Below are 63998 nucleotides of genomic sequence, written 5' to 3'. Positions count from 1 at the left end.
CCCCCCCCCCCCCCCTTGCATGGTCAGAATTTAAAACACATTTCTAGGAAAGTTTATTTCATGAATAGACTACAACAGAGAACGGATATTAATGTATATTGGGAGTACAGCAGTGGAGCCCTGGGGAAATCTGCTTCCTGCGGAGAGCAGTAATGTCCGATGCAAACTTTCCTTATCACTGGGGTGTATGCTGTTCTTGCAAAAAGTGATGTTCTGTTAATGCATGTTCTGTTAATGCAGTTCAGAGTGAAGATGGGTCACAGAATTTTTTAAGATGGGAATATATTTTTTAACTAGAGTCATTATCTTTCATAACTAGTGGGAAAGGTACCTTCTAGCTAGAAAACTCTAGCTACAAAACTCTGAATCAATAAAGATCCAGAGCATTCTTTCGAAGTAGCACTTTTTCTTTTGAAGCAACTTTGTCTAAAATCTGTGTTCTAGAAAAGGACTATTAACAGAAAATCACTCATTAAATTATTTGAGGTTTTTGAGTGCCTCACACAGATACACAATTTTCAGACTTCAAGTGATCCTGTTTTGTAAATCTGATTAAATGTTTTCCAGTACAATAGGAAATTGAAACACAAATTAAAGGAATTGGTCAAATATATTCTTCACTAGATCTGAAAATAGGTGGGGTTTTTTTCCACAGTTTTCCAGTGATTTCAGAGTGGGATTATCCAGTGTACTGTGAAGGAACTTGTCAATCTTTTTTTGAGAAAAATGATGACATCTGCATAGAGCAGAAGCAAAGTCACCTCTGCTATAAGAGTTGAATTAATTGGCAGATAGGCAAATTAGTTTCAACAGGTTTCAAGTGTATCTTCATAAAAATGTGATGGAAGGTTGCTGCTGCTAGTGCTGTTTTTACAGAGTTTTTAGTAATGTGAGTTTCCAGTACTTCTCGATGATAAGCATATCTGCTTCAGGGAATAAATTGAAATCTAATCTTCTGCTCAGGTGTGTTTGCTCTTTAAAAGAGAAATTATTTTGGGAATACCTAATTTAGTTTAAAATATTTGGAAGACCGTTAACTTCAGGTTGTGTGGTTTGCAAACATGAAGAATCCTTTTTCTGTGTAATGCCTTAACCTGGTGATTTTATGCAATCAAGAAATGCCTGAGTCTAATAGTCTGTCACTCTTTTCAGCCCTTAACCAGGATGGCTGGCTCTATACCTGTGTAATAGAAATAATGTGTGTACATGCACGTTTATATCTGTTTTTCTTTTCTAAATATGAAAAAAAATTGCTGAAGATGGAAAAAATAGATCTGTATCTGGAATATATAGAATACCTTTTGGACTGGGAAGAGGTATGATTCCTGGCTCAGGAAAAAGCCTGGATGATGAGACCAAGGAAGAGCTTCCCTGAAAATAGTGTGACTGTTTCAGGAAGGGGAAGCCGTGGAATTTTTTTTTTTTTTTTTTTTTTTTGTTAGAACTCTGTTGATAACTCTGTAGAGGGAAAGGCATAATGTTGAATTGTATTTGGTCTGACTTTTTTCAGAACAGGTGTGTTTATTCAAGTGTGCTTACAGATTTCTTAATATACAAAAAAATTATTTTTTTTCAGAGATGACTATTTACACCAGCATTTTTTTTTAGAGATTAATTTAGAGAGATTCTCTCTGAATTTAGAGAAATGTTACTAAAAGGAAATCAAGTGGTAGCTATACCTTGTAGATGTAAAGGTGCTTGTGTAATCAAACAAAGATGGCATTTGCTACTGGTGTACTAAACAATAAACTTGTGCTAACTTTGTATTGTGGTGGTGTTCTGCCTCAGAAAGCTGACATGATTCTTCTCTAATTGTGGGTTTTTTCACTGAATGTCCTGAACCATGTTTGGACTCCTATGTGCTATTGCAATGCCAGTAATTGCTATTCATTTTCACTTTTTCTGTTACACTGCAAAAGTTCTTACTTCAAAGCCTACATGTTCATGGTTTAACTGCCTAATACACATTTAAAAAAGCGGTATACAGATACACTCCGGAAATTTTTAGCGCTTGCTTGCCTGTACTGCTGTAGGCATTTCAGGGGAATGTCTCTTAAGCTGAAGCATGTTCTGTTGTAGTGGGCAGCATAGGGTTTGCAAAGTAACTGACTGCTTGCACTCCCCAGGAGAATAGACTTCTGTTCTACCATTTAGAAACATGCTTTTCTTTGGACATAATCAGGTTATTACTCACTGTACTACACCCAAGTTGTTTTTACATGTAGTGAAAAAATAACTTATAGGCAAGCATATTTTAGTTGCCTGTTACTGTACTTCATTAATTATCATCTTTTGGATAAAAAACATAAATACCGTAAAGATTATACATAAATAAGAAGGGTTTTTTCTTTTAGTATTGAACTATCTGTAAGAAGTGATGGATTTAATAGAAGCCATGGTTCGTTCTCCAAGCTTTACCTGATTAATTAGTTTAGAAGAATGCTTTGGTGTTTTTATTTTGGTTTAAGTAGTCTATTGATATAGTCAAGTTATGTGTGAATTGCTTTGGTTGCATGATTTCAGGCAGCAAAGTCCAAATCTGAATTTTCAAAATTTACTGGGAGATTCATTTTGATATTCAGAAAACAGCCATGCCCAAATAAGATATTAAAGTAACCATGTTATTAAATGAAATGCCTGTGTGACCTTTGTAGCCTTGAGTACATGAACCAGGTGGTAACCATTTTCTCTAATGGGCTAATACTGTATGTGACTTTTATCTTGTTCTAAAAAGCAAACAAACTCCACAGATCCATCTATCTTGTGACACTGTGCTGCCCTGGGTATATGGTCATTCTCAGTTTTTTAATTTTTAACTCTGTTATAGCCATGTCCTTCTCATTACTCAACAATATTACTAAACCTGACATCCTTATAAAAGAATTACTCTGTTCCAGGTGTATTTGGCAGTTAAGGAAGTGATGGACATCTCGGGTGCTGTCACAAGCTCCTTGAGTTCTGTTGCTCAGTTACTTCTGCCCAATTCTTTCTCAATTAAATGCTTTTAAATGTGTCCTTTTTTTTTTTTTTTTAAATCAGTGTCTATTTGCCAGGTTTCTTGTTCACTCTTGATTGACCTAGCTCCTCAGTTAGGGTTTTTGCTTCTATAGTTAACTCCTACTCTTAGGGTGTTACTTCTACCTTGTCTCTGGAGTTTTTTTATCCACCTGTTCCTAATCCTGCCTTCAGTTTTATGTCAGGTGTGCCTTCATTTATTCCTCAATTTGATTGCATTTTCCAGGTTTTCTTTTGTCATTTTAGCTGAAAAGAAAGCCCAGTTACTAACCTTCCAGTGTTTCTGGATGGCCCTATCTTTGCTCAGTTAATTCATTATATGTTTTTTCTATATCCCCAAATACATTTAGCTCCAAAAGTGTGAAAGCTAGTCAGCTTTGAAGGAATATTTGTGGGGACATAAAGAGGGAAACTAACTGATGGCTCTGAAGAGTCATGTTTCTGTTGCAAACTATAAGGATCTGTGAAAGAATGGTATACAAAAATTCAATTTACTGTTCAAATTTTGATAAAGTATAATGCACTAGAATAGCAATTAATTGGTAATGTTACTATCCAGAAACAACATAAGAGCTGCCCTATGCTTGAAGTTGGGAAAACCTTGCTGTTGCTTCTAATTGTGTTAAGGAAAAAAAAAAATTGAGTCTTCCATTTAAACTCTTGTTGATAGACTCTAAAATGAAACCAAATTTGGGTACCTTGCTTAAAATAGGAAATTGGATGTTACTACTCTGGATTTCACGTTGTCCTCTAATATTTGTTTGCATGTTTCAATCTAAAGGAGAGCTTGTTGAGGCAGTGGTTTGTCTCATCGAGAGACAAAGTAAAATACTGATAACTTACATCTTAAATGGGTATGTTTGTCTGACTTGAGTAGTGGTCTTTGGAAAGAAATGCTCCAATTTCATCTAATAACTGATTCTGTACCAAAACCCCCTTTACTTCTAAAGCTCCTTTGTTTGGAAACACTCAGTGTGTGTATGCACACATCTATATGCATGTGCACACGCTCTTTGTATCTATCTAGTCATATATATATATATATATATATATATGATATAAGCAAACATGACTTGGGCTTAAGGATATGTGGATAAAAGCATGATATTTGTGGCATTAGAAGAAAATTATGAGCAGCTGGGTAAACAGGAATTTTTTTTCCAGAGTTTGTGACTGCAGGTAGGAGGCTTTTTGTGACAGACAGTGATCTCAGAAGTGGGAGAAAGAGTTTAGAACAAACAGAAACATAAACCCTTCATTTTCCTAATGCTGTGTCATCTCCCTTGTCATGGTGTTGTAGTTGTGATGTCACATACTGTGTTGTCATAATCATGAACTTGGATGAAGAGGTGTAATTAACGTGTTTAGGACTTTGGTCACCTTTAAAACAGTAGTTCTCGATGTTGTTGATTGCATGTTAAGTGAATCTTGTGCTAATCTAAGGCAGACACTGCTTTTGATAGATTTAGGTACGTGCAGTCTAAATGGATCCATATCATAGCTAATGCTTTACTTATGTTAGTAATTGAATAATTTACTTCATGAGATTTATCTATCTGAAAGATGAGAATAAATAATTGTTGCTTTAGAGTGTTTATCTAAAATGACATTTTTATGTAATGTTTTCTTGCAAATACATCTGATCAAAGTGTTTTTGAAGCTCCAGCATGTGTCTTTGTCTGCATTCTTGGTCTTGGTTATTGACGTTTATTTTTGCATTGTCTATAAGGGAGTATGGATGTGTAGCTTTGAAAAAAGCACTATTTGGTATTAGCGTGTATATCTTTAGACTTGGGAGAGATTAGTACTGGAAATTTTCTTTAGGTTTGTTTGGGTTTTTTTCCTGAGTAATGAATAAGCTTTAAAATTACACTTAAAAGACTATTATTAGACTTGTATGTTTAATGCCAGCTTACTTTGCTTGTTTGAAGAAGCTGCTTTCTCTTTTTTGATATAAAAGCACTGCTATCCTTTGAATTACACATTTGAGATTGAACACCTGAAATTTTCTGTACAAATTAGCTATCTTCTGACAAATTATAAGAGAATCTGTGTGAGTGTTAGGGGTACTTGACCTATTTCCTGCATGAGGAAGTTTGATACCTTTTTTTTTTTATTTCAGGCCAGCTTAATGTTGTAGTAATTCTGGTGTTACAGTGGTGTTATGGATGTGTCAGAATTTGGAGGCAGACAGTGTGTTGTCTTAGACCACCTGGTATTGGGCAGCTTTCAGGCAAATGAGCCTTTCAGCCACAAGATGAAGGTTTATTTATTTGAAAGGTGGTGTCTCTTTCCAGTTACACAAGTTGGTCTAATAAAAGATGCTACTTCTGCCAAAGACTTTAAATTTCTTTACCTCATTTAAGGAAACATGCTGTTTTAGTTTGGACTTGTTTGTCTTGGAGAAGAGTTGCAGTAGCCGTAGTTGTTTTTCCTCCTTGTACATTAGTTGTTTGTGTTGCTGACAGCCAGCTGTCATAGATGGCTTGTTTGATGGCTGGTCTGACACACTTTCAGTAGGCAGTGGGAAGGAGTGTGTGACTTCTCGGTTTGCAAAGCCTGTGAAGGTTAATTCCTGCCCTGCCAGCAAACTGTCTGATATTTAAAGGGCAACCTGCTCCTTGTAGTTATAAGAACCTCTTAAAAAGAATCAAGCTATGAACTACTTTTAAACTTTCTGTGTCTAGCATTTCATTTCTATGTTAGCTTTATTTTGCTGTGTAAAAAATGGAAACATTTTTCAATTATTTGGACCCAAAAAAGCCAGATAAAATTTTAAGACTGCCAGTTGAAACAACTTTCCAACTCTTTCAAATTGAGGATATGAGTATTTTGACTAAATAGGGAAATACATTAATGAAATTATATAAAGATTATTTCAACTTTTAAAAAAAGATCTACCCATTTTATTTCCATTCATTTTATTAAATGCACTTTGACTCTGTAAACACTTTAGCCTTCATGCAATGGGGTTTCTCATCCTTTTTCCATTCCCTTGATGACAGTGCCAGTTTGTTTTGTTTGAAAAAAATTTTAAAGTTACAAGTTCAGGATGGGGGGGGGGGAGTATGAGTTGAAAATTAAGCTTGAGCTTTCACTAGTTCAGTGTCTCACTGCTTAGTCTGAAGTTAGTATATACTTGAAAAAACATGTATTTTGTCCTTTCATATGTAAAGAGAGGTTGCTATGATCTCATCATTTAAGGGGTTTACAGACTGAAGAACTAGATTTTAGACTCATTTTCCCTCTGTTAGAAAAAAATCTGAATATTGAATTTTTCCTCCTGCCCCTCACATTTTAACATTCCCAATGGGTCTTGGTGGGAGGAAGTGATACTCAGTTACATTTATCAAATCTTGATAAATATATAATTCATTTGTGATAATGGAATTGAAAGTATGCCTACAGGTATTATGTGATCTGTGGTGTATTTACTATAACTTATGTAAAAGGAATGTAGTTTTATTTTTCAGGTACTAGACTAAGGATTTGAGGCAGTCCTTTAAAATTTTTTTCCTTGTTAGTAGTTAAATTAATTTGTAAATAATGTTATGTTTTGTTGTATACTGAATCTGAAATATTGTCTTCGGTTGAGGGGTCTCACCATTTCTTGCTGAAGACTTTCTTTTCCTGCACAGTTCTTTATAAGTGATCTGCTTCAGTACAAAATTCCTCTTGATAGAAAACCAAGTACTTAACCACATTAATGCCAGTGTTAAGTGGCACAGGGGAAGAATAATAATTGTTTGGAGGAACCTGCAAATATTTCTTCCCCATAAACAGTTCTTTATGAAGTTGTTGTTCATATTTGTAAACTTAAGTTAGTGGTGATACTAATGCCAGATTTTTGTTGTCATTATGTAGTAGTAGTAACCTAGTGTTTCACTTTTTTCAGTCTTTCAGAAATAAGATCGCCATGGCCACAGAAATTGGCTCCCCGCCCCGATTTTTCCATATGCCGAGGTTCCAGCACCAGGCGCCTCGGCAGTTGTTCTACAAAAGACCTGATTTTGCACAGCAGCAAGCAATGCAACAGCTTACTTTTGATGGAAAACGGATGAGAAAAGCTGTGAACAGAAAGACCATAGACTACAATCCCTCTGTAATTAAATATTTGGAGGTTAGTTAATTTTCAGGGTTTCTTTTTCCTTCCTTAAATTTGTGATCGTGCTTTTCAGTGTCTATAGAGAAGCCTGGAATACAGGGAGATCTACTGCTGCACTTTCAAACTGAATGTCAAATGCTTTTAAATTTGGTATAGTATAAATACAAAGGGGTTTGATCCTTGGTAATAAAACTACATGCATACATAGCTGATTTTGTAGTTTGTGTAAACACTGATTTTTATTCTGTCTTGGAATTCCAACTTGGAGTTCGATTGAGTGTTTTGTGTGATCTGACTTTTCAATGAACATAAAATCTTATAAATAATGCAATTGTTCTTATTTTTATTTTGAAATAGAAATTTCTCAAAATGGGAAATAAACCATTACCCCTTCTGCTCCAAAACCAGGGCACTATAAAAATGTTTTATCATTGTTTTACTATATAGCACTGCAATTTGCACTGTGGTCCCTGAAAGTCCCTTTCTGATACATGTTAATAGATACAGAAAAGCTTAAATGAACTTTTGTTGAAGAAATGTTTCTGTAAAAATGCTTATTTAGCTTTCCTGATAGGGTGTTATTAATTTCTTAAATACAACTGTATGATCAAGATTTACTGTACAGGTACTGGGTATTAGCTCAGAAGAAATAGAATCAAATCTGTAAATACAGGAATTGTTGGTATCTCAACAGCAACATTGCAATACCATGATGAAATTAATTTGATTTGCCTTGGCCAGTGCATGATTATAGCTAGTAGGGGTCAACAGTTGGAAGGTATTCTGAATAATAAATTTAAATGATCTTCTAAGATCTCTTTAAACACTGAACATTTAAAATATATTCTTATATTATAGGAATGCTTAAAAAAAGATTCTATTAGTAGTGGACTGGTTCTAAGAAAGTAATTTTAGTAGCTTGGGACCTTTTTTACTGTCAGAAACATACACCCTCAAACTTCTGTTTTATTAAAACAAAACAAAAAACCCAGATCTTTGTGTTTTGGATGCTTACACAAAATAAGGATATACCAGAAATCCATTTTGGTCCTAGCTTCAATACTGCTGATTTAAGTTGGCGTGATTCTATAAAATTGAGAAGTGGTTTATCTGTAATTTGCTCTTGTCTTAAGAAATTCTAGCAAGCTGTAGTAGTGTATTCTGGAGATGTTTTACCCAGAATTTTAGCTTATGTTTCTGATATGTACACAGCTTCAAACCAGTAAAGTCTACTTCACAAAGCTGAAATAATTTGTCTTAATTCATGTCAAGTGTTTTTGAAATGGTTGTGTTTGACAGCTCACAAAGTTTAACTAATTGAAGGCATTTTTATATCTTCTAAGTTTTATCCATTTGAATGCATTGTTATCTTTATGCTTCAGCTGCAGAAGCTTCCTTTTTAGCTCATGTCACTATGTGGGATTTCCAGTAGAGTTCATTGGCACAGCTCCTAATAGTGTAAATGCTTATCCTGAACATTGAAATGATTGAATGTGCTTCTTGTAGAGTACCTCTTAGCCTGGGCAGCAAAGTACCAATCATCTTTGTTACAGTGATGTGACTTATTACATAGGACTGCTCTTTTCATATTGTTAGGACGCAATTTTAAATGAGCTGCTTTAGCCTGATGAAATTAAGACTTTAAACATTCTTGAATCTTTTGCTTATGCTGTACAAATTCTGCATGTTTCCTGAGACCAAAGTCTTTTAACTGAGTTTGTTCTAAAATCCTTGGAGTGCTTTGAAATTTCCCTAACAGGCTGTCAATGTGTTCCTTATTTTCTGATGTTTAACAATGAAGTATAGTGGTGGTATGAACCAGGAATGAATAAAGAGTTGTTTTCTTATTTTCAGAATAGAGTATGGCAGAGAGACCAGCGAGATATGCGAGCAATCCAGCCCGATGCAGGATATTATAATGACGTAAGTAAAATCTTTCTATTCCCTGATGTTCTGTGGATAAAATTTGTCTAGAAAATCGGAAGGATTCTTCTGCCTGTCAGCTGAGGCTATCTTTTTGTCCACAAGAGTCCTTAAAGATATGAAGGGTATCTTCACTCTATACATTATCTTGTTTGTTGGAATCCATGTCCACCAAGAGAACCTGTAGTTGGTTAGGCTTTTAATTTTTGGACATAAGAACTCTGACATAATGCACTGAGCTTGCAAAGCTGGTTTTGAAGACGCTGGTTCTGGATGTTTGTATTGGTAAATCATGCAGACTTTTTGAACACTTCCGCTGACTTATGGTAATATTCCTGCAAATTAAAAACTCTTTTCCAGAAATGGGTATTCAGAATGTATGCTTTTCTTGCAGTTTCTGCTTAGAAGTGTCATTACTAAATCTTCTGTTTTTTCTTTCATAGTTGGTCCCTCCTATAGGAATGCTGAACAACCCTATGAATGCTGTAACAACAAAATTTGTTCGGACATCTACTAATAAAGTAAAGTGCCCAGTGTTTGTTGTCAGGGTGAGTATAGTGTTCTATTTCCTTAGTTGTATTGTCTTAATTTAAATTAGAGTGATAGTCTTAACTGAAGAAAGAAACAAGATAACAGTTAAAGCGTTTTCTGATAAAGCTAGCATGTGGAATGTGTGGACTACTGCTATGTCTAGTCTTTCTGTGAAGGGTTTTAGAAAATTAAATTATAAGGTCTGAGTACAAAATTATTGCTTTTTTTTTCCTGGACTAATGTCTTGACTCACAGGAAAAAAAGCAATTTGGTCTCTGTGCTTTTTGACTCTTACAGCATCTTTTAACAATTTTTCACGATGTCAGCAGTATTATTTAATATGGATATTGTGTGCTAGAAATGTATTGATGCCAATAAGATGTTTCTTCTCTGACTAGATTTTTTTTTCCTTGCTTTTACACTGGGCTTTGTTCTGCTGTTACAAAAGTCAAAAGCCCTCTGGCACAGTTCTGTGTTTTTGTCTATTTTGTATCCTCTCCAAAGTAATTTAGTAAATTCCAGTTCTGCAGATTCCCTGGAAGAAGCTTATGACTTATTTGGAGGATTGTGAAGAAATATTTGAATGTTATATTTGCATAGTTTAGTTGGATTTTTCTTTTGTAGTGGACTCCTGAGGGGAGACGCTTGGTCACTGGTGCATCTAGTGGAGAATTCACTTTATGGAATGGACTGACTTTCAATTTTGAAACAATATTGCAGGTAAATTAATCTGTCAAGATTTCTGTATATTTTCTTGAGGTCTCGGAGCATGTTTTGGGAACACCTCTTCACCCTGCTCATCATGGGTCTAACTGTGGTAATGGAACCCTTAAAGGTGTTTTATTTTTCTGTTCTGCTCTGACTGTGTCATTTAAAGCTTCTCATTCCATCTTCATATGCTTTACTAACTGTTCTCAAGAATATACTGAGTATTTGTAATAATAAACACTTTTGAAACAAAATGCAAATACTCTTTATTATGTAGAAGACCATTGTATGCAGAATAAGGGATTTTTTTTCCATGTTAACATCTTGAATCTAATTAGAGCATCATTGTTTTCATTTCTTTGTTGCAGCTGTTAAGTAGGAACTTTATTAACTTTTGTGTGGGTCAGATAGTATTTGAACATGTTTGCTAGAAGTTTTGTTTCTGAATTTACAGGCTCACGACAGCCCTGTAAGGGCTATGACTTGGTCACACAATGATATGTGGATGCTGACAGCAGACCACGGGGGATATGTGAAATACTGGCAGTCCAACATGAACAACGTCAAGATGTTCCAGGCACATAAGGAGGCGATTAGAGAGGCCAGGTTTATACACAATATACCATTTTCTGTAGTACCTATTGCCATGATTAGACTGTTCTCTAAGTGTATTCTGGGTGCAGAAATGCATGGGTTCTGTCAGATTCTGGGAAACTTCCTGCACCACATAAACACAATATTTTCTTTTGTTTCCACATTCTCACAGTTTTGCTGGCACCTTTCTGAATTAGTATTGTCCCAGTATCGGCCTCTGCAATATGTTAGAGATGTATTTGTCTGCCGCATTTTGCACTGGTATTCTTTTCATTTTTATATGGTGACGATGTGTATCAGTTATTCCTTTTTATACGCACTGTGTAAGACAACAATTTCATTCCAAATAAAGAATTCAGTCTTTAATAATCTTAACTGAATAAAATATAAAGCCTTCAGAAATAAAACACCTGCATAGTTCTCACAAAATAATAAAACACTAAATAAAGTGAAGAACTGCTTGGCTTGGTGAAGCCAAGACTTCCAGTAATACTAAATACCCACGCAGACTGCCACATACAGAAGTCTAATGTTTAATACTGAATGGGTTCTTCAAGCCTGAAACTGTAAGCAAGTCATTGAAAAGAAGACTGTAGGATATTCTCTTGGTTCAGTGTTGATGCCTCAGTTGTGCAAATGTCTATTTATATAAAAAAATGGAATCTAAAGTGATACTACCAGTAAGGTGTAAGATGTAAATGAAGGATGTTTCTAAAGCCAAACCTGCACATAATCTTTAGTAAGATATGGAAATGTTTTTAAAGTAAGCCTGAAGAGAAGCTGCAGATCCAAAGTGAAGCTAAAGCAGTGTTTCTTCGGGTTCAGGTGCTGGCCCTTGGTGATAAAGGTTCACTGCCACAAAACCACTTTCTTCTAAAGTCACCATTTTTCTTTGTTAGGGTGCAGCATTTTCAGCCAGAGTTTGGTTATGAGAAGTGCTTACATTGGATTCAGTTACTGTCTGACTATCATGACCATACACTGAATTTCTCTACTATTTTAAGCCCTTTCCTGATCATAAAGATCTAGGATTTCACGAGGGCTCCCTCATGGTATTTCACTGCACCAGAAAGGGAGTGCGTGCCTGTCAGTTGCTGGAGATGCTCTGGCCCTAATCACATGGCTAAATAACTCCTTGCTTTTCCAGTGACTTCCATCAAGTGATACTGACTGCTCAATCTGAATGCTGCTTCTGTGTCTGTAGGATTCTTTTCATGGTGTTGATGGGGTGTAATAAGAGGGATTTTTTCCAAATTACTTTAACAATAAGTGGTACACTTGTTTTGTATACAATTTTTTCAACAGTTAATCCAAGTAACATTTTCCTGTGATCAGCTTTCCCTTATTTTTGCTTCTCTGCTGCAAAGCACCTGTGGCTGAAGAGGAGTTTTTTCCTAAGATCTGTTCTCCTGTGCTTCTACACAGTATCACTTTCTTATGGTATTACCAAACATGAAAATCTAGGGTGACAGTTAACAAATCATATTGATGTTGCTTCTCATCCTGCAGAGAAGGCACTACCGTGTGCAGTCATAGGTAGGAATGTGCTAAGAATAAATTCCGGATTTTTTCCTCATTTGACAGGGGACTGCTATGCAATAGTAATCCTATGCTAAATTCATGTCTTGTGATGAAGTGTCATTTAGCAGGCACTGTATTCAGTCCCTATGTTCAAATGCATCCTTCAGTGTATAACACATTACAGTATAATTTTGCCCTGTCTGAGAAGCATAGATAATCTGTTAAATGCTGACTTCTTTCCCCTGCTGTGTGTCTTCATGTAACAGTTTCTCACCCACGGATAATAAATTTGCTACATGCTCTGACGACGGCACTGTTAGAATCTGGGACTTTCTACGTTGCCATGAGGAGAGAATTCTTCGAGGTATGTGCACCAAAAGTACTGATTGGGGTATTTCAAGAGGGGGAAAAACCTTTTTTAACTAGGTGTTCACAATACAGAAGTATCAGCTTGTCTACATTTTTGTATTACCTCCCTGTCTTAAATCCTCCAAACAAGTTTTTGTTTGGCTGCTGCTATAGGTGCCTTGTAATACTCAAATAGGCTGCAGTTCACAATGGCATTACTGTTTACTGTCCACTTAAGCTCAGAACAGTATAGGTGGAAGTAAGGACGTTTTTTCTACTGCTAATGTTGGTAGAAGCTGTTTCTGGATCAGGAATACATTTCTCTTTCTCCAAAGCTTAGTCTTTGTGACCACTTCTACTTCAGAACACACATCTTCATGCAGAGGATTCCATTCTTTTCATGGGAGTGCCTTCCATTGATTTCTTCAGAGGCAAGGTAGTTACTTTTTCTCAGTCCTTAAGAGGAGGAGAGCATCTAGGTAGAGGAAATGAGTAAATTTTGATCACATCATGCGTAGCACATGCAAATAACTCTAGCTTTGGTTCAGTAGTTTTCTGTCCAACATCTGCATATGCCAACTTCTGGTCCCTTTCCACTGGCCTTGTTGAGCTTTCTCCTTCGCTTGTTGCAGTCTTATTGAGCAATAACAATACCTTCTGACAACTATTCCTTTCTTGCACAAGATGTCAAAGATACATCATTTAATAGGAGACTCTATTATAAAGACTGCTGTGAGATTGGGGGTTGTAGCCATGCAGATAAACTGCAAAGAAGAAGGTATGCAATAAAAACGTGGGATTTCAGTGCTTTCCTAACTTAAGGATTTTTCTTTTTTAAAATCATGCTTCCAACTTGGACTGGCATTACATGTTTTATGAAGCAGAGTTCTCCCTGTTTCTCTTGACTCTTAAGCTCTCTTCTTACTTTACTAACGCATTACGTTGAAACACCACTACTTTGAAAAGATGTTGGGCTCCAGCATTTTTGCAACGATGATATTCTAACAGAATTTGTGCATAGACATTATGGTAGATCTGTTCTTTGCAGGAGCTGCTAAGCAAATTTCTAGGCTCTATCATTTACACCTGTTATTCTGGAAGGACCCAGATTTGGAACTGTTTTGCTTGACGCTTTACAAAAGAAATAATTCTGCACTGAACACATGCTATACCTTCCTCCAGGTTTATACTAGCTACTTATTTAAACCATGTAAAGGAAATAAGTATTGTCATCATGCAGAGTTGTCAAGGTTATAAAAATCCCTCCAACTCTTTTACATTCTTTTAATGTTCTGCATAAAGTAGGAGTAAAACATTTAATTTAGACCACAGAGAACAGAACTTCCATTACATTTCCTTCTGTTACCTTGTGTACTTCAACTTTTTGACTATATCTCAAATAGAATTATGCTTTCATTTATTGTAGTTCTACATCTTGGTATACAAGTTTTGGTTTTCAGAATAGCTCTGTAAAGAATATCTTTGCTTCTACTTACATGATGTACCCACAGTACACTTGGAAATATTTTGAAAACTTTATGTCTCTGGATAAAATAGGACATGGCAGATTATTCCTTGTTTCTGTTGTCAGGCAAAAAAAACCCCACCACCAAAAAAAAACCCCACCCCTAAAAAACCCACCACCCCTACCACCCAAAAAAAACCCCAAACACACCACCAAAAATTCCCCCACCGCCCCCAAACCAAAAATAATACCCAAACCCCTGAGTGTTGGGAGTAGTAGAATGTTTCTGCAAAACATGCAAATTTGATATAGTTTTGGTCCTTAGCACTATTGTTAAATATGATCAGAAGACACGTTTGAAAGAGCTGTATGGGTAACACTTAAATAGCTTTCTTGGTGGAAAATACAAGCTTTCATTTTGTTATTTGGAGTTTACAGCTTACGGCTTTAGAAAACTGATCTTCAGCTTTTTGCTTCTCTACATGCATTCTGTTTTTACATATTTAGGAGTGTGACCTGTAATACTTTGCTTAGTACAGCCTTCAAAATAACTTCAAAACTTATGCCATTACAGTTAGTGATCTGTAAATTCAAAATTATTGTGGCACTTCATCAAAAATATATTTCATTATGTAGAAGAAGTGTTTAGGTTAAATACCACGCGAAGGAATAATTTTTATTTCCTGTTTTCACAAACCATGCTTCAGCTATTCTGGTTAATACTGGTGCTGTGATGTTGAAGGGACTCTACACTCTAATCTTAAATCCAAAGCTTTTCTTAGTGTGTTAAGGTATTCTTCAGGTTATCACACCGAGTTTTTAGAAAATCAAATTGAACTCTCCTTTTACAGCCAAGATGTGTTCATAAAAATGGTTATCACTCACAGGGATACAATATCAGTATGTCATTATTCCTACTGATTTTTCAGTAACAAAGAGCATTTTGTTTAAAAACAGACTTGAGGACTTTAATGTTAAGGAGTGTTTTTAAAGCAATTCTATAAAGAACATTAAAGGTACAGGGAATAGAAAGGACAAAATTCAGTGGACTTGTCACGGATGCCTTTGTACTGGAATGAACTAATACTTATTTCTATTATTTGATGAAATGGTTCTCTATCTAAAATTGGTCTGAAGGAACAGTTCTAGTTCTGCATTCCTAAGAGGACTGAAAAAACAAATTGAAAGTGGTACATTACATAGGACAACTTCCTAAGCTTTTGCTGGAGTTCTTTCAGCTGTCTACAGTAGGCTACACAATTTTTTCAGCAGTTAAACCATGAATTTGTGTGAGAAACTCTTATTAACTGTGTCCAGCTTCCTTCTAGTTTGTCAAAACAAAAATAAACAAGACACTCTAAATTTTGTTTTTCATACATAATGCCAGTAGTTCGGGATTTTTTTTTTCTTTAATATGACTAAGAGTCCCTTTGCTGCCCAGCTTTTCACTGATTTATGTTGCTTTGCTGCTATGTATGCCATCATGGATTTCCACAGCATAGTAGGTGGAGTTTGGGTGTTTTGTTAGAAGTATGTGCAAATTTATCATTCTCCTTTTCAATACTGCAAAGAAATAAATAGGATTTAAATTTTCCATTTCTTGGGGAACCATCTTTAAGTAATTCATCTTCAAACGAAATATCTTGGAAGAACTCGAAGGTGGGGGAAATGGCATTGTCGTAATCACTTACCTGCTTGCTTTCCCTCAGTCAGAATGCTGTCTGTCTTGAAGTAAAGGTGCTGTCTTCCACATTCTGCACTGGTAGTTTCTGGCCTGTGTTAATTGCTCTAACATTACCATCTTGATGGTGGTAACAAGTACAGTTTGGTGCACTTGCTAAAATACACTGGTAGGAATACAACTGATGTTAAAATTGAAATGGTTTTGTTAAAATAACAAGACATGGAAAATGGTCTACAGTATAGAATTATGCTGTTTTCATGTCAGTAATCTGTTACTCTTAAAGGCATTTCCAATAATGGCATTTACAACAAAAATTATCAGGTCTTTAGTCTAAACAGTTGCAGTGAAGTTAATGGCAGGACTCGTGTAAACAAACCCCATTTCTGTAAGAATGTACACACTGATGGCATTTAATAATGCTAATTACATCTAGGGGGAAAATGTATGCAGTAAAAGCTTGATGTCCCTTTATTTCTATTGAGAAATTAATGTTATCTGTGACTTGAGTGGTGACTGAATCTCTGAATATTAAGTCTGTGCTAATGTGTCCCTGAGAACATTTTGGGTAGGTCATTATGAAACACATGATTCCTTCATTCTCAGCATGAAATCATGGGCTAGGAGGCTACAAACACGTTTCAATATTGTCAATTCCACTGTCCTTCCTTCTCCTTCCTTTCACAGTCACACACAAAATCCAGTAGAAATGTGTGCTTGGGAGGACTGTAAGGTTTTCATTCTGAAATCTAGATGAGCTATTTGTTCCCAGGACTTCAAAGGTTGCCTGGCTTAAGTAGGTCTGTTGGGGAGGGTGACTTTACCCAGCTCTCTGAAGGACAGTAATCCAGGATTTGGTAAAATATTTTACAGATAACGTTTTTGTATTTTCCGGCTGTAAAATAGAGTAATACACTAAATTATCTTCTAGCCAACAAGGTAGATTTGCAAAAGAATTTTCTTATCCTAACTTGAACAGTTAAAACCAATCATGATTCCTTTACATTCTGTCCGGATTTAATATCTGCAGTTTATAACAACATAATTTCTTACTAATATAGATTTATTTGTAAGGAGAGGTTTTTCTGCCTGTTTTTAACATTGTTCTGCCTGGAATTTCCTGTTCCTGCATAATCCAGTGCAAAAACTCATCACCTACAAAATAACATGTATGTGTGTACATGCATGCAGAAGTCACAGCAATCACAGTAAACTTATTTTTCATCTGCTCACAAGTTCTGAAAAAGTGTCTCCACAGTTAATCATATTGAAATAATGGGAGAATTTTTTCTTTCTTCCTGCCTTCCTTCTGCTCAATTTCTGGATCATCTTTAGCAAAAAAAAAAAAATTACCATGAAGTGTCGTTAGTTGTTTAAATTTATTGTATGGTTTGTGTACTCTGCACTTTTTGTGTGAAAGTGAAGCATCTCTTCAAAGTTTTTGATAGCCGGTTTCTCAGTCAAATAGCAAATCCTGTACTTAAAATTAGAGAAGATGTGTTCGAGCAGTTAAAAGGAACCTGAGAACCAGAACTACATCTTCAGTTTGATCCTTCACTTTTAAACATACTTAGTAGCTAGCTCTTAGCCTTCAAAGCAGGTAGCTTCTAAAACTGTTACCTTTTCCTGGAATGGAATAGAACTCTATATTGGATAATTTAAAAGGAAAAAAAACCCCACCTCCTAATGTTGCTGTTTCTGGTTTTCTTCCCTTTATGTGAGGTTTTTATTTTGTTTGACTCAGTAGGGAGAGAAAACCAAGTAAGTTGAAGCAATGCATTTATGTTCGTACTGTGTTTCTTGTAAGGAGATGTGGTGTTTAAACCTTCAGTTTTTCATGGGGGCATGCTGCTTTCTACTGTTAGGATTTCAGGTATATCTGGTACATCTTTTAGTCTACTGATGCATCCCTACATGAATGGATATTAGAAATATGTTTCCCCAGAACAGAAGCCCGAGCTGAGATGAGACCTGAATGATACTGGCACTAACCATGTCTAGAGAAGGAATGTCCTTGTATTTTTGAACGTAAAGATGACCTGTTTTGAAATGCTAGTACTGAATCAGTCAAATCTCTGTTGCTGCGTTTTCATATGCCAACTTATGTTGCAGGTCTCTGATCTTCATTAATCTTCATTGCCAAAGCAAAGTTTGGGATGGGAGAGAGGGATAAATTGCAGTGAAGTCTTTTGAGGTACAGTTGCGCTCTAAATGGCTGAGGATCAAACTTTCCATGTGTTTTAGACACAAGAAATGTTAGGGAACTCACTGGGATGTTAACACTGAATCTGTGAGGGTTGTTTTTCTTCATGAACAGTTCAGATCGCTTGCACTGTCAGTGATGCAGGAGCTCTTTTGTTCTGCTGTATGTGCTGTACTAGCCCTGCTGCTGCTGTTTTGGGGTTGCATGCGCATGCATGGAGGACTCTTTACACAGCCTCATACACTTTCTCATCTCATTAGGAAACCTCTCTGTTGCCTTTGTGATAATAAGAGTTAGACATATATATACAATATATATACAATTTCCATCTTCATATATGGAAGTTACCATGCAAAATGTATTTTCCTAACATCTTTCTTTACACTTTTTCCAAAGTAACACCAAGGACTCGGAGTGTGAATACATACACACCTTCCTAAGCTCATAAATAACCTCAGTCATTGCTGCTTGTTTGGGTGGTGGGTATAACCTACATTAGATGGGAAGAATCCAATCATTTGCTTAAGGCTACTAAAAAACGTTCAGATGTCATCTAGCAACTCAGTTTTATTCCTGAATATGATGTTCAAGGTCAGGAATCTTGGTTGTCTCTATACCAAACTTTATTAGAGGTAGACTTCATTAAAATATCGAATTCTCTTTGTGTTTAAATGTAGAAATCCATCTGACAGTTGAAAAACTTATACCAGGTTCCTATTTGTGAAGTATTCTGGATTGGACAAAATTTTATTTCATCAACTGTACTTGAGGTCCTTGGGTTCTCTGACTAAAAGATGATGATTAGGAGGTAGCTTCATGATGCATTTGCTCTGCTCCCTAAAACCATGCCAGAAGAATTAGAGGGTATTGAAGACTGCTCTTGGAGCTGGTTACATCTTATATGTCTGAAAGCATTTGGTTTATACTGCAGTTCAGTTCTGAGTAGCGTTAAAGTCGAACACACTAAGCCTTAGAGTTCTGTTTCTCATCTAAAATTCAGTGTTTTAGAAATTATGAAGTTAATAACAAAGAATACATAGAATTCTCAAAGAATGAATAAAAGAGACCATGAGAAATGAGCCACAACACCATGCTATAAACAAAGTTATACCGGACACTTCTGTCAACACTTGTCATGAGACAAGAATGAAGAGGCACTGTGCAAGAATGAGATTGCAGATGAGATTCTGAAATCACTTCTCCCTAAAAATTGCTCTGAAGCTGAAAGTTATATAATCCCTCACATTGAGTCCAAGGGCAAATTTTACACTAAAAAGGCTAATATTTGCAATAAATCTATTTTGTTAAGCTTGAGGAATATTGAAAAATGCTAGTGCTTCACAGGACAGCAAGCTCTTAGTGCTGCTGAAATACATGATACTTCTTAAAAAAGTTTTATGATTGCATCATTAGGATTTCTTGCATCTGCTTCTTTTTGTGTGTTTTGACAGTTGCAGGGAGTAGATAAATACTGAACTAGGTGAAACCTTTTTTACAGTTTGTTAGTATAAATACTTCCATGGTGAGAACTCTCATCTGTTGTGATTACATACAGAAGTAAACATAATATGGCACAACGCTTTGCGTAGTGTTCAGGATTCACCTACAGCGAGAACCATTGATACAACAGTGATCTTTGTCCTCAAGCCCTGCTCATCATTGTTGAGAAAGACAAATACTATTTTAAGTGGATTATGTTGATACTAATAAAAAAGATCCTGAACTATAGAGGTATTTAAATACTGATGCAAAGATGACACCAGTCTTCCTTTCTCAGCAGAGGTGTAATTGTTGAAAAGGATGCAGGTTGTGTGCATTAAGGATAGTGGATTCCTGGTATCTGCTCACCAATATTTGTCATATCAAAGATTCTCAATGGAAACAAAATCATCTGGAGTTAGTCTTATCCAAGTTATGTTAGTAACTCCTCTGATAAAATCTTACATGGATAAGTACTCAGAATTGGGCACTTTATTTATATTTTTATGGAATCTTTTGCCTGGCATACCATTTCCTACTGGAGTGTAACTACAGAAATATGCTATTTCAGAATAAATGGCATGAGTCTTCAAAAAACACAAACCACAATTCCCTGGTGAAGATAATCCATGTCAGTCCTCAGTTCTTCAAAAATTCTCTTGCAGGCTTTCTGACTCTACTTTTGTGTCTTATTTTTTTCTTTTCATGTCCTGTAGTTACTGTACTAAAAGCTTTTGTGCATTTAGGTAAGCATAGACTGCAAAGCATTTGGTATTTTTTCTTTTGCATCCATCCTTTCAGTTCTCCATACTCAAGTTATTTTCTATTATAGTATGTTAGCTCTGAGTGATATTCTGGCTGTAGTAGTGAGACACTTGCATCAAGTTTTATCATATGAATAACATTGCAGATTTCATACTTAAGATTACAAGTTCATGTGGACATCCAGGCCCTGAATATTTTGCCTGAAATTCAGTGGTCTTTTTTTTTTTTTTTCCTCTCCCAGACCTGCCTGGTCTTACACAGTCATGAAAAAGCTAGTCCTGCTCATCACACATTGCATTGGTAGGAAGACACAGAGTCAAAAGAGAAACTGGGGAATGTGCTGAAATGGGATTGTATAGCAGACCAGGAGAAGGGGATAAATAAAAATCCTGGAAAAAAAAAAAAATGGAAGAAAGGTGGCTGGAGATGAAGGTAGCAAATGAGAGGAAAGTGTGGAGGCTGTGTCAGTATGAAAAAAACTTAATAAAACAACAGCTGGTGTTAGGATTGAGAAAAAATAGTGGCAGTGTGAGCAAGGAGATTAGAATGGTGGGGGAACAGGAATTATGCTCCTGGCATTGTGGGGATAAATCAGGTCAAACTCATTGCTGGAGCAGCCGGAGAAGAGGCTGGGTTTTTATGGCTGAATGACACTCAGACACAAGTGGATGGTATATAATCTACCAAATGTGTGTGTATATATATTGTGTGTGTGAAAATGTGTAATAATAATATCCCTATACATACAATTTTTTTTTCCCTAATCTCTCTTAAATTTTATGTTCTGTGTCATGAGTCTTGGAGACTCAATGTGTTTGAGAAGTTAGGAACAGATGCTGTACTCATTCAGAAGATGAGTATAGAGTGCTATTTTAGTGAGCAAACGATGCCGTCATTCCTAGTGTAACAAAGAGAAAGCTGTCTCTACCAGTCCATTAAAACTCCTTATGTTTTTTAATAGTCCCTAAGAAGCAGTGTGGATCTTCCCCTCACACCAAGTTTTGTCAGTTTAACAGCTCTAAAACTGAAATATCTAATAGTTGCTCTTCAGACCCAAGGCTAGCTCTGGATTGCTTCAGTTGAGAATATAATCAAGGCACGTATGTGCTGCATGCTTCTGCAAAAGCAGTTGGTTAGATCAAGCATGCACATGTAATCCCACATGTAATCAAGATTTCTTTTCAAAGTATAGTGCCAGAACTTTCCAGGTGACTGATACTCATTTCACAGTGAAAATAAAAACCCGCCATTTAATTTTGCTGCTTTTGTTGTAAATAAAACACTTTTCAGGGAAAGACATTTTGATTTTTACTGTTGAAAATGTATGTATGTGTTGCAGGGAGAATAACTGTCTTGGCAGTTTTATAAATCCTATTTTATAGAGGAAAGGATTTTTACACTTTTTTAATTAAAAAATTATTGGGCTGTTAAGTGTCTTAGCTGTACTTCTGATGCTTACAGCTGTGCTTCTTTGAAGCTGTATAGGAGAAAACTACAACTTTTCGAAGTATTTTAATCTTATGAAATGTTTCACAGACTAAGTTTAACATTTCTTCCATCCCAGACAGTTTGGGTTACTATTGGTAATTATTATCTCCCTGGAATCATCTGATATTTCTAGTTCTGCAAGACATTATTTGGATACATTGCACAATCTGTCAAGTTCTGGCTTGTGTTGAATGTGTCCTTTCTAAAAATGAAGTGTTAATATTTGTCATACTGTGTATAAATTTATTTTGCTCCAGTAAAGATATGTAAGTAGGTAGAGCTATTCCAGATATAACTACAGCCACATAAAGAAATGGTTGTATCACTTCAGTATAATTTTCCGGTGTAGACAAGGCAAGGACTGCAAGTATCTTTCATATATTGTCTTTGAAGGCAGAAAATGATCTTTTAGCTGGTTTTGACCCTTTACAGAAATTGTGTGGAACTTTGCTCACCAAAATAAGCTTTTAAAGGGAACTTATCATAGCTATTTAAATATGAGCCTGACCTGAGAAACTGAAAGTTAACTGTAACAGGACTGGAATACATGCTTCTACCAAGCCTCCGAGATATCAGAGGGTAAACTTAAAATTTCCATTCAGAAAAGCTGAAGAATATGTTCCCTTGGCTGCTTAAAATTGGGCAAAACAGTATCTTAGTAAAAAGCAAACCCAGCTTTCCAGTGTGTACTGGCAGGTGCATCTTTTCTACTGTATGTACAATAACTTTTTTCTTTGCTTTTTTATTTAGAATGATGGAGCATGAAAACATTTTAAATGTTATATTAAAATCTCACTTTTGAAACTTTCGTCACTTTATAAAACCTTCCTCTAGAAAGTGTCATAACACCTGATAAATTACTAGATTAACTGTAGTTATTCTAGAAACAAGTAGGATGAACTGATGAAAAAATATAGCTCAGGACCCACTCTATTATTATTATTATTACGTATTAGGGAAAATCAAGTCTAAATATTTATACAATACTTTTACATTTGAACTTCTCTTTATAGCTGCTGTCTTTCTCTATTCTCCAAGATTATCCTATTCTGCTTTATTTTTGTGTGAAGATTTAAGGAAGGAGTAGCTCTGATAAGTATTTGCCATCCTCAGATTGACAATTTGCATAGCAAGACGTTTAACATTCTTCCTTGCTTAACACAAGGCCTAATGCTCCTTGAGAACTATGTTTCATCAAATCTGGAGGTTCTTCATGGCTTTATAAATAATCAGTACACATAAGGATTAAAAAAAAATCTGAGTATCTTCTTTCAGTTCAATGAAGAGCTGATTTCCCACTTCCCCAACTTTCCATGGGAGAAACTTGTCCTGAGATGGATCATAGAGTTTCAGATGAAAGTAAAATTCTCCTTTGAAAAGGGAATTTTCATGATTTTTTAATATCTCGATATACATAGCACAAATTGTATAAGTGGTGTTTACAGGTAAGTAATTTCCCACTTAAGAACAAGTCTAATGGGAATACCCAGAAGTTTAAGTTCAAACTCATTTGATGTTCCAGGTATGTTGCCATTAGAAAAATAAGTATTATAAAGTTAAAAGCTCTAAAAAAAGAAAATTTTAGTTTATCTCCTTCTCTAGTCCAGTGGAAAACACACTTAAAATGCCATTTTTACTGGGAGATGGAGGGTATCGTTTTCATGTTGGTTTTTTTTTTTAAGCTCTTCTCTTACTAGTGTGGTAGAAGAGTGTGAGAGTTCTGCTTAATTTTAGATATTGTGCAGTCTCTGTCCTTGGAGATTTTAAAAATAAAAATGGATAAACCCATGGGCAGCCTGATCTGATGTAATAGCTTTGAGCAGGAGGTTGAACAAGAGACCTCTGAGGTTCCTTCCAACCTGACTTTTCCTGTGATCTTACAATACTGAATTTCCCTATTTTGCCAAAGGGGAAACAAAGGAACAAAAAGTCCTAGTGATGTAATTTTTAGTTACCTTCAGCCTGTACACCAGCATCTATGACATAAGGAATTGACCTGCAAAAGACTGTATGAAAAATTCTTGATTTTTTTATTCTTAGTTTGTTTTTCTTTCAGCTTTTAACATGCTTGAGAAAATGCACATGATGTATTTGGATGGGAAAGCTTTGTTAATGTTTACTGAAAGTCTTTCCAGAGATGATAAATGTTTGGACATTCCATACTGTTACACAAGCAATTAAAATTTGTTGTAAATGAGATGGAAGATGTAATAGCATGCTGTCAGCATCTTCTAAGCTCCTTCTGATTATGTAGTAACAGGTAAAAAGTTTATCTCTCTGTGTAGATGTAGGTATATATGCAATTGTTACATATGCATATGTAATTTGTCAGTCTCTATAAGGATAAAGCTATTATGGTACCCAGTGACACATTTTATGGATACAGTATTAGTTTGCTGCATTCTTGATTGTTTCAAAATTATGCAGTCCTGAAATAGATGGTGCAGGTAGTGTTGTAAAGCTCTAAAGCACATACCTAATTAAAATAGACTACTACTTTTGCTAAAAAAGGAAAAAGTAGTTTAGATAGCTGCTTTACTCCTTAAACTGAAGCAGCCTAGTCTTGTCCATCTATTTTGTCATTACTGTTCTTGGAGGTGCATTTCTCTAGATCATGTTTCTAAATCCTCCAGAGGAGCCATAAGTAGACCTGGTTTTGCAAACATCAACCTTTATGTCGAGATGAAATGGGTGTTAGAGATCTTTTTTTTTTCCCCCAAGCAAATGCTGGTGTACATAGTGGACTTCATTGCTCATGCCCACACCTTTCCCAGGTCTTGACTAACCTTTATGTCTAAACCCAAATTACTTAATTTCCAAGTCTAAGCATATTATCAGAAGACTGGACAATATTAAATAGAATTTTGAGAATGCATTTATCTTAAAAATATATATATTTGAATTTGTCTTGTCTTGAAACAAGCTGCTTTTCAAGCACTTGACAAGTCCAAGACAGAGTTGTTCTGGTGTTTTTACTACAGATGAGTTTAGAAAGGAATAACACCACATTTCAAAATGTGTAGACATAATTCCCCCTTCTGAATTGTAATTAATCAGTAGCAAGAACAGTTGCACATGCAAAATGCTACCTGGACAGCTACTTTGTATAGAAGCATACTTGTATATAGCATAGTTAAAAGATCTAAAAATTGTCATCAAGATACCTTAATTTTTCTAAAGGATGACTAGGTCTACAGCTTGATATGGTGCAGTGTGTTACTGCTTGCTGTTTGTGTCTGGTCAAGAAGAATCCTGCCTTTCCTTTACATCTGCCTTCTGCTTTGTCTTATCCATGCATAATTTATAGGCAGAAATAATGTTTTTAATTAGATCAGCTGATATAGTAGAAAAAAGGGTTGGGTTTTGTGGGTTTTGGTGTGTTGTGGTTTGTTTTTTTGTTTTGTTTTGTTTGTTTTTTTTAAAGCCACACCCAATCTGTCTTAAGGACACAGAAACTTGCTTATTTCAGGTCACCTGATATAGCTGGATAATAAGATGCCTTTTTCCTACATATCTTGCTTTATGCTCCTAAATCCTCCAACAGCAATGACTCTTTGGCTTCCCTAGCAGGAACTCCACCTACTTAAAATGAATTTATAAGGTGTTCTCTATTCAGTGATACATATATTCTCAAAATCAATATTCTTATGCCTAGTTTGCTAAATCTAGTGATTAGGAATATCAGTACTGTTGATGAATATGGATATCTGTGGATCACCATTCTCCTTTTGAAAGTCCCTGTTCTGCAGAGACTTAGAAGTAGACATATGGTATTAAGACGAGGAATGTAAAAAACCTAAATTCACTCAGACAATTACTTTATTGTATTAAATTGATTTATACTCTGCAGTTGCATTCTGGAGATCTTTGGGCAAAGGTAGGTTCTCTTTCACACTGTTCCCAATTTATCAGGAATATCCTTTGCTTCCAAAGGAATGGAGAAAAATATAATTCCAATCACCTGCATAAGCATGTTAGAATTGTCATTTCTTTAGTATGCATTGCAGTTGCTGACAATTTCAAACGGGACTTTTATAAAATGAATTAGAAATTTTAATGCTAGTATTAAACTTTAGAATTTCTGTGTTCACATTCTAAAACGAACACTGGAGGCTTTAAATAGCAGGTGCAATACTGCCAGCCATTTTTTGTAGTGATGTAACTACTGCTTCCTGTGGAAAAAAAACATCCTGCTTGTTCAAAGGCTTCTTCACATGCTGCGTGCTTCTCTCCCGCTTTGCCATTTTCTTTTCCCTACGTCATGGAATTCTTCAAGAAATATACTCTTCCTCCCTAAGCACTTACTATGTATGTTTTGGTCTACAATTTCACCACGAGGATGTCTGTTCCTAGTAAGTCTGGATGCAAATACCGGCGATTAAGTCTCTGTTTTGTACAATGGTTTAAGTTGCATTAGTTTCTGCAGAACTCTGTCAAATCAGGTATCATTGCTGCAATATATGTAGCAAACCACAGCACTTCACTGAAAATCAAAGAAGGTTCAAAATAATGCTGTTTTCCACAGAAATTATTTACTAGAAATACCCAAAGTTACTTTTAACCCATTGCATAATATTTTATTGACCAAAGTAGTAACTTTTGTCCAATAGAATGTTGGTATGTGAATATTTCTCTTAACTTCTTTGCAAGATGTCAGAATGCAAGTAAGGAATAGCCATGAGACAAGTTTTTCCTGAAAAATACTTAGCAGCAGTAATTATCACAAGTATCTAACAAATACAGTTTAGGAGTGGCATTTGAAAATGAACAATTTGAGGAATTTTAACTAGAACTTAATTTGACTTTTAAATTGAAGTGCTGTATTAAAAATCTTAGAAATTAATGTTGAATTTACTAGATATGAAGAATATCAGAATATTTTTCCTGACATGTCTATTCTTTGTCATCCTTGCACAGAAAGAAGGACTCAAGCTTAGGAGAGAAAAGCAAATTAATTTTTCAGTTTATTACAGCCCGTGGCTCTTTGATGCCAGTTACTGTGAACTGGACATCTGCATGGTAGCAACCAGTAACACTGCCGATTTAGGTAACGTGTTCTACTGACAGGATGTTGTGTGATAACTCTAGTTCCAATCAGTCTCAATAAATTGTCTGGTAGTGAAAAGCGGTAAATTGCACTAATCTTCTAGAAAACGTATCCCTCACAAAAACAACCTTCTCTTCATTCATGCAGTAGCAGAAAAGACTTTGTGAATCTGTATGGTAGCTAGATAGATAAATCAGGCTTTTATTTAAAAACTACTAAAACTTTTGTAAAAGTTCTCTTGTTTGTACATGATAGTGGGAATAGCGATTTTGCTGCTTATTTTGCCATAGAATGTATCTGTCATGCACGCTGCATCTCACTGTAGATGTCATGTAAAACCCCTAGTGTTTTCTGTGAAAGATGCATTGATACAAAGGTACAACCAGCCTCATTGATGTGCTGTCTTGAGGAGATTAGGGTACTGCTGATGGAGTACAAATGATAAATGCCCAGTCTCCAGTAGATGAAGAATCTGTTATTCTTAAAGCCAGGTGTTTCTCAGCCTGCTGTACCTTTTTCTCCAATGTAGTGCTTTTGTCACAGTTGATCACGTTCATGATACATTGACGCCTGTAAAACTGCATCTTCTAGCAGCAGATAATTCACAAGGGAGTATGTATTCCAAAAATAGAGACTAGTCTAATGAAGGTGTATTCTGTGTACTAAAGCAATAACTGTATTTTAACTTGCGCTGCAAATAAACTGTTGACATGGGATTGTACCTGTTAAAGCTTCCTTTTTTGTTGTTAACTTTTTAAGGTTAAAAAATGCACTTTGTTCCCTAATACAGGGATACTGTATTAACAAAAATATTAAAAATCAAAATGTAAATTTGGCAGAACTGTTATCTTGCATCACTTTGCCAACAGATATATTTTGTTTTTTTCAGTTGCCTCACTGGGTTACTTCAGTAGCAATGGCATGCTCTTAAATAGCCTTTTCTGAAACAGAAATGATGCCATCTTGTTCCATGAAAGATCATCTTTTTTTTGGTCTCTGCTTCTGTTAGTATTTGAATGAGACTGTGTATGGAGATTTATCTGTGCAAGTGAAGAGGAGACTTTACTACCTCCCCCACAGCCACTGACTCAATTTATCATTAATTTTATTTTACAGAAGATTTCTAAAGTCCAACTCCCTAGGAGGGAAATACTGCAGTTTTTCCATTCCTCAGCTTAGCTACACAGCACAGACAGCGCTGTAAAAGGTGTTTTATTTGAAGAGCACAGATCAGTTCCTCTCAAGGGTCAGGATAGCAACCTTTTACTGGTGATGACTTTTCCCTCACTATATGCCAATCTTCTTACTTTGTTCTTCCTGTTATTTTGCAACCATACACTGTTTTCCCAAAAGCACTGCTTTTTTAGCTTCCGTCTCCTATCTCTCTAGTTTCATATTTGGATATAATTAATTTTTATTATGTGGACTGGTTTGTACACTTCTGAGACTGGAAAGATACTTTGTGTTTCTTTTGGTGTGTGTGTAAGATTAAAAACTTTAAAAGCTGCTACAGAAAGCACTGAGGAATCGAAAGATTCCTTAAGAAAGAGCTTCTTTGAAATCACATCTGCCCAGTAAACACTTGTTCTCTTTTCCCTTTTATTTTAAATTGATATCTAGTTGGCATTTTTTCTTTTGGTGGTTGCAGCCCACATTTTTTACACAGCTGCAGATAATTTGCATGATTGAAGTTTAGCAGGTATCTTTGGTGGTAATGTTTTCATATAACAAATGCTCCAAAACTCAGGAAAAGAAAGTCCCATAGATAACTTGTTTATATTTTCAACTTTTATTTCCAGAATAGTAATAATTAAAAATCTCTAATATTACTGCTTTTGTGTGCTAATCTTCGAACAAAGACTGCGTTAAAATACTGCAGGCAAGATCATTGTTTCAGAAAAATTTGCCATTTTTTCTCAGCATTGCTGAGGAGATGGTCTGAATTGTTCTTTTTCTGCTACACATGCACTTACAAGTAGATGGATGTTCTTTGTCTTGGATTCTTTTGTCTATGTCATTTGGCTTTTTATGTAATTTCTAGAATTTTGTATAAGCTTTTTAAAAAGCTTTTTTAAAACTTCATAGTAGAGCTCAAAGTATTTCAGACTAACTTTTTTTTTTTCCTGGGAGCTTAAGGTTTTTGACTAAAAAAGTTTCTGTCTATCCTTTAATTGGAAAATTTTAATTTTGACATATTAGACAATGTTTCTAGTGCTAATATGGAGGGGGATGAAATAACATCCAGGAGTTACTCCAGGTGTAGGTGTGGCATTTGAATATTTTTCTGCTTCTAGGGAGAAAATGTTCCTGTTCTAATCAACGTGTTTTTCCATTAAAGTTCTGTTTAATTCATGAGAACATACACTGCAATTATAATTGCACTATGCTCTTAGGATACTTTTCCTGCAAACCTCCGCATCATTCCTTTATATTTATTTTGAAAATTTGTAACATGCTACTGAGTGCACGTACATGTAGATTCAAATGCAAATTCAGTCATAGACTGTATCACAGAGGGAAACACCACACTTAAATGCCTGTACAATATTCATATCATGTGATATTTTTTTTTTTTAATTCCTTTGAAGTCAGCAGTGAAAAAAAATCAAACTGGTAGTCATTTCAAGAAGCACAGGTTTCAAGGAGGTATTCAGTCTATCCATATTATGGTGTGATGAGGTCTCTTTAATTCTTGTATCCTCTATTTGGATCTTGGAAAAACAGTCCCTTAATATGTTGTAATGGGAAACCTATCAAAACACTGGTTTTTTGCCCTTCACTTTAAATCAAATAGCACTTGTTTTAGTCACATCTACTTGTGACGTCAGTAAATGGATCTGAGGACAGCATTTTCCACGAATTGTTACCAGCACTTTTTGTTTGGAACCCCACTTAAACTGGTGATGGGCCCCTTTGCCTTTTTTCTTCTCATATCCATGTATGTTGTCTTTTACATGTTCTCATATTTTTCCCCTGGTTTTGATATATCTGAGTTATTTAAGTACTCTTTGGATTGTTTTATTCCATTTCTTCTTGTTGACATCTCTCCCTTTCTTTGTTAGGTTTTATCGCACAAAATCCCTGGTAAGTTTTCAACATCATCTTTTGCCCTGTTTCTCTGTTCAGTCACATGTGAAGAGCTTTACAGTTTGATCCATTCATGTGCTTGTGGAATTTGAAATGAAACATGGTATTTTAGAGAGCTTTGTAGATATTTATACAGCCACACTCTTAAAAATAATAATAGGGGAACTATTTCTATAATTGAAACAGAAATAAGAAGGATTTGTATTCTTCCACTTAAATAGGGACAACTTTAAATCTGAAAGGGTAAAACATTTTCTTGAATTTCAAAATTAATAGGTGGCAGGAAAGAGGATGGAGTTCACAGATGTGGTGGTGGTGATATAGGAAAGAACAGGAAAATAAGAGAAAATATGAACACGGATGGTAGAGAAATTTGAAGTAAGACTGATAAAATATTCCTTGTTTCTGTCTCTCACCTGAGCTCATCTTTGCTGCTTGATTCAAATTTCAATGGAAGTTATTATCTCTTACTATGTTTCTGTAACACTTTCCAAATAATTGGTTTGCACCTGCATTTTAGTTACAATTTTGCTCTGATTTTTTTTTAATTTTGCTGTTTCTTCTCATTAGCCCTAAGATCACCACTAGATTAAACATGTTCGTAAGTCTCTGTATGATATTACATGCTGAGGTTTTTTTTCTGTTTTAGTTCATGGTACTCTGCCCATTGTGTTTCTGTCCTCGTAATTTACAGCCCTTTCATATTTCACTTGCATGAAAATTGGTCCTTTGTGCTTGAGATGAAAATTCTCCTGTCTGTTCAGCTTCACCTCTGTATAGAAAGAGTAGTGCTTTGTGCTCTACTTTCTGCCAGCAGTTTACTTCAGCAGACCTGCTGCTCCCTAGTTTGCTCAATCTTGGTGGTATTGTAAAACACAAAGAGCAAGTTAAATGGTCTCTATCTGCATATCCCTTCTTGGATCTCTTACACTTGCTAAATGTCTGGATTACTGACTGACACAAAACTTTTTCTAGAGTCTATACAAAGTTTGATAATCTCTCTGTTGTCCCCTGCCCCACCTGTGGGCTAGCTGCTCTTATTACTGATAGCAGGTGCTCATTCAGTATTTGCCCTAGAACCAGAGAAAAGGGTTTTCCTAACTTCGGAGTACCTAAACTCATTATTTATTTGCTTAAAATGATAATGGGCTCGTACTTATTGGATGTTCTGTATGGTTAAACTGGCTGTCAAAGGTAGCTTACATGGCGCTTTTGGTTGGCAAGAAGGAAAACAGCTTTCCTGCAGACTTGCTAGCCCTTAAAATGAGGAGCTGGCTGGACAAGTGGTGGTACTCTGTGACTGGCCAGATGAACATGGCTGCCTTTAAAAGTAGTTTATTTGTCTGGTAGAGAAGACAGTTGATAGTACCTCTCCTCTCAATGGGATGTAAAAGATTAGGATCCTGTCCTGTAGTCTTAACCATAAAAATACATTGAAACCTACTCTTCCACTGAGGGAAGATGAGGTTGAAAGATCTTGGTGTTCCTTCTTTGTTGGGTGTTTCTATTAAAAGATTCTGGGTTCACATGGAGTATGTCAAATTATATAAAAGACTTCTTATAACTTCTTTTGCTGGGATCCACAAAATTTTTTCTTAGGTTTTAGCAGCTTGCTGAGAGTGATGTCTGTTTGTGCAGCCAGACAGTGGTGTGAAAATCAGATTAATCTCTAAAACTAGGTACTTCGACTATGGTTTTCTCTTGCAACAGCCATAATCACGCGCAGAACTTTAATGGACATCCAGAAGGATGTTAAATATGTATTGAAAATGATTAACGATGCTCTTAGATTTTCTGGAAGTATTTGCTCTCTTCCCTGAGTTGAGAACTAAGTATTCTGCCTCTGTTGCTTACAGCCTTGATTGAAATTATGACCAGAGCACAGAGCTTGAGGCAAGCTGCTTCTAAGTTCTTCAGTGTGTCCCCTGATTTCCTTCCTTTTCCCTCCTTTCACTAATTTGCTATGCTAATTTTTAGGATGCACCAACTTTTATAGCTTCATGTTAGTTTAAAAATGTCTAAACCGATGCTGTATTTTAGACATTCCTTCTTTCCATTGCTTATTGTAGTATTCAGTGAAAATAGCAGACTTTGGCTCTGCTTAGTGCTGTTTCATACAGATGTAACAAGCAAAAGTTTGACAAAAGTCTGCAGATGGAAAGGCTGGGGATTTTGTCACCTTGATAGCAGTAAGTGAACCCACCAATCAACATTTTCAATAATTAGTGAATAAAACTAGTTTCATAAGTATGTGTTTAAAAATCCTCAGTGAAGCTACTCTACAATCAGTGCATCTTAAAATTACCTCACTTGCTGGAAGCTTAGCTTCAGGCACCAGTTTTTAACACATGCTCCACTTTGTTCTTGATTCATAAAATATAAATGAATGTTCTGGCTGAGCAGCAGTTAAATAGTTATTTTTGAGATAAATTGTAATTGTGTGACTTCAAAGTATTTGACATTCTACACAGATTCATCTTTTATTTTTAAAAAAAGGTGATGGTACAGGCTGTGAGCAGACTCCAAAATACTTGTTTAGTTCAAGTAGAGGATTTGACTGGGAATGTTTTAATGTGGAAGCTCACAGTTTTCGGGGATATTTTTTGTTTTATTGTTAGAAGAAAACTGTCTGCCCAGCAAACTGATTCTGTAACCAATTATAAAGACACAAATCTATGGGAACTGCAGGGTTATGGTTGACAAAATCATTTAATTCTCATCTTTCAAGTTCACACTTTTTTTTCCCTGAAGGACAGTTGTTTGTTCTATTCCTGGACACAGCAATACTCTCTCCTTTTTTCTATACGGCATTGTGTAGTAATTGCTGTGCCACATTAGACTAGAGATCAGTCTTGTCTGATGCCTTAAGACAGTAAACGCTCAATAGAGGCAGTGCGAGCTCTTTCAGATCTAGTGACTATTACCAGATACTTGAGAGGAAGGTGCCAGAGAATAAGCAATAGGAAACTGTGGGACAGTTTCTCTCTGAGAGAGTGGGTTTTTTTGCTCCTGTCAGCTGTTTGTGTTATGAAGCATGACAATTTTTTCTTACAGTTGCTGTTCATTTTTACTGTTTCATGTACATCTATTTTTAATATCATTAAATGTAAATACCATTGTAAATAAATATTTTCTGTCAATGAAAAGCAAGTGTGTTGCTGCTTTCAAAGTAGGCTGGCTAATTTTTGAACAGAAAAACATCTAGTCCCAGCTACTTTACAAATAATGTAACCAGAAAAAAAAAAAAATGTTGTTCTACCTTTTGCAATTTAAAAAAGCCCTTTTTAATTCTCTGATGAATAACTGCAAAGGAATTATAAGTAACATGCCATGAGAATTTTCATAGGTAACTCTGCCTAAGTGCAAAGTAGAATCCAGTCTGTCATAAATAATTTAACTGTGATGAAAACCTGCTTTTGTCCTTCAGTCAGCTGCCATTACTGCTAAGCTACTAGCATATATATATATATATATATATATATATATATATATATATATATATATATAATAAGGAGGTGTTGGACACTTTTAATGTGGTGCATCTTCTCCTTCTATACTTTCTGCCCTATTTTTCCTGTCATTTCTCTTGAACTAGCTCTCTGAGCTTCTTGATGGCTTTCTGTTTAAGATTAATAATGGCTTCTTAAATAGAAATAATTACTGTATTGCACTAAGCATTATGCAGCATTTTACAGTATCATCACATAGGTGAACTCTGTGACACAGAGACGCATTTAATGTTTTGTGTAGGGTTTTTTTATTAAATGCATAAAAATGGTGGTAACTTAGAAAATCTGGACACCGATTAAGCAAAATTAGTGAAAATTTTGTAATACTTTTACATACTAAAATAACTTCCTTTTGATAATTATCTGTGATCAGTCTAGCTATGACTTAAGTGTGTCTTATGATTAGAAATTGTGAAGCATGCATATTTAATGATTTTCATTATAGTTCTCACTTCTAAGAGAATACTAAACAGTTCTTCACATGTTACAGATGATGGTCCCGTTCCTGTGCTGTTGCTCAACCTGCTGTCAGACTTGTTTTGTCTCTGTGTTCTACAACATACACACAGGAACTAATCTGATTGGGTGTAGGTAGTGATAATGCTCAAAAATAAATTCAGGAGTTAAGAAAAAGCAAATATGTCTGAAAGGAAAGGAAGGTGTATCTATAGTGTTTGTAGACTCTACTATGAACACACAATTATTTTAAAAAAAAAAAAAAAAGAAAGACGATGTCACATGTAAAACACTAGACATTTTCAAATGTGTAATTTTTGTTTCTGTTCAAAGCAGTGCATTTCAGCTTTGGAAGCTACTCAGCATTCTACCTTCAATTCAGTAAAGGATTTAGACATTCACTTTAACATGTGAATAGTCCCATTAAAGACTGAACCCTGCATAACCCAGTTCGCACACAGTGGGACCCAGCTGGATTTCTTCCCCTTGCTATAAACCCTTACAGAAGACTTTGTCATTGAATTTCAACAGATATAATGCATTCAGATCACTACATGCGATTATTGGTGATTACATGTAATATAACAAGGTCTTTTTTTCATGATTCTTTGCAGTGCATTTGCCACTATGCAAGCTGTGCAAGCACACGGCTCCTGTTAAGTTCAAACTTTTTTTTTTGCTCATGTTTTAGGATTTTGTAGAATTCACACTGTTCACTGAGTGGTATAAGTCTGGTTGGGACTAGCACATACAAATTCTGAACACATTTATGGAAACACAGTTTGGGGACTTGATTACCTCTTCTGGGTAATCTTGGGAAAACTCAATTGTTTACCCACACCTGTTTCATTAGTGTTTACTAATTTTTTTATTTTTTTTTTTTAGCCTTCTGATGTCACTGATAATGAAAGCAAACTATCCTGTTATAAGAGCTTTTGTCTGGGAAGAAAACTTAGTATGATTATAGAACTGTAAAAAAAAGAAAAGGGGGATTTGTAAACAAGACTTAATTGTGTCCCATTCTGCTGCTGGTTTAGAGGAATGTTGATGATCTAGGAAATATTCCCTGTAGGTAGATTAAAAGTCTTGCAGTCACTATAGATACCATGTTTAATAAATTAGCAGAGAGATAGAGAAAGACTGTGAGCAAATAAAGGAAAATAAAACTTGAGTTTATGGGACAGAGATCTGAAATTATGGTGGGTGGCATTGTTCTGAATCCACTGAAGATTTAAAGGAGTTTTTCCCTTAATTTCCTATTCAGCCACCTCCCACATTATGCTAAAAAGAAGAAAGCATGCTGTATATCTGTAGATAGAGGGTTTCTGTGGTATTCATTCTTGGGGTGGAGAATAGGAAATGAAAGAGCTCATAGGACAGCTTTGAAGATGAGCATAAATGACATGATGGGATAGGGCAAAGAGCACTAAATTACTGGAATTAAAATATGTTACCCTTATTGCTAACCTGAATGGTGTTAGCAGAATAGTACCTAGGTTCTTGTAGGTAAGAGGTATTCAGTTCCTAAGTGAGCTTTACGTAGAAGCACGGAATTGCTAGGGCAATGGGTAACCATCAGATAACATTTAAAAAGCATTCCATAAAAATGGAACAGGCAGAATGATCCAATTTACCTAGCAGTCTGGAAGCAACTAACAAAGTCTAAAGGAATTTTGTCGAAAACTTAGAACATCTTTCTGCTGACATGGTGGTTTTCCATTATCTTTGACTTGCAGGCCTTTTTTTTTTTTTTTTTTTTTTTTTTTTTGTTATCTTGAACGATAGTAAGACCTAATGTCTCTTTGCAGATCACTTGGAAATAGTCCCCTATAAAGGGCCTGCTCTTCTGAGAGGTGTTCTCTATTTTGGGGATACAGGTTACAGGAAGGTGAACATTACTGTGTGGTGATGAAAAGGCTGCAAGTCTGACCAATTCAAGTGGAGGATACACTGCTCTATTTAATCCCTATTTAAAACAGCATAAGAGAATCACATGTCTTTAAACAAACAAAAAAAAAAAAAGAAAACTAAGCAAATAGAATTCTCTCTAAATGAGAAAGTCAGTAATGTTGCAGTTAAATGATTATGTTAATTCTTTAAAATATAGATAGTTAAAAATAATGTTTTTTCTTTGGAACGTATATGTTAAAGTACAAGAAGATGCCCTTAGACTGTCATCTCAGTCCCAATAACTGCTGAGAAGGATCTAGAAGTCCTACAATATCATCTATGAAATCCTCTTTCCAATTTCTGTACTTTTAGAATGGGGCTCATTCTTAGGAAAAAGAATATAATAGAAAAAAAAATTAGCTACAGTAATAAACTTGGTATATCTGTAATTGATAGTTTATACACAATTGCATCACAACATACAGATATGTTACAGTGATCCAAACCAATTTTTTTACACCATATATTGCATTCTCTAAATTGTATATGCAGATATTAGAGTGAAGGGGAAAAAAATCAAGTCCTTAATTTATGTGTACTTCTCCAGACTCGTGACATGCTGGGTTTGATCAAACACTATTACACATAATCTTATTATAGCTTGTTATGCCTTTCACCAACCAGTATTTCTGTTCAGTGTCTTAAAGAACAACCCTTCAAGTAAGTTGGCTAGAAGTATTAGCAATTAGTATATTAATTAATGGGGTTGTGACTACAGTTACTCACTTCAAAAATTTATTATGCATATGAAAAGTATTATTAGAGAAATGCTGTTATATCTCAACTTTTTAAAAGAATCTCGTTTTTGTTTTTTTCTGTACATTTTTTAAAAGGTTAGAAACAGTTGTAGTAAAACTGACAAGCGTTAGTGTATTGTTTATGCTCAGACATTAACTCATTATTTTAAACAAGTTCAGTTTATCAAAAATCTTTACCTTGAGTCTTTCATTTCCATTTGTTTATAGGTCTTCCATTCCATGACTTTTAAACAGTTCACACATTAAGTTCATTTATCCATAAAACATTTCTACAAGACAGTGAAATGATATAAAGTCTGTGCCTTTTACAGGCGGGCTCAGGGGGCAGAAAGTGTTCAAGTGTTGTTCAGAGGGGATTTCCCATCATGATCTCCTACATCACAGGAGTGACTGTTGAAATTACTGAGCAAAAGCTGTTTAGAGTCAGCAAATAAGGAATGTAAACTACAGAGATTTGCATGGATTAAGGTTTCTGACCCGTGATGCTTGGTGACAGGGGTGCTGTACCAGAGGAGAGTCCTATTCGCAGTCTTAGTCTAGAACCTTAGTCTAAGACCTGAGAACAACTACAAAGTAAAATCTGCCAGGCTTCTTTTTCTCTGGAGTTTTATTTTAAATGTGTTTTCTTCATCTGTCTCATTACAGGTAGTAGTGTGTACGTCTGTCAGCAGAAAGGAAAAGCAATATACAGTGTCAATGGCTCCAATTAAAAAAAAAAAATTAAAAAGGTCTGATTAGATGGTGCTGTTCCTTTATCTTGGTTATCTTATGTAATTCTTCTGGGTTAGTTCACTTCTTGGGAATTGTTTGTTTAAAGCATATTTGTTGTAGGAAAGAATTTATTTTCGCTTGAGAAAGCTTCATTGCATTAGGGACTTACAGCTAAGTATATATGATGATCCCATTTCGTGCTGAACTTTGTCTAAGAGAGGTCTCTCTTGACTGCAGGATAGATCATTTATATTCGATGACAAAGGAGACCCCCCATTTTCCTCTACTATTGCTGTAGTCCAGAGCACACTGGTTGAAAGATTGCTCTCTACAGGAAATGCCAGTTCTCTGTCTTTATGATGGCTATGTTTTTAAATATGGTATGTTTCTTCTGATCCCTATGGTCAGTTCTGATGTGCTGATGATGGTCAGAAGCCTGCTGATAAGTACCTAATGATGTATCTGCTCCCATGACAAGTTCTAAGTGTCCTTGCATCTTTCACTGCCTTTCAGCTTTGTGGTCTGGGGCTAGTGGGTAGTGACTATCAGACCTGGCTTTTGAGAAGCCCATCAGTCCAGTGCTGTCTGTGACTGTTGCTCCTTTTGAAGACTTTAAGAAAATGGACACTTTGGTTGCTCTGTTTAAGAGCACAGCTCTGAACTTGGATTCCCCACTCTGAGCCTTTTTTCCCTCAGGGTATATAGTTGGGCTGTTCTAACTCAGATTAGGTCTTGAAAGAAAAGCCTAAATAAAGCCTTGCACAGGATGAGCCATCATCCAGAGATGGCCTTTCAGCAGCATAATTCATTTTCCGGATGGAGTCTTACCGGCCAGACAGAGCAGCCCTTTGTCTTTCAGCACTCTTCCATTACTAACTGTCTTTTTTTTCAGCAGCAGCAAGGGCAATGTAATTCCAGTCCATGTGGGTAGGGATTTTTTTTTATGGGTTTGCTGGAGTTTTTTTATATTTATAGTAAGACTCAAGTGTTCCAGTCTGAATACATTTTCATACAGTTCAACCAGTTATTAACTGTAATGGAGCATTTCTCTATAAGGGCCTATTGTTGCCCTTGAATTAAAATCCCCCTGTCTTTCCCCTGGGGCTGCAGGATAGCAAGTACCTACAGAATATCATCACCTGAAAATCTGCAAGCATGAATCGCCTTCCACTGCAGAGGGAGAACACTTTCTCTCTTACTGGCAGAATCATTCCTCCCAAATAAACACTCCAAAGCAAGGTTAGCTCAGCATTCAGCCTCACATTTTAGCTGAGAGCGATTTAGTCAAAGCAAATCCAGACAGACAGCGCCTTTCATTTCTGCATCAGAAGAGGGAGAGAGAAGGGAAACAATACATCTCCCAGTGCCCCTCTGTTGGTAGGATGGAGCGCCGCAGTGGTCCCTTGTGAGCACATTTACAGTCTTTGCAACTTGAGGATCCTGCTCTTCCCTGAGACCCCACATATTCCAAGGGCAATTCTGCCTGCTATGGCTGGGGGTGGAGCATTGGGTTCCTTCATCCACATTGTCAATCCATCCTTAAAGTTGTTCCCCATATACTTACCAAAGCTGTATTCATTTCTTCTTGGGTCAAGAATCTTCCCTGTCTGTCCTTTCCTCTGGAAAGTTGCACTCGTTTGATGGAGAGAGTGCTCTGCATGTTAACATTTTGCCTTTATTTTAAGATAGAAGTATATTGCTTATTCTAATTTGATTTGTCTGTGGCCTCAGGAAAATTTCAACTGATACTAATTTGTAATGTCTTGTCAAATTGAGGCCTATATTAAGACACCTTGTGCTGCTTGAAGTTACATGTTCCACCATACAGCAAAGCAGTACTTGTGGGAACTGTGACTTTAATGGGAACCCTTTGTCTTTCATGGAACATGCTACCACTCTTCCATGCCATTTTATAACCTCTGTGCCTTTATGTTGCAGACAGCCTTTCCTTTCTTGTGCTGCTTTTTTCTTTAGTTACTTCATGTTGCTTTATTTTCTGGCATTGAATGTTACTGTTGGCTTTTCCTAGAAGTGGGCTGGCATAGAGAGAGATTGGAGAAAGAAATTACTGTTTGTTATTTCTTCTCTAAATCTGTATAGTTCAGCTCAGAAATCTCATTTTGTTGTGTAGCAGGAACAGACATTTCATCTTGACAGATTTTAGATCATCTGAGCAGCACTGATTCTCTGTCAAGGTCACTCGGTCTGTTTAAAATGAAATTATGGCATGAGGGTTTTTTTCTCCTAACTCAAGTGTTAGAAAAACCTGAATCCCTCTGACCTGGTAAGAGGATACATCTGGTGAGATTTCTTTTCATCATATGCTAATTTAGTTTTCAGATCCATAATTTAATTTCTTCACTTATTTTCTGACAGGACAGCAAAAGGGTAGTACTGACTGGATAGGAATAAATATGTATTTGCTTTTCATTTCTACAATATTTCACAAAAAGTGAAGTGTCACACTGTTATTTTCCCTTACCACTTCCATACAAATGCTTCATCGGTGCTACATATAAAATATTATGTAAGAGCATAGGGTCAAAGCCTAAAGAAAAGTACCAGTTTGAACAGAAACTTCTTAGAGACCTTTTATGTTGGGGAAGTGACCTTGGTTTGAGGATGTAATCTGAGATGTTCACAGTGATTAGTGGGAACCTAAGTAACTAAGAAGAGTGTTTAGTTTGATTTCATGTTTTGTGACCTGTGCTCTGTGATGTTTTTCATTCAGTTTTACATTACAGTTATAAGGTGTGCACCCTTTAATTTTTCAGTGTCTGCAAAATCTTAAAATAAACAATTTTTATCTTAACAGGACATGGAGCAGATGTGAAATGTGTTGACTGGCATCCAACAAAGGGGTTAGTTGTATCAGGAAGTAAAGATAGCCAACAGCCCATCAAGTTCTGGGATCCAAAGACAGGCCAAAGCCTTGCCACACTGTAAGTTCTTGCCCACAAACATTGATTTGCTCAAATACAAGCTAACTTAATTTTTTTTTTCCAAATTCCCTTCTTAGCTTTTTGCCTCACATCTTTTCAGCCATACACAATTGCTTCAAATATAAAGCTAGTGCCAGAAAATCTAGAGGTTAGATGAAGTCAAATCTGTACTTGGAAAACTGTGACTTTAATATTCCTTATTTTAATTTACTTTATCCTTCTCCATAGACCTCCTAGTCACACAGTTCTCATTGAGAAAACAGATTTGAGATACGGAAACACATATGAGATGTTTCATCTGGCTGATGAAAAATTTCTTATGCTGCAGTAGAAGTGTGCACAGTAACTGAACGCTGTCTCAATAAGCACTGCCAGTTGTTCTGAAGTCCGAAAGAACAGGATTAAAGCATAGGGCCTTTGGACAGAAAGCCACAGTATGGTTTAGTAGCCTGAACTACTTTGTTATTGACCTGAATGTTTGGGACTGGTAAATTACTGCATTTTTATTTGTGTCTGAGAAATCAGTATCTGGACAAACAGTCTTGGTTTTGTCTGCTTGCAGACATGCTCATAAAAACACAGTGATGGAAGTGAAATTGAATCTGAATGGCAACTGGCTGCTAACAGCTTCTCGTGACCATCTCTGTAAGCTCTTTGACATTCGTAATCTGAAAGAAGAACTTCAGGTCTTCAGGGGTCATAAGAAGGAGGCCACAGGTCAGAATTTGTTATATTATGTGGATTTTTATTAATAGGTTTGGATTAAAAATTAAATTTTTTCAGATCCTGGTTTCCATTCATTAAAAATACTAGTGTTATACTTTCTGATTGTGGCTTGCTCTGTATTTCAGCTGTGGCCTGGCATCCTGTTCATGAAGGGCTGTTTGCCAGTGGAGGATCTGATGGCTCTTTGTTGTTCTGGCATGTTGGGTATGTGGCATTTTCATCAGCATGTTGGAAAGATGTTGGTCAGATGTGCAAACTATTATACTAAACATGAAATATAATTTTCAGCCTTGAATCTGTATTTAACTTCTATGTTTATGGTATAGTTTTTCTCTATACCTGAGAAAGTTTATGAATATGCATCATTTATGAAGAAGTTTTTCTGTGCAGATGTATATTAAAAAATAGAATTACTTGCACAGAAAACAGTCACTTGTTGAGAGGGTAATGAATAGTTGACACTCGTAGTTTCTTAGAGCTTGTTCTGAGATGTAATTATTTTGTTTCTAAATGTACAGTTAAAAATCCATGCGTTACTAAATTCCCTGTTAAGGACAACTGGGAATGATCACCCAAGAGAAAAATTCGGAGTCTTAAGTTTGGCAAAATATGGGATAGAGGAAGAGGAACAACTGAATAGCAGAAGTTTTGTATTGTATCTGTAGCAGATACTTAGCTGTGTGATGACTGTTTTTTTGGTTTTTTTTTTTGTTTTTTTTTAAATGCATCAGGGTTGAGAAGGAGGTTGGTGGAATGGAAATGGCTCATGAGGGAATGATCTGGAGTTTGGCATGGCATCCTCTTGGACACATTCTCTGTTCAGGCTCAAATGATCACACCAGGTACTTTCAAGTATTTAAAGAAAAGATCTAAGGGAATATATGTACATTTAGGAACTAGAAAGGTGCATGGCATCAGGGAACAAAGAATAGATTGGGATGAATCTGATACACAATCAGTGGGCAAAACAGAGACACAAACTTACCTAAATGGGAAGGCACTAACATTTTACACTAGAAGGTAGTGGCTAAGCTCTTATCCTTCATCTAAGGAAGCCTTAAAAATAGTAGGATTTGGGGTTTGTGAGAGCTTTGAAATCTCATGAAGAAATTTTAAAAAAATTGTTGTAGTTTCTTGCTGAAGAAAAATACTTATCTCCTCAGCATTTTTCTCCCACAGATCATCTGCTTGTCATGTCTGTCTTTTCACATTGCAAACGTATTTGAAGGCATATAGTTTGTGTTCTTAGCTTGAACATGCTGTAAAAATAGAGCATTTTATAAATGGAGTAACTTTTTGTGTGTGGGTGTGTATTGACAAGTTTAGTTGTACATGAATGTATTTGAATTGAGCGAGAAGTTTTTGGAATGGACTAGAGAGATATCTGTCTATTCAGTATCTGATGTTGGTGCCTTGTACTCATACCCTGTATGCTTTGAAGTATCTTCTGAATTGTAACTATATAATTCAATATGATAATTGTTAGGGTTTTAATTTTTGGTTTGATCCTCACATCTAATGTTCAGATCTAGCACTGAGCTTGATTTAGTAAGAGTTGAATCCTTGTATAATCAAGATAGCACGCTAAAAGTTAAAAGGTAGTTAATACTCTTGACCCTTTATTGAGATTGTATAACTTTGTTTTGACAGTAAGTTTTGGACTAGAAATCGGCCTGGAGATAAAATGCGAGATCGTTACAACCTGAATCTGCTGCCTGGGATGTCAGAGGATGGTGTGGAATACGGTAAGGCAATTTCCATCAGTATGGAAGAAAGGGTGTTGGGGTCAGGAACCAAGCCTGGGTCGTTAGCTGACACTAGAGTGCAGCTTCTGGGTAAGATGATGAAACAGGATTATAGCATTGGTGACTACCTAGACAAAGATATTTTTTACAAGGATGATTTTATTCTCCATGTTATCAGAGATCACCATTCCAACAATGGGTTTTCTTTTGTTTCCACAGCTCCAGGAGGTAAGACCTGCTCTGTCAGTCACAGGAAGGTTTGACTCTCCCTCCCACTGGCAATATCCCCCATTTACTTTTCTTCCTGATAACGTCATGTGACTTCAAGACTTCCCACAGTCCTGAACTACAGCAGGAAAAATCTTTCGAATTACTGAACTTGACTAAAATTTTAAAACTTTACCCCCCCTTCTAAGGGTGTATTTTGGTAATTTTAGGCTGCCCAGGGTTGCCCAGCTCTATGGCATGCCTCAGCAACCCTTTCAACTCTGAGCTGGTATCTCTTCAGATTTTTGGTTATTTGCTCTTTTGTGTTTGGGAATATAAATTAAAATGCAACACTTTAATCAAATTTAAGTTTTAAAATATAGAGATTTGTTATAACAAAAACAGGAATGGGTATGGGGTTTTATTTCCTTTTCTGAGCTTCTACCCTAAATGTAACTTCCCTGAAAGGACATAGTTTCTGACATTTTGGGGTGTATTTATAAATTTGAATTTGAAGTTCTTTTAATATCCTATAATTCATGTATGGAATTAAAAAGTGACCCACTGGTTGTGAGATATGTAATGGTACCAATGTTAAACATGTGAGAACCCAAAGGCTTAAAATGATAATGTGAAAATAAATGTTCCAAGTATAATTATATATTGTTTTTCTTTAGATGATTTGGAACCCAACAGCCTAGCAGTTATTCCTGGGATGGGAATACCTGAACAACTGAAAATAGCCATGGAGCAAGAGCAGATGGGTAGGTAGTAGCTATGGGGAAGCATTTTTCTGAGCCATCCAGATGCTGTGTGACTACTTTCATTCCTTTCATATATTTTGGTAGCACAGACACTTTTTTCTAAAATTTTGTATTGTGTGCATTTCCCACATAAAGAAGGAAGAGTTGAAAACTTCTTTGTCTCTCTTGTTAAATAAACTGTAAAGAGAGTAACAGGATTGCTCTGTAAACCTGCACTGCTCTGACTGTCTCTGTGTTGCTAAAGGGAAAGATGAGTCCAATGACATTGAAATGACAATCCCAGGCCTGGATTGGGGAATGGAGGAAGTAATGCAAAAGGACCAAAAGAAGGTGCCACAGAAAAAAGTACCCTATGCAAAACCAATACCAGCACAGTTTCAGCAGGTAAGTACGTGATACACTGTGATCAGGAGATCAACTTGTTATTTTCCCAACCTCAGAAAGGGTGTGGCCATTGAAATGTTTTGGATTTGGATTATCAACTCTTTTATATCAACACCCAGTGCAAAATCATTTACCACAGTGGTTAGTTTAATTAATATTTAAGCATGAAATATTTGGTTAAATCCTTTATATCTTGTATCTGGAAAATAGGATGTTATAAGATATGGAAATTTTATTCAGTATTGTTTTTAGCTTCTAAATATCCATACTACACAGTGTTCTAGTATATCCTGTCCCAGGGCAGCAATATATTGCATCCGTATTGTTCTACAGAATTCATCTTGTGTTTACTGTTCTTTATAGGCATGGATGCAGAATAAAGTTCCTTTGCCTCCCCCACCTGAGCCACTGAATGATAGAAAGGAAGATATTAAGCTGGAGGAGAAAAAGAAGACACAGGCAGAGATTGAACAGGAAATGGCAGCACTTCAGTACACAAACCCACAACTCTTGGAGGTGCGTATGTAACGACAGTTATTAGTAAATTTCTTCTAGTGCTCTATGTGATATATTTGGACCTCAACACTAAAACAGGTAGCTTGCTTTTGTAGTACTGTTTTCATCTTTTCACAGGATATCGAACTTAATCCATGATGCTATGAAACCTTCAGTGAGGCCCCTACGTTTCAGTTAACTAATACTGATCTATGGATCTCTTTAGTTATATTTCTCTTAAGAGAAAAGCACTAAATATTTTAAAACTCCTGAGAAATTAGGTGATTGCTTCTGATTTTTAGTTATTACATATAGTTCTGCGCTTAGTTGATTTTCTGGGTCTCTTATTTTTTTTGGACAGCAATTGAAAATTGAGAGACTGGCACAAAAGCAAGCTGAACAAGTGCAGCCACCACCTCCAGGAGGTTCTCTTCACGGACCCCAGCCTTTTCCAGGGCAAGGCCCAATGTCACAGATGCCTCAAGGATTTCAGCAGCCCCTTCCACCTCAGCAGATGCCAATGAATATGCCTCAGATGGGACCTCCTGGTCCACAAGGACAGTTCAGGCCTCCGGGACCCCAAGGACAAATGGGACCTCAAGGTCCTCCATTACACCAAGGAGCTGCAGGTCCACAAGGGTTCATGGGACCACAAGGACCTCCAGGCCCCCAAGGGCCTCCACAAGGAATGCCACGGCCTCAGGATTTACATGGACATCAAGGAATGCAGCGACATCCTGGCCCTCACGGGCCAATGGGGCCTCCAGGTCCACAGGGTAATGCTGGCCCACAAGGCCACTTAGGACCACAGGGTCTCCCTGGCTCGCAGACTCATTTAGGACCGCAGGGTCCGCCTGGCCCACAAGGTCACTTGGGGCCTCAAGGTCCTCCTGGTGGCCAAGGAATGCAGGGGCCGCCTGGTCCCCGAGGAATGCAAGGACCTCTTCCTCATGGCATGCAAGGAGCTCCAGGATCCCAAGGGATGCAGGGCCCTATATCACAAGGGCCTTTGATGGGACTTAATCCAAGAGGGATGCAGGGTCCACCAGGACCCAGAGATAACCAGGGACCTACTCCACAAGGGATGATGATGGGTCATCCGCAAGAAATGAGAGGTCCTCATATGCAAAGTGGTTTACTAGGACATGGTCCCCAGGAGATGAGGGGCCTCCAGGGACCCCCGCCTCAAGGTACAATGTTAGGACCGCCACAAGAACTGCGTGGGCCACCAGGTCCACAGGGCCAGCAGGGACCTCCACAAGGCTCTTTAGTAGGGCCTCAAGGAAACATGCAAGGACCTCAGGGACAACCGAACCCTTCAAGGGGGCCGCACCCTTCCCAGGGCCCTCTGCCCTTCCAGCAGCAGAAAACACCTCTGTTGGGTGATGGGCCTCGTCCCCCATTTAATCAGGTACGTGTTGGTCTGTATAATAAGAGTGCTGAGAATGTAGGAGTGATAATGTCATGCAGTAGAAATGCAGAGCAAGAGCTGAGAGGCTGGAGGTTTGGTACACTTGCAAGACTGAGGCCTCATGAAAACTTAAATGGTAATGAAAAGCGTTATATAGTTTGGAAGCAGCAGAGGTAACTACAGAAGGGATTTTTGGAAATACTCGTACAGAAATCACTCTGCTGCAAAAACATAACCTTAAGAGAAACTTCAGGTTTTTAAAAAATACTTAAATGGGAATTTCCTGTGGAGTATGTAAGCACTAATAAAAGTTGAATTTAAGCAAACTGAACGTAAGAAAACTCATATCTATTAATTAAAAGTTACTGCCAACTCTGTTGTCCCAGAGTTAATCTGAACTATGGGATGAATTCACTATAGATGCTGACACCCCGTAACAGTTTAGGTCTGGATGAACTCCTCATTCAAATTAAGCACATAAGAACCCGGCTATCCTGCTTCCTACCTTGGTATAGAAATTGTTTAGCCACCTTTGTACCTTCTGGAGCACGAGTTAATAGATTGGTGGTGTACACCGTTAACTCATTACTGCACTGTTTGCCCAGGTATCAGATGGGTTTGTGTACGACTAGCCCAGGTCTGATAGGATGAGCACTGAGCTGGAACTGCTGAGCGTGGCCTGGGTGTGTGCTGACCACTGCGCTGCCAGTTGGTTGTCCCTGTGTCGTGCTGCCTTGGCATTCAGCTCCAGGAAGTTTCACCCACTCAGCAATATAGTTGTGCTTAGCTGACATCGAGTACTGGAGTGTCACTTATAGATGCACCAATTAATTCTACAGGAATCAAGTCAGGTTTTGATTAAGTCTGGTTCAGTACCAGGTGCAACCTGCTCTGCCCTCTTCAGCATCTTTTGTAACAGGCTTATTCCATCTTCTGATCGAACACAGAGAACACAGAGCTTTCTGTATTTATTAGCTCTTACAAGTTCCTATTTATATGGAACTGATTCTCTACTTAAAATTTCTCTTGTCTTCTGCTTTAAGTTGAATTTTGAAGGGTATGTTTGGAAAAAAAAAGTACTTAATTTAAAAAATGTGTGGGGTTTTTTAAACAGTTAACTCTTTTACACTTGCACTCAGTAGTTTCTAGCTAAAGCTTTAGACAGGTATGGATATAGTTCTTAGCATGCAGTCCAGTACCAATCAGTGAGTGATGACGTATTGAAATGAGCTTTAGCGCAGTGATTCCATTTCAGGTTGAGGCAGAGTAGCCTAAAAATTGTGTGTTTATTTGAATATTTTCCTTACAAATCAGCAGTAATTCCTTCCAGAAGTCTGTTAGTATGATGCTGTTGCTGAGATCTCAGAAGCATCCAAAGTTAAACGAATGAGAGTTGCTTCCACAACTTAAACTAGTGTAGTGTTTTTCATTGCTGTCTCAGGGAGACTAACTTTTCTGCTTCGAGAATAATAGTGTGTGTATAAAAGTTTATGTATGCTTACATATAGGTGTAGGGCCCATCCTTGTCTGACCCTGGTGTTAACACTGGTCAGAATTCAGTAAGTTGCTTTTGACAGGTAACCAGTTAATTTCAATGAACACTGCTCTCCTGAAGTCTTTAAAGGTATTAAAAGAAGACAAAGCAAGGTATTTTTGACCATTTTTCCTTCCTTGTGCTGCTTTAGTATGGCAACATCTCTTAAAAATGAATAGATTTTAAAATTTGTCATGTCAGTTTTTGCTCCAGTTTGCTTCCTTGTAATATGAATATAATAGAGCCTTTTTAAATAGGAGCTCCTGTCTCTGATTTTCTTAAACAATAGTCTTTAGCTTGTTTTTTGTTCTGAATTTGACATTTTATCTTCCGTAAACTTGTACAAATCACTTGCTTTCCTTTTCAGTAGTGGGAGTGTATGAATATATATATTTGCTTTGTCAAGGGCTTGTGACAGTAATACTGAGCATTTATACATACTTGTAAAGGTTAATCTCCATAATAGATACCACTATTGCCTGCATCTGCTATTGGAAAGCAGGGGTTTACGGCAGTGTGTGGGTGATGTACATCTCTCTCTCCCTGTATGTGAGATCTGCTACCTTCTGCAAATGTGAAACGGAAGAAAGAACTGTTTATGAGAAAGAAATTGTCTGAGATATGATTGACAAAATCTTATTCTAGACATAGGCATGTTGATATTAAAATGCAGATGGATAAATAGAATATTCCCAAGTTAGCAGTAGTACTTTGGAGCTCTTTTGCTATGGCTAATTTAGATTCGATCTTCTCACATTCCTTTTGGTTAGATGTGCTGAATTTCATCTCACTGGTTGAGTGAGGTACGCATACTTCAAGCCAAGTCTCTTGTCCACGTAGAGACAAACTTTAGGAGCTTGTGCAGTATTTTAGAAACAAACACAATTTTTTCTTATGAGTGAATGCAAAGAATTCTTTCCCCCTTCTGTGCATAGTTTTAATTAATACAGATGGCTGTCCTAAAATGGCTGTGCTGCTTGCACCTATAGGGCAGATACACCAGTAATGGGGAGCAGCTGTGTTCTGCTGCACCAGCTTATCTGACTGGTGCAGAACCTCAACCCGTGTTGGGGAACCTTGAGCCGGCAGTGGAGGCGGTGCAAGGTGCTCCAGACCTCCCCGCCTTGAGGTGTGGGGTACGCAAGGCCATTTACAGCTTTGTTATGGTATTGCCTACTGAGCTGTCCATACTTGTTTCTCAGTTTTGAGCCCAGAATGTATTTTGAAATGAAAGGCATGGCTTTGTCTTCCTGTCTTGTTAAAGCAAAATTTGTTTGGAATAGCAGTTTTTGCTAAACGTTAAGGAAACTCATTTAGTGAGTGCTAAAAATTGCTGCTTTGGTTAAACACAAGTGGCATAAATTTAAGAAGTTCCATAGTTTACTGCAAGTAAGCATATGCTAAATATGAGAAATCATGGAATTCCAGCAGGGTTTTGGTCAAGAGTGGCAGAAGTACTGTGATAGCTGGGTCTTACCTAGTCGGGGAGTTTATCTGTTCTGGACTAAAGTCCACGTTCAATCAGTAGGAAAGTATTTTTGGGGGGGCTTTTTAATGTTAATCGGACCAGGCCTTTCATTTTGCCTTTTCTTTTTTTCCAAAGTCCTTAGAAATTACTCTGTGCAAATGTGATGTTTATAGTATATATTTGTTTGCTTTTTTGTGTTTATCACCTATATTGCAGTTGAATATAAATGTTTAATTTAAAACCAGTATTTCAAGCTATGATGGGAAAAATACACAAATGAACTTACTGCTTCTTTGCAACCAGAAGAAAAAAAGGCAGTGTTTCTCAAAAGTAAGTGTAGAACATGAAAATTATTTAACTTTGATTCATGGAGAGATGAAGCAGTGTAATTATGAGTACAATGACAGGTGATGGAGTATAGGTTTTTAAGTATTTACAAACTACCTGCAATTTGGAGGGTATTTTACAAGTGAATACGAAGGCCAAGTCTAGATCTTACATGTTAGACATGTCTAGGAAAAAAATATTGCATGTTTAGGGTTTTCTGGTATGGTTGGGGGGGTGGTGGTGGTTTGATGATGATGTGAACATAAAAAGATTTTGTCTAGTAATCTTTTCAGTTTCAACTCTGGTGTTCACAGTGATGCTTTTTTATTGTTGAATCTGATTGCTACAGTGTAAATTATGTACGTGCCCCCTTTAGTTCCAGCCAAGTACAAACCCCAAATAATGACTTTTTCTCCGGCCTTTGCTCTTTACATACAGAATCGGACAGTTCAACCACATTGTTTCCCAACTAATGTAATCATAGTGGGTCCAGTGTAAACATGGTACCCGTAGAAATCTTTCATGGGTCTGTGGCAGTACCTGAATTTAAAGAACATTATTTTATCCTTTAAATTCATTTAAAAAAAGACAGAAAATAACAAACAACTTATATATATACTTTATTTTTAATTTGGGATCATAGAATTTATACAAACCTCTGCTCTCTCTAATGCTTCTGCTTGAGAAAAGCAGGTGATTGTAGGTTCTGCCTTTAGCCCTGTCATTGCATAAGAACCCAGTAACAACTTGCTTCTCGGTGCTTTGCCAAGTATTAGAACTTTCTTTTGACTCTAGAATTAGAATTAAGAGAAAGAAACTTTGCTAGCATGTTAAAAATGAAACTCACATATTTCTATGTTAACAGTTTATGAAGGGTTTATAGGAGAGGTTCTCTTATGGCCCTGTTGTTGTTCCCCCATCCCAACATTCTTCATATTTTTATTTTTTCATTGATTTAAATTTTTGTTAATTTCCAAAGGAAGTCTTTGATCTATGTAGCTTTTTAACTGCATATAAAGCAGTACCTGGTATTTTTCAAACAACATACATAGTTTCCTCATCTTTTCTAACAGGCAACAAGAGTATGAGCTTTATCATCTTTGGTTGTTACAGACAAAATACTAGTCCTTGAAATGCTAAGTTTCCTATAAAATTATGTGTTTCCCAGACAGTGACTTTAAAGTATTACTGATGTGAATGTCTGAAAAATTAGCCGGAAACCATTGGAAAATTAGCTGTTTCTATTGCAAGACCTGTGCAGATGTAGTCTTTACGTAAATAAATCTGTTTTTCCCCCCTTACAAAATGCTTAGAAGCATAAAATACTCACGCATGGCAACTCACATGGCTTTTATATGCTTATAGGATGGACAGAACCCAGGTCCTCCACCACTTATACCAGGACTGGGGCAGCAGGGAGGACAAGGTCGTCTTGGCCCTCACAACCAAGGACCCGGTCTTAATAAAGGTAACTAAATATGTTGTCTGTTCTTCTGTGAGTAATTCCTCTAAAAGAGGCTGTTCCAGTGCAGTACCTCTAAACAGAAAAGGCTACATCAGAACACAGGGCCTTGGCTGAGAGGAAAGCTTCTGCAGATTTGGGCTGGAATATAGAGGAAAAGTTTTCACCCCAAAATTATTTAATGTGAAATGTATGGTGTATGCTTTATAGAACTGCACGAACTAGAACATCCTAGAGCATTTTTAGAAAACGTTACAGAAATCTGCTATGATTTTTTCCCTCAAGGTGACTCCCGTGGTCCACCAAACCATCACATGGGCCCTCTCTCAGATAGAAGGCACGACCAGAACAGTGGTGGTCCTGATCATGGGCCTGAGAGAGGGTTGTTTCGAGGTGGCCAGGAGTGGGGTGATGGTAGAGACAGCAGGGGCATGCCAGATAGACGAGGACCTCACCCAGATTTCCATGATGACTTTGATCGACCAGATGACTTCCGTGACGACTTCCATCCAGATAAGAGATTTGGCCATCGATTACGGGAATTTGAGGGGAGAGGAGGCCCACCACTGCAAGATGAAAAATGGAGACGAGGTGGACCTGGGCCTCCATTTCCTCCTGATCACAGGGAATTTGAAGGAGGGGGTTCAAACCGTGGGCCTCCTGGTGCTTGGGAAGGACGGAGACCTTCAGATGACAGATATCCACGGGATCCTGAGGAAGCACGGTTCCGAGGAAGACGAGATGAGAGGTAAGAATAAATCTACTCATATTTTTTGGGTTAAAGGGTTAACAGAGGGAACTCTTTCTTCCTGGTTTCCTTTTCATTAAGGAGTCTATCTGTTTCAGATTTATAAACTGGAAACCAATAAGGAAATGAAAACTCTAATATACCTGAGTATAGAGTTCATAAAAATCATTCAGTAATAGAAGAAAACTTGAAAAATGGTCATTGTACACAGCAGCTTCCGTGTCTTTAAACAGTAAGTAAAGGGAGGAAATTTGTAGAGAAGATCCAGTGACACAGGATGAAGATTTGAGACCGTTTTGATGAAAATTGAGAGGAAACTTGAAGGTTAAAGTGACAAACTTTTGAACACTAGAAGTGGATTTTGAGACTTTTGTCTCCAGTCACAAACTACAGCATGACTGTAGAGACTATAGAATGAGATGTAATATACTTGTAAGGAGCAGGAACAGTGACCCTACTATCAAATATAAGGGGCAGAGCTACGGCATCTGTTGGACTATTGAGACTATTTTCTCATGGTTTTGCTGGTAGAAATTTTATTTCTCTTTCTGACTTATTTCTTAATGCCAAGTGAAGAAGTCAAAAATAATCTAATTTACAGCAATGTCCATGTCATTGCTCACAATTTCCAAATAAATCACAAAGGGATGAATTTGCTTCTAGTTACCAATGTAAATGTGGAGGAATTACACTAAGTCAGCAAGATTGACTGTCACTGAAATTGCTCCAGGTTTATGCTAGTTTTAACTGAGTTAAATTTGGCCTCCAATGTCTAAGCCTCTCACTGACCACCAACTCTATATGTATAAGAACGTGTACTTGTACAAATATATTGTGGTCTCCACATAATGTGAATTTTGTGTGTTTTAGTTGCCTTTTTAATCATTTTCTTACATTCCTTTTACTTTGCATCTATACAGCTCTTCTTTTAGCTATTTTCTACCTAGCTCTGTAAAGATGTACCTTCCTTTTGTGTGAAGAGTATGAAAAGAAATGAACAGTAACTAAAAGAAGGTAACAATTAAAGCCATTTTAAAAAAGTAAACACAGAGAGAATCCAAGCTGAATCGTCTGCATTATAGAATGCTAAAAGACACAGCAGACACTTTTAGAAACTCAGTAGAGATTTTCAGATCTTATATTGGAAATGCTTAGGGACTGGAAAATATTTATTATGGTTTGGATTTTTAAAAAGGTTTCAGAAAGAGTCCAAGAACGCTGTGACCTGTAAATCTGACTTCTGAACTAAGAAGAGTCTATTTGTCAGAGTACAAGTGTTTGTACAGAGTTTGGTTTACAAGGAATCAGCACAGGGCTATAAAAGGCTTGTTGTGCTCGATGAATTCCTTTGAATGAAGGTGAAGTAGGTGCCATTTACTGCAGATGCCGAGATGAACTTAAGAATCCCAACCACTTGTTTACCTGACTTGGTTTGGAACTTAGATTGTAACTGGTTTGATCGAGCATGAGAGGGAAGTGTGTGTATGTGTGTTTCTCTCTAATTTCCCGTCCTTTTCATCCCTGTCCTGTTCTTACTCTACCTGTGCATATCAACATGATGCTTCTACTGCAGAGACCTGCCTCTTCCTGCCTGCTAATCTGCACAGTGTGTAGTTCTGTACATTAAGGTCCTAGGCCTCAAGGAAGAAGATCTGAGAGCAGTCAAACAGGAACTAAGCCCTATGCAAGGCAGGGTTTTACATGTGACTGATATGAAAAAGTGAAAAAGGATATACATAATACAATATTAAGAGCTGTGGCCATGACAGGCATAGGTATGATAGATTTCAAAACTAAACTGTGTCCATAATGTTGCCTGGAAACAAAAGGAAAGGCCCTATTCCTGCTAGTCATAGGACCTTGTGTTGCAAATCTTGGTAATTTACAAGCTAAGCAGAATCACACCATGTCAGTATTAAAATGGGAGGCCCTCTAAAGAACATCTAGAGGGCTGTGCTGTTTCAAGGCTAAACAATATTGCTTTGTGGTTATTTGAACCATTTGTACCTGAAACTGTTCCGTTTGTTTTCCCAAATCATCCAGGTTAATGTAAAATGGTTCACTGTCCATGCACAGCACTCCCTCCATCCACTGTTGTACCTGTACAGGCACAGCAGCCTCCTCTCTGTATTGTGTTTGTTTTCTGGGAGGTGGAGACAGACCTATTGTTTTTAATGAAAGAAAAATGTAAAAGTTTAAAAATATTGTATTGTGTTATGACTACTGTTAAAATATTTAAATTTGTAATTAAAAGGTTAATGTTGTTAAAATTCTAAATAAAAGTATCTAAAGTTTTGCTTGTAATAGGATGCACTGTGTCGTTAATGAGCTGGGGAAGGGGATGTTGCACAAAGCCAACACCATCTGACGGTGGTTATGGTTTGGCCAGTGTGGAACTGGGAAGCAAGGGGAGGTGGGGGGCATCAGTGTGAACGGGCAGAGTGCTCCACACTGTCTGTGCTGTCACTGAGGGGTGGGCAGGAGAGCGTGGGGTCCCACTGTGAGGGTTGCTGAGCCAGTGTGCTTGCACCACTTAAACACCTCACCTGTGCTTGCACAGAAACTGGGCTGTAAACTGAGACAATCCTAACAGGCGGTGCTAGTGTGCACTTTTGGAGTTGCAGTTAGTACACAGAACACGTATGCACTTTTATGAGCACTCCAAGTGTTTAAACTGGTAATGTAAACAACAAAACTAGTAGTATTCACGCAGCCATCTATAGGCTTACCTGGAGTGGCAGTGACAGTTCATTAAGAACCATTCTTCTCTCTGAAGATCGCTGTTAAAACCCCAGTGTGATACTGGAGGAGCTATACTCATTTGAGATGAGATGCAGATCCCAATCATAACCAAATTACTGAAGATGCCGTGGTACTTACTAGAAAGAAACTTTAGTGTCATAACTACATTTTGCAAAAAAAATTTCTTCCTTACTGCAGTTGGATAAACTGCTCTTCAGGTTGTTGAATTCCACTGTGCATGCTGTTCAGCAATCATCCCTACAGAGCCAAGTGCAGTCTAAATTCATTTGCTAAAATTATAAATTTAGAAAAATGAAATAAAAAAGAGAATGTTCTAGCAAAAGAATCCCAGATCAATAGGAATGAGATGCTGGGATGTTTTGTTACAGCCATGACTCTCATGGCTTGTATTTTTTCAGTTTATCACTAAAATGGAAAGGAAAAAAGGGAAGGGGAAAGTAAGACCACCACAGTTAAGGGAAATTCACTTATCCTTTTCCTTACCTTATCTTGTATCTATCATCACTCAATTATTGTTTTTTCCTCTTTTCATTAAATGAACACAGTATATTTGACAATATTTTCTTGTATGAAAAACCAACACAGTCAACAGAAGGAAGTATGAATAAACAGTGAATAAACCAAGTGCTCAGAGGCAGAAAATGAGCACCTTTCCACCTACAAATCCTATTCTAGTATGTGCTTATAGTATTAAGTAAAACGGTTCAGAAATAAGTTGATTATTAAACTGAAGCTGACTCAAGTTTATCAATCTAATTTCTGCCTAAAAACCACATTTGTACCATGTTCTTTCTTGTAGCTTCAGAAGAGGAGGACCCTCGAGACATGAGGGCCGGGGACCCAGGGGGAGAGATGGCTTTCCTGGCCCTGAAGATTTTGGGCCAGATGACAATTTTGACTCTCCAGATGAAAACTCAAGAGGAAGGGACCACAGTGTTCGGGGGCGAGGTCGTGGTGCTCTTAGAGGTGAGGGGAACATTATTCCACACTGAAATGCAAGGATAAGGAAGCAAAGATGTTTCTCAAGCAAATTACAGTATTTTCATGAACACAATGTCTCTTCTCACTCCTGTCCCCTGCATCTCTTACTGCTCAGGAGGCCGGAAGGGTTTACTTCCTACTCCAGATGAACTTCCACGCTTTGAAGGAGGACGGAAACCAGAATCCTGGGAGGGAAACAGAGAACCAGGTAAAAAATTTGGTGAGGTTTCTTTTAGGTAATAGACTACTCTTCTACAATATAACCACCTACAAATATTATTTTTTTTTAAATCACCTGTTCTTCCTGTATCTCATATGCTCATTACCAGTCTTTTACCATGAGAAAAACAAAAGATAGTTCTTCGGACTTCTAACTTTAGGAAAAAAATAACTATTCAGAATTTAACTGGCTCTAAATGCAGCTGTCTCACTGAACAAAAAATGATTGTGGCCTCATGTCATGGTTTAACTCCAGCTGGCAACTAAGCACCCCACAGCTGCTTACTCGCTCCCCCCACCCTGGTGGGATGGGGGAGAGAATTGGAAGGGTAAAAGTGAGAAAACTTCTGTGTTGAGATAAAGACAATTTAACAGGTAAAGCAAAAGCCGTGCACGTGAGCAAAGCAAAACAAGGAATTCATTCTGTGCTTCCCATAGGCAGGCAGGGGCTCAGCCATCTCCAGGACAGCCGGGCTCCATCACGTGTAACAGTGACTTGGGAAGACAAAAGACACTGCTCCAAACACCCCCCCTTCTTCCCCAGCTTTCTATGCTGAGCTGACACCAGATGGTCTGGGATATCCCTGGTCAGTTGGGGTCAGCTGTCCTGGCTGTGTCCCCTCCCAGCTCCTTGTGCACCCCCGGCCTCCCTGCTGGTGGTGGGGGTGAGGAGCAGAAAAGCCTTGGCTCTGTGTGAGCACTGCTCAGCAACAGCTAAAACATCCCTGTGTTACCAACACTGTTTCCAGCACAAATCCAAAACACAGCCCCATCCCAGCTACTGTGAGGAAAATTAACTCTGTCCCAGGCAAAACCAGCAGACCTTAGTCTTGATTTTAAGTTGAATTTTTGTACAGCCCAGAACTGCCTGTTGTTGTCACCTGTGGATGACTGAAGTATATCTCGTGTGGTTTTTTGAGATGTATATTAAAGGTAATAGTAATCTTTTTCTTGGATGTCATTTTCTCTATTTGCAAAAATGTTTTCAGCTGCAGTGTCTGACAGCTTATTGGTATTTGCATTTGTGTTACTAATGGCAAAATGGCCTTATGGGGCAAAACTGAGTTTTAGAGTGTTATGGAAAAAATGAGCACAAATGACACATGAAGATATGAAGATGTGATTGTCTCTAAAATACATGAAAATAGGGTATACTGAAAAGAACACTTTAGATCTGTCACTACTTTCTTTCCCATCATCTTTTAAGCCTTTTGCTTTCTTACAAATTACTCATCTGATGTTTGCTTGTTTGCCTGTTGGGCTGGGGAGGAAGCTTTAGGTAATTTTAACTCTAAATTGTCTCCCAAATAGTGTGGAAAGTATGTAATGTACATGAGGAATAATGATCAGGTTAACATTACTTATTATCCTGTTTTTTCTCTTCATGCTCAGGTCCTCGTCCAGATCACCCTCCTCATGACGGGCATTCTCCAGCTAACAGAGAGCGTTCCTCTTCGCTCCAGGGCATGGACATGGCCTCACTGCCACCACGTAAACGTCCCTGGCATGATGGACCAGGGACCTCTGACCACAGGGAAATGGATGCTCCAGGTGGACCTCCAGAGGAGAGGGGCAAAGGTAATTTGTATGTATTGAAAACCTTATGTAACACAGGCACATTTTTCAACAGTAGGCTTATCCAGAATTCCTCAGCTATTCAAAGCTGACCTGGTAAATATTTGATCTTGCCAGCTGTGAAGCTGAAGACCAATCTTATAGGAACGTAAAAACATAGGGATTTTCTGAGACATCAAATCCAGATCTTCTCTCCAGCATCATATAAACCTCTTCTTTATTGCCCTGTTCAAAAGCAGTTAAGGTTTTGGCTCCCTGTTACTCCAGTTGGAAAACCCTTGTTAAGAGCTTTTTTCCCCTCTAACTTTCAGAATACTTATTTAATATTCATGCTTGTGCTAGTGTCCTTTAACTCAAATATCTTTCCCGTCTCAGCCTTCATTCTGTTGGACTTAATGAACCCTGACTTTTTTTAAGCCTTTCCTTATATGAGTTCTCTACTTTTTAAGAGTGTACACATGGCCATCCATGATCAAACCAGAAAGACCAGAAAGTCCATAAAGCTCAGTAGTTTTACGTCTTCAGTGATAGCCAGTAATACCTACTGAGGGAAGAGTGTCATGACCACTGGAAGTCTGTAGTGCTATGTCCCTGAACTGCTCTCTAAACCTGTGAAGATCTGTAGTTCAGTTACTTACTGAAATATTATTCTTATATTTAATGGCTTTTGACAGTTACCTTTTGTGTGCTTTTCCAATTGCTTTAAGAATCATATAAACTTTTGACATCCACAGACAGAGCTCTAAAACTTAATTGCAGTAGACCATGCTTTAAAAAAAGAGAGGAAGGAAAATGTTTTTCTCTTGTTCTAAGCCTAACATTCACTAATTTCATTCAATGATGTCTTATGTTTTAATTGGAACAGTTGAAAGTTGATCCGTATTATTTCTGAATGGCACCTCTGATTTAATTGCATTGAACTCTACTGTTTCCATACTGAACTAGCTCTTCTCCAAGTCAGAGCTCTGACCTGCTTAGATGTTCTCCCTGGGAAGTTGTTCGGTATCTTTTACTATGCTTATTACTCTGTATATACTAATTTCAGTTTTAATTTATCCTTTTGTAAATTTAATGGGGTAACCAGGAATTGCACATGCTAAGATGTGGTTTAACCATGGATTTCTACAGTTCTGGTTTTGTTCTGGTTTCTCCGTTCTTTCCTAATAGCTCCTGATGTGACTAATAGATAGAGGGAAACAGGACGTGGCACTGCCATGCAATTAGCTACCATAACCCAAAGAATACATTCTTTTGGAGTTAGTAGCTGGTTCAGAGCCTGTAACTGGGTACGCCATTTCCACAGTCATCCTATTAGCCCTGCACCAGTTCTTGATCCTTTTTCTTCTTATAAACCTCAGGATTGCCACTGTCTTTTTTCAATGTTGTCTCTTTTTATAATGATCTCTGTCACTGGTAGGTAGTGATCAAGTGACAGAGATCCTTCTCAGTTGCTTCTAAATGCTGAGCTACCAGCCTATAGCTGAATTTTTTGTTAGACCTCTACTGCACAGATTTGTCTTTGATGCCACTGAATTTCATCCCACTTCCTCTTATCCTGAAGCTCATTTAGTTTTAACTATATGCCAGTCCTCCTCTGTGTGGACTGCATTTCAAGTGTCATATTAACATCAGGTTTTACCATTTGTTCACAGACGTTTTTAATAAAATTCTGCTGGTAAACTCCCTCTGTTATCGCTATTTTTCCTTTCAAAACTGTATGTTGTGTTTTAGCCAGCATCTTACCAAATCTGTAAGGATTCCTTCTCTAGATTCAATAATTATTTGTGGTAAGTCTATCTGATTCTTTATTGAAGTCAAAACAATTGTTAACTACCACATTTCTTGTGCCTAGACAGCTCATTAATGTACCAAAGGAAGTTCAGAACAACGGCAGAAAGCCTGATAAAACATGAGCAATACTTTTTCATATATGGGCTGTCAACCTTCAGTTGTATTGGTAAAGTCATTTGAATATTAAAATTTCATGAATTGTAAACTCTGTGGAAAAATTTGGTCTCTATTTTACACAGAACCAAGCAGAGTCAACAAAAAAAGTCACTCTTGCTAAAGTGGAGCAAAAATATCCTCATTTAGCTGTAGCATGTGTACATAATGCACCATTACATTTTTCAAAATGCTGCTTGTTATTTTGAGCTAGTAACTGTGGGGTTTTTTTAATCTTGATTTACATACCAGTAATAAAAAGATCTGTGAGAAGTAGAAAATCCTGTTTCTGGCAGTAAGGACTCATGTAGTTTATGTTCCTGATCAGTAGTAAAATAGACTATTTTTCCATTATTTTCAGCAAAAAATGGAATGAAACATTAATGTTATTGTCTTTACCACCAACTTCAACTGATCCACCAGTGCAATGTTTAAGGAAAAAAAGTAGTATTTTTCAATAAAAATAGAACCATAGATGGTGTTAAAGCATAAGAACCAGGTATGCCTGGCAGTTTTGAGGACACCATGATTATCACTGTTCTAACTTACGTAAGAGATTGCTGACTGTATCCGATATGATCTGCTTTAAGTCCCAAGGAATTTCTTGATTGCTGTCCATCTCTGGACTGTAATGGAGACACTAAATCTATGTGAGAAAAAGCATATGGAGGGAGGAGGTGTAAAGTTACAGGTCTCAACTACATTTGGTCAGTGAGCGATGATACCTCAGAAGAACTAGCTAATATATGGTTATTTCTGAGAAGGGGCAAGGCCTAGACTTCAGCATCAGTAACTGACTGTGCTTCATTTTTAGGACGAGGAAATTCAGGACCTTCACAGAGAGCGCCAAAATCTGGGAGGTCAAGTTCTTTAGATGGAGACCATCATGATGGATTCCACAGGGATGAAGCTTTTGGTGGAGGCCCTGCAGGAGGCAATAACCCTTCTCGAGGAGGAAGGAGTGGAAGTAACTGGGGAAGAGGAAATAACATGAACTCTGGTCAGTCAAGACGAGGAGCATCCAGAGGTGGTGGAAGAGGCCGATAGAAGAGGCTTTGACTGGGTCACACCCAGTCCCTGTTGGACAATATTTAAAAGAGACTGCTACTCTGGACTCATAAAGTAACCCTGCAACACCACAAACCTGGATTCTTAACTGGGATAACTCAATGTGCATTAGTTCCTAACAAGGGTCTTTTCCTAGATCAATCAACTGCTACTAGCTGCAGTATTGTAGCTAGCTTTTTGTTCTCTCTACCCCTGTTTTCCTCACCTTCTCTTACCTACTTTGTTTTGCGAAGAGCTGGAAATTTTTTTTAAGTGTTGTGAGACATGGAGCACCTCCACAGATTTCAGTTCACCTCCAGACAGAAACTTGTTTCTATATGTACAGTTTGTCAGAAGAGTTACGTTGTTTTTGTATGAATACAGAATGTAATTTGCGCAAAAATTAACAAAAAATCAACAGTGTGTGATTCTTTACTCACCTATTACTACAGAGAGGGTTGTCTTTAGGCAAACGTGTATCAGAGCAACAGAACTACCTCCTGAAATCTCAACCATTTAAAATACTAATAGCTGACTCCTAGTTTATTGCTTTATCATGTATAGAGAACTTTCGTTTTCACCTTTAGCCACAGCTGTCTACAGATTACAAGTGGTGCTGACGTTAAAATTCCAAAACACAGGAAATCACCGCTGCTTGCTAGTCTACCATCCTGAAAGAGAAAAACGTGGAACACCATTTAGAAAAAGTTGTTGTAGACATAGTGTGAGTTATAACCTGGATTACTAGTAAATAGGCATCATGACAAATATTATCATTCTACGCTTCACCTAGGCAAGTCAAATAATTTTCTTCAAAATAGCTTCTGTTTATAGAAATTGAGGAAGAAAGAAGTTTAACGGCTTGATTAATATGGATGTGTATGTTTTACAATGTCTGTAGGACGCACTGCTTAAAGATACGGGTGCTGAGTAGAATCTGGTGCATTCAAATGCTGAAGTACAAACCTCAACAGTTGATCACTTTCATCTTAATGTTTTTTTAAGTATCTTTCTTTAGGATATTGTTTCCAGGTTTTACTAGGGGAGGGAAATGAGGAGGTCGGGTTATGCCCATTTCCCACATTTCATAATAAAGCTGCTTACCAACCATGAGTTTGTTTTCCCCATAAATCATTCATATAAATCATCTCCAGTCACCAGGGTTATCAAAAAAGGCTCCTTTAATACCTAAAGCTTCAGTGAAAATTTTATCACGTAAGTACATACTCTAAAGCCAGTTCTCAGAAATATCCTACATTAAAAGTAGAGGATATAAGGTATAATGAAAAGTATCACTAGCAGGCTTCTCCCCACCCCACCCCCCCACCATGAATTTTATGTTCTAATATTCAGGATAATATGACAATATAGTTCTATAGCTGACAAGGCTACTGCAACAGCAGCAATACACGGCAGCTATTTTATCTGACTTCTCATAGAGTCAGGTTTACTAAAGACTGGTTTAAGTCCTTATGACTTATCTTATTTAAAGAGATCAAAGCATAGATGCTTAACTGCAGTTCTCTTGGTTCAGTCAGTCACAAGTAGAGATTTTTTTCCTACTTTGTAACTCGTGTATAAATGGCATCTGAAAATTATAGTAATTAACTCTGATCATTAGCCTATAAAACCCTTGTTATTGGGCTCTAGAGAGACAGAATGGTCTTAAAGGAATTAACTCAGAAACAGCTGAGACTGACCTGCTATGACACAGTTTCTCCAATAAGTGCTTTTTACCTCTATTTGAAGACGGGCTTTGGTCACTTGGTGACCAAATCTGGGAGTTAGGATCTATCCTGAAGTTTTAATGATAAATACCAATGATATAATCGTTAGCAAAGGGGAAAGCTTTCCCTTTTTTTTAACAAGCCTTTTATATTTTTAAGGGGCTGAAAGTGACTTTTGTCTAATAGGTAGAACATGGGATTTAGAGGATGAGCTTTAGTTCTTAATTAAACCACAGTCCTCTACCTAAACAAGTTGGAGTGCACCTAGTAATAGGAAACCCAGCTTTAACTAAACAGTAGGGAGTATGCTTGGTTTTCCTCTGATGGTTGCTTAACTCCTCAAACCACTATGGTACTTGCTGTTAAGTAACAGTCTTAATCAAGGGACAACTTTTTAAATTAAGTTTTGAAATACTGCATGATCATGGAATACACACAACAAGTTCTAAGAAAACTGAGTAATTACCTAGCTATTGTATAACATCTTAGAAGGTGACAGCATAGCAGGAGAGACAGAAGCAGCTTCCCAATCCACAATACTACAGCCCACTATTGTTGGAAAATGGATAAAATTACTTGATGGGAATATAATTCTGTACTCTTCAGGTCAAGTTCTTTTACCAGTGCTGCATGCAGAATCCTTATGATCTACCTGCTAGTTTACAGCTCCACCTTGTCTAAGATTTAATTTGATATTGCTGTTAGGAATAAAATTATATACTATAGTTTAGAAGTTGTAAAAGTGAGAGAACTAATAATGCTATTCAGATAGCTCTAATCTACAATTTTAAGAAAAAAAAAGTGACCATTAGTGGAATGTCTATACTGACATGTGGTATACAAATAGTTTTATTAAAGCATCTATGTACATTTAAGTACCCCCATTTAACAATTTCGGTTTAATTTGGAGCAGGTATTAGGTGAATATGCTAAACCCCAAGTAGCGACAACAGATAAATATTGCAGTGTTTGACTTCATTTTGTAGATAAGGCACGTATACTGAGACACTCACTTGGGCTCTGAGCAGGTTAGGCCTGGTAGCCCCGTTTATTTGTAGCAGTGCAGCCCGACCATGGTTGCAGGCTCTCAGCCTGAATACAGCACCTTCCCTCGAGCTGTTTAGTTTCTGCATTGAAACTGAGCTGTGCTAGCTGGAACTGGTTCCAATTACTAGCAAATCTATTTTTGAAGGTCATGCTGTGACAAGTAAACAATTCCTGCACCTATGAAAAATAAAGTTCCACGAGCTGAAGCTACCCCTTTAAAGCCCAAGTACTTGCTACCTTAGAGCAGCTCCAAGGCAGCAATACCTACAAAGGCCAAAGCTCTCAACCAAGATTAGCACCTGTCATCCTATCATTGTCATGCGAGATGACTGCCCTCACAGTCAGGGGGAGTCTTTGTGACCTACAGCCCCAGGAAAGTTTGTTTCACTTACTGGATGGTATTTTAAAGATGGTTTTTAGAGAGAAATGCAGTTCAGTGGGCACAGTATTCGTATTCACCCCTGGCCGGAGGTGGCTGATGACTGCACTATTCAGCGACTAACGCACGTGTTCAGAGTGTAGGGGTCTGCACAGAAATGAGTTAACAGCAGTTAACTATTTTTGAACGTTCAACCCCACACTTGATCAGATTTTGCTGAATTGTCTCCGTGTTTCACCATCAGTCAGCCCTCCGAACCTCAGCTGTTAAGATACTTGCTTTTCACGTACCGGGCAAGTCAATAATTTACATTTCATCAGCTGCGTAACGTCACTCACGTTTTGAAGCAGGCTGCAGCAGCCACATGGTCCTATACTGGAGGTAGGAAAGTGGGGTGCTGCCAGCTCCCACCCGGAGCTGCAGAGACTCCAGCCCATGGCTATCGAGCTCACTTTGCCGTACGGCAAAATCCCGTGCTGGGGGGCGGCTCGGCAGGCCGGGACCAGCACCGCTACCCCTCAACACAGCAAAACGAGTTCCCAGAGTCACTGCCGCCGCTCCCGAGTGCCAGCCGCTGCTCTTCTTGCTCAAGACCTGGTGAGGAAAACCCAGCCGGAACGCCAGCGCGGTGAAGGGAAACGGCGTACGACGGCGCCATCCTCATCGGCGTCTCCGTGCCCGGCGCCAGCACCAGTCTCTCCGTCCCTTTGTCCGAGTCCCGCCGGGCGGCGGCCCGTCCTGCCCCCGGCGGCGGTGGGG

At 37.4% G+C, this 63998-nt stretch overlaps 1 protein-coding gene across 9 annotated transcripts; it reads left to right on the top strand.

Annotated features, from left to right (window-relative positions):
* Nucleotides 1–6915: 6915 nt before the first annotated feature.
* On the top strand, nucleotides 6916–60520 carry WDR33 (WD repeat domain 33). Of its 9 annotated transcripts, none has more exons than XM_026855414.1 (22): nucleotides 6916–7135; nucleotides 8975–9043; nucleotides 9487–9591; nucleotides 10199–10294; nucleotides 10737–10888; nucleotides 12664–12761; nucleotides 40160–40286; nucleotides 40849–41003; nucleotides 41138–41216; nucleotides 41744–41854; nucleotides 42663–42757; nucleotides 42977–42985; nucleotides 43642–43728; nucleotides 43973–44112; nucleotides 44476–44628; nucleotides 44969–46018; nucleotides 50713–50815; nucleotides 51095–51557; nucleotides 55120–55286; nucleotides 55417–55509; nucleotides 56913–57101; nucleotides 59854–60520. In XM_026855414.1, exons 1-22 carry the CDS (start codon nucleotides 6932–6934, stop codon nucleotides 60084–60086), a joined length of 3978 nt encoding a protein of 1325 aa, XP_026711215.1. In that variant the 5' UTR covers nucleotides 6916–6931; the 3' UTR covers nucleotides 60087–60520. The 9 variants fall into 9 exon arrangements, with proteins under 9 accessions (XP_026711215.1, XP_026711216.1, XP_026711218.1 ...); XM_026855415.1 differs by having other exon boundaries at nucleotides 56913–57098; nucleotides 59854–60498; XM_026855417.1 differs by lacking the exons at nucleotides 55120–55286; nucleotides 55417–55509; nucleotides 56913–57101; nucleotides 59854–60520 and adding exons at nucleotides 52478–52571; nucleotides 53131–54288.
* The last annotated feature ends 3478 nt before the right edge of the window (nucleotides 60521–63998 follow it).

Source organism: Athene cunicularia, assembly GCF_003259725.1.
Source record: "Athene cunicularia isolate RWA chromosome 9 unlocalized genomic scaffold, athCun1 chr9_part2, whole genome shotgun sequence".
Lineage (NCBI taxonomy): Eukaryota > Metazoa > Chordata > Aves > Strigiformes > Strigidae > Athene > Athene cunicularia.
The sequence above is the reverse complement of the archived record's forward strand: the minus strand, read 5'-3'. Positions and strand labels throughout refer to the sequence as shown.

Bases quoted from the DNA above. Each gene is read 5' to 3' on its own strand.
- WDR33 (XM_026855414.1), top strand. From the start codon at position 6,932: ATGGCCACAGAAATTGGCTCCCCGCCCCGATTTTTCCATATGCCGAGG. The intron at 10,295-10,736 runs GTAAATTAATCT...CTGAATTTACAG, and splicing joins ATTTTGAAACAATATTGCAG to GCTCACGACAGCCCTGTAAG. The intron at 10,889-12,663 runs GTTTATACACAA...TTCATGTAACAG, and splicing joins GAGGCGATTAGAGAGGCCAG to TTTCTCACCCACGGATAATA.